Source organism: Nesoenas mayeri, assembly GCF_963082525.1.
Source record: "Nesoenas mayeri genome assembly, chromosome: 4".
NCBI lineage: Eukaryota > Metazoa > Chordata > Aves > Columbiformes > Columbidae > Nesoenas > Nesoenas mayeri.
In genome coordinates, this window is record NC_137540.1 from 71,321,534 (window position 1) to 71,388,053 (window position 66,520).

The 66,520-nt window shown below is 44.0% G+C and overlaps 1 protein-coding gene across 5 annotated transcripts; it reads right to left on the bottom strand.

Annotated features, from left to right (window-relative positions):
* Positions 1–35,136: 35,136 nt before the first annotated feature.
* ST3GAL5 (ST3 beta-galactoside alpha-2,3-sialyltransferase 5) lies at positions 35,137–59,289 on the bottom strand (the record flags this gene model as incomplete). 5 transcript variants are annotated; one of them, XM_080343981.1, is made up of 8 exons in its annotated part: positions 35,137–37,728; positions 38,976–39,134; positions 40,899–41,085; positions 42,453–42,796; positions 44,643–44,751; positions 46,482–46,593; positions 47,341–47,389; positions 59,170–59,259. In XM_080343981.1, 8 exons carry the CDS (start codon positions 59,257–59,259, stop codon positions 37,465–37,467), a joined length of 1,314 nt encoding a protein of 437 aa, XP_080200107.1. In that variant the 3' UTR covers positions 35,137–37,464. The 5 variants fall into 5 exon arrangements, with proteins under 5 accessions (XP_080200107.1, XP_080200106.1, XP_080200108.1 ...); XM_080343980.1 differs by having other exon boundaries at positions 44,637–44,751; XM_080343982.1 differs by lacking the exon at positions 47,341–47,389 and having other exon boundaries at positions 44,637–44,751; positions 59,223–59,289.
* Positions 59,290–66,520: the final 7,231 nt, after the last annotated feature.

The following is a 66,520-nucleotide window of genomic DNA, read 5'->3' on the forward strand; positions in this document are numbered from 1 at the left end:
GCAGCACAAAGACATCTATCTCCATTTATATGTTTCCTACCCAAGTCCATTTTCATATCATCATCCAAAGCTCTCTCTTCGCTCCCATTTGAATTTATTTGGAGCAATTCTCTCCCTTCTTTCAAACAGCCTGACAGGACCTTTTCTATAGGTCGCTCATGAACACCGTTTGCTTGGTGGAGCCTGCAAGCAGGGACAGATCTCACTTCTGCTGCTGCACAGGGAACTCATCGCTTTCACAAAGGTCCGAGCCCCAGCCTCTAACTGCATTCTCAGTGCCTGTGCAAATCTGCCAACCATTAGCAAATGCCTTCTCAGAGGGCTCTTCAGTCTGCAAATCCATTTGCACTTAAATTTCCGGCCACACAGCACTTGGCCTAAATGAGTAACGAAGTGTGTGACCTTCCAGCAATCAAGCATTGCTAATATCTTAACTATTTCAAATGTTTAATAACTTAACTTAATGCAGTGAGAATGATTTAATTGAATGCACAATATCTGTAGCAGCTAATTAACCACAGTAGCCCAAAGAGGTCTTGGACTTCATACAACCTTTCAATATAATTACAAATTTTTAACAGCGAAATGAATTTAAATCCAGCCTGACAGAGCAATCCATCTTCATCTCCAGATAAAAGGTAGCACACACGGTATTAACATTTAAACAAAAGCCATGGGCAGTGGAGAGAGACGAGGAGCATTAGCAGATGTGCAGAATGAATTGCTAACAGCTCTGCGAGAGGGGAGGATGACTGCATTGGATTGTGCAGGTTGGACTTACAACACAGCCACTGACATTGTTTGCTCTGCCTGGAATCCATGAGTTCAGACTTTATGGCAAAGGTCCTTTAGGTCTACCTGTATCTCCTCTGGAGGACCAGGGGTGTTGTTACTGACTCAGCACGGCACACACCGGCAAGCATTGGTGGTCACATCCCTGCTTTTATTAGAGCTGTTTTCCACCAAAGTGGATCTGAACACAACAACCCTCTGACTCCTCTATGCCTGTGTGGGCAAGAAAATGTCCCAATGGTCTTCTTGCACCCACCTTGCAGTGCCTCATCCTCTACCACCCTCTCACCCAACCCTGGAGCTTCTCCTGGAGATTTCCTCCTCTCTCATCCTCCCAGAGATGGGTTATGTGCCATGGCTTTGCAGGGACATGCAGATTTGGGTACAGAGTTTGCAAGGTCAAAGTTTGACCACACTTGGTAGAGCCGTGATGGGGATTAAACTGGACTTTAGGAAACAAGGTGGGATTCATGGCCCCTTAGTGCAGCATTTCAAGTAATTCAGGCGAGCTGGAGGAACCTGTTCCTGTCTGCTGGCTGTAAAACATGTCAGAGGTGATTCAGGAAAGGAATATGTTTGGGTCCATCCCACATCTCTGCGCACAGAACTGTTGTTGGCATTAATGGATGCAACAAATGTGGCATGGGGTCACTTCCTTGCAAAGCCCTGACGTTCAGTAGTATCTGACCTGAAAACTCAAAAGCCATGAGATACCTCCCCAGACACCTCCTGGGTAACAATAACAAGAGAGGAAGAACATATTTGGAGTTTTAATTGGCTTTCTTGGTTTGAGCCTCTCCTAAAAGCCATGAAGGCGAGAAGCGGACTTTAAGTGAAAGGTGAGATTCCTCCTTCAACAGGCAACCACCTCAGATGAGGCATTTTAAGCCTCTCTAGAACCTGTAGTACTGTAAAGCCAGAGCAGTTAATCTCCATGGAAGTGCTCCCAATTTACACTGGTGTAAATAAGAGCAGGACTAGACTGACAGTAAAACAGAAAATTAAAATTTAAAAAAAAAAAGAAAATAAAACACAGATGTCAGACAATCGTGATAGTGAGTAGCATTAGTGGATATTAGTAGCTCAAAATAAATAGATAGGACATAAAGGAACTATTTGTTCTTGCTGTTAAGAACGTTTCAGATTCCTACTTAGCGTGAATCTGTCAAAGACATTTTTTCCCCCAAGAGTTTGTGAAACATTACCATAAATCTGTCCCATGTAGAATTTTAATTGCCAAGTTCAAAACTAGGCTGACTCTGCCAAATGTGATAGCATCAGCTGGTGGCGTCATTTGTCATTGTTACAGGCAAATAAACCAGCGAGTTAATCAAAGGGGATGAAAAATGAGGTGGTTTCATTTTTTGGAGTCCCGAATCCAATTCTTTCTCCTTTCTTCTCACCAGTCTGCACCAAAATGCCAGCAGCACCAGCTGGCCAAAAGGCACTCATTCAAAAATCTATTGTAGACAACACATAGGCACATTCTCAGCTGATAATATCAAGGACAACTGGGAGGAGATAATAGGGAGTAGGAGACAAAGAGAAAGAAAAAAACTATCTGGACGGTGCAGCTGAAAGAGATGAGCAGATAGGCAGTCACTGCTGCTCAAACAGCATTTAGGTCCAAGGTCCCTCCAGATCAAACTGACACAAGGTCTCTCTGGAAGGACAGAGTGGTGGAACATATTCTTTCAAGGGCCTTGGAGTGTCACAGAAAACAAGCAGAGATCAAAATCTCAATGGGTCTGGGAGTCTGGGAATCCCGTTTGTCAGCAATTTGCTGCCTGGAAGGTCAAATCTGGGCTTCTGCCAATCCTACATGGATCCCAGCCTTGAGGTGTTGATTGACCACACGATCACTGCCCTTGTCTTGCAGACAGAAACAGTTGCCTCTTAATCTTTGCTCTTAATATGCCAGTGCTGGCCTTTAGCAGACTCAAAGTAGACAATAAGATAACATTTTTTGGTCAAAAGGCACCCTGTTTATCTCTTTTTTAGATCCCTTTGGTGAAAAGACAGGAATTACTAACCAGATGCAGACCTAATGTGTTTCATGTAGTACCAACTGATAGAGCAGGCTCCCGAACACTCAAGGGATTCAGTCAAAGGTTTCTCTTATCTCAGACTCCTGGCTTCCCTGAACCACTGTGAAGAAGTGATGCAGCCAGCACCACACTGGAAGTCTGTGCAGATGTACAGGCACTCACAAGTGACCACAGCGGTGGGTTTAGCATTTGAAATGATAGTTGAGTGTACACAGTCCTAACCTGTTACAAATGCAAAGTAAATGTATGACTGGAACCTTTGCACTTTGCAATTGTCAACACGTGCTTCATGGTTGATGCCAGGACAGAGCACAGGTCTTCGAAGTCCATGGCCAATACCAGGAAGAGCATCTCTCTTCATTCTGAATACTTTGAAGGCATCTTCTCATACTTTCTTTTCCCAGTTTGTTCATCTCCCACTACCTCTCCTAACAAACTTTACTATGAATCTAAACTAAATAGTCCTGATCATACATTTGTGAAAAAAATGGAAGACTAAGAGTAAAACAGGGTATTCTGCACAGCTTCACCCTCATCCTCCACCCAACTGTTCTTACCCCTGCCAAAAAAGCCCCAAAATCTTGCACACCTAACAGTTTTCACTCCTGCCTTTTCTATTGCTTAGTTTTCCCTCTCTTTAATGAGAAAATCACACTTTATTTCATCATCCCTCAACCTAAAGTTTGCTCAGGCAGGATCAAAAAAGATAAAGGGTGAGGACCAGATGCTTCTCTACAATCCGCTGTGACTCCTTTTAACTCCATCTTCTCGGCAATTTCACATCCAGAGGTGGGCAGGTCTGGCCCTGCCCAGGTGCTGCTTTCCTGACTGGGGGATCTGATGGGGCAAGGTGAGCTACTCAGCTTCACACTTCGAGATGCCGGAAGAAAAAAGCCGTTTTCTTCCTCCATTTATATGGAATAGCTTCCTCAATAGATGTGGGAGAGAGGGAGGGAACAGTAACATTCCCTCTTCTCAGAACTCCCACAGTTTTTAGGACATTTAAAAATTCCCCAGAGAAATAAGTGCAGACTTAGCCCAGAATCCAACAGCATCTGTGAAAAGAACCAAAAGGGTAATTTGAAGAAAAACAAAGTTGCCTCTCCCAGGGCTTGATCTTATGTTCTCTGAATTTGACCTCCCATCCACTAATGTGTATGAAAAAACCCTCCACAATGAAACATTTCTTCATAGGCAATTATCTTAATTTTTATTACACAGGAATTCCTTTTCCTGTCAGATGAGGTTTGGGTGAGCTGAGCGTGGCTCATGGCATCTCTAGTTCCTCCCAACAGATATCTCGGTGGATGATCTCACAGAATGTGCATTTCCCCTCCACACAAGTTTCAAAATGGGACCACATCCCTGCAGATTTCCTACAGCCTAAAGGAGGGTGCGTCTGATTTGTCCCTCCCGCTCAAAAAGAGCAGTGGACAGACATGCCACAAGTTTTCAGGAGGCAAAGGCTGAGACAGAAGAGAGAAATGCCATTCTAATAAACAAGTGGCAAGCAAGTATATGCTAGAAAGAAGGAACAAACTACAAGAAAGAAGCAACATGAAGGCAATTTGGCATAATAACTGGCACAGTAGCAAGCTTCTTCAAGTAGGACATCTGACCAAGGTGTCTTCTGTTTGCCTGAAACACAGCAAGTAGCACACTGGTATAGTCCGTACAACAATTGGCCTCAGAGGTCAAATTATCCTATGAAACTTGAGATCATCTACTTTCCAACAAGTGGGAGATCCTACAGATTAATATCTTGAGCTTGTGTCTACTGAGGATAGTCTTTGTAGCCCTACTTCTGGCACCACAGAGCATTGGTCATGGTCTCAGAGCCCAGTGCCCTGTGGCAATGGCTCACTACTTCAACATGTTCCAGTTCTGAAAGCAGAAACCAAACCGAGAACATGTGTCATCTTGCCAAAACTCACAACTCCACTCCAAATCTCATGACCTTTGAACTCTCAGATCCTAGAAGAAAAGCTTTTACCTCTACCTGGAAATAATTGCTTGGTGGAGAGCATCCCATCCCATACAAAACGAAAAATAGTGCATGTTTTCACTCAACCCTACCAATGAGCTCCCATCCCCACTGAAGAGAGCCATTGTGGAGCAACTGCATTATACAAGATGCTAAGACCTCGTCCAGACCATAAAATATGCAACAAAACAGATTGCCAAATACCAGTCCTTTCCATGGTCCAAGACAAAGAGCTGCCCTGCAAAGCATTAATCCCTGCAGCTGCCTTGAACTATTCATGTCTCTTGGGTTTACGTAAGGACCCGCTCCATTTTGGCTACCACTCTCACGGAAACAGAGATTTGCAGGGTCTTTAACACCATTAAAGGTCATTCTGTGAACAGAAAACCCAAAGATTTGAATGGGAGACTGATTTCTTAGCAGCGAAGGCCAGACTATTTATGTTAAGTGGAGAATAAATTTACCAAAAAATGCAGTTATGATTACACACATCAACACTTCTTTCTTTTATCTAATAGCTTCATGGTTTGTACATGCACTTACACTACAAGGGACCCCACTTCAACTTCCTCCTTCTCCTGGGGCAATCTGAACATCACACATCTTCCTGCCCCAAACCACCAAACCACAGGACAGAGCTCCATAATTAAGCATTACCAAAGCCCAGTGAGTTGTCTTCTTGAGGTCAGCTCCGCAGGAGGTGTTTTCCTATGGGCCAGCTGGGGACCATGCACCACCTCCTACTGCTGGGGATGGCAGCACTCAGCTTCAGATGTCCCCCAAGAGAAGGTGACCTGTAGGAGACACAAAACCACCTGCAGAAATGTGGGAAGCATTATGTTTTGCTGAGCTTTGGACAAAATATACTTGCAGTCTAGATACGGGCTTCAGTGTGTCATCTGAGTCACCCTGTTATAGACCTTTGGTGGGGTTGGTCATCTTCTCTTACTGACAGTATTAAAATGTTCATATGTGAACACGAATATTTAGAAACCTGATCTACAAGCTGGAGAGAGAAAGCCATGGTCTCTCCTTCTGTGGCAGAAAGGATTTTTACGGTTTTGTCATACGAAGCTCTAAGGAGTCGATTTGAAGAACATCCTCTGCTGAATATCATGTAGTTTTGTGGTGGGGCTGATTGCCTTACAAGCTGAGTTTTGAAGGTGGACCTTCCACCAGTGGTGGAGGAAACTGCATCTAAGTTTCCTTCACTGTGAATAAATGCTCAAATAGATGTGCCTTTGCATATAAAGCAGCTACCACTTCCACACAGCTATTTGGTTCTTTGCTTTTCACACAAAGGCCTGAAAATAAAATGTTTTGCTTTAAACCAAAAGAACATTTGGCTTGACACAAGAATGTTTTTTAATGTGTTGGGTTATTGAAAGAAAGCTAAAAATTTTGAGCTTGGCTGGAGCAAACCCTAAACTTTATACAAATGTTTGGTTCTGTAACTAAGACACACAAACAAACAAACAAAAATCTGTTTCTCACAGCTTAGCTTCTCATCCCAATAAAAGGTCTTTCTCCAAACCACTAGTTTTCAGTGAGTACGAGATGCCACCTTTGGTGGTTTAGTTATTTGGAGGCTAGGAGACCTCTGCTTAAAAGCAACTAGAAGGAATTCTGCCTAGTGACAAGAAGCCCATGTTTCTGGCACAAAAAGCTGTTTTGCTCCTTCAGGTGGCAGTTTATGGCAAGATCAGTAGTAGTGAAAGTCATCACACCAGCAGCCAGACCTTATCACGTGCATTTTAACTCAAAATCAGACAAAATGAGAGGCTGTGGTACTACCCTTCCGCTGTCCATGTGGTAGATGAGAACTTCTGGCCCCAGGCAATGTCTTATGGGCATAACTCTGAACAGGAAACAAAGATAAAGTTGTTTCGTTAGCAAAGGGACTTATTTTCCCCACCACTCTGGTTCCTGGCTGTCCTGAAGCCCCTCATGGCTCTGCTGCCATTACTTGCAAGTGCTCTGATGAAGTACTACCAAATGCTGGCTCCCAAGCCCATTCCACACCATTTTATGTGACAGCAAACCCTCAGTTTAGAGGCTCACAGAAGTTTAATGTGCAGTGACTGAAATAACTTGTCTGTTTGGTGACCCAAAATGGCTTGGGCAATTACATATCCATTAGGATTCTTAGAGCTGTGGGGTGTATGGAAAGTAGTCTATATTGAGCCATCAGCTGTGAAAGCATTTTCGCTCCTAAACATGTGAACAAACTGGGGAAAAAAAAAGTCAGGTCAGTGTTTTTCCAATGATTATGGCATTTGCAAGCTGAATTTTTTGGTAAACCTGACAGCAAGCTGGACACAACAGCAAAAATTGAGGTATATTGGTGCAGGCTCATCCCTCATGCGTACCAGCTCCAGTGGGGTTAGAGAAGATATTGCTCCAAGCACCCAAAATAAGGGTTATGAAATACAGGCTGCTTTATACTGTCATGTTTCGGTGTACACAACTGTAGTGTATTAGGTAACCTGGTCTTAGAGGGGAGCCACAGATGGGGTTATACATCAGCAATTGACAAAAATGCCTTTTGGAGCCCTTCTCCAGCACAAAGGACAACCCAAAAGAGGACATGAAAAAGCAAAACACCCCCCGCTTCCCCAACAGATATATTTTAAGGTACACTGAAATAATGGATTTTGAACTGTACGGATTAAAAAATTGAGGTGGCAGACCTAATGAAACCTGGTTTACTCAATGGCTTTTTCCTTACAAGTCCACCCTGTCCCAGGCCAGGAAAGGTGTAGCCAGTGGTGCCCTATGCAGCCATAATCCAGGTCCCTCCCATCAGTTTGCACAAATCCATTAAAACCCAAATGATCTATGAGACCACCTTGCCTTGGTCAAATTTGGTTGCCCAAGTGATTCAGGTGAAGGTAATGACTGGATGGCAGAGAGGCTGCTGAGGAAAGGGAAAGGACCAAAGGGGGAACAAAAACATACCCAAGATACTTGGAAAGATCCCTGGGCTTTGAGCTGGCTACCAATTAAAAACCACAGGCAATGTGACTTAAGTCAGACTTGTGCAACAGGCTGCTTAGGAGTGTCCACGACTATTGAAATCCACAAGCATGGACACATTTCACTAATATTTCACTGACTTGCACCAACCCTCCAAGCTTGAACAGTGCTCGGCTACAAGCCCAAACCCAAACTCTGTCAGTGAAGGCACTAGAAATCAGGACCAGGTTTTGAAATTGTGGGTAGCATAGACTTCAGTTAGGCAGCTTCAAGCAGAGGTGCAAACCTCCCATGGGGGGTGGAGGTGCCTCAATCGCTCTCTTCCCCAGGCTAATTCTCTGGATGCTGCAGAAATGCATCAAGCAAAGGCACTTTTTAAGCCTCTGTGCCAGAAGGTGAATCTACTACTTCCACAACCCAGCTCCTCTGGCTTTAAGGGTTTGCCAGGCAATTGAACACCTTTGAGCAAGAAACCACTCCATGCCACTGTGGGGAAAGCAGGACTTGAGCTATCCCTTGAAATATAAATGCTGATGCCCCAGGGTGGAACAAGCAAGGGTATAATCCCTATGAATTTCCACCCCATCAGGAAACCACCTCCAAGGCAAAGTTCAACCACCGAAGTCCAGAGTGGAAACGTTTCAGCCACTTGCTTTTCACACAGTATCACAGTATGTTTGGGATTGGAAGGGACCTCAAAAGATCATCTAGTCCAATCCCCCTGCTGGAGCAGGAATGCCCAGGTGAGGTCGCACAGGAACATGTCCAGGCGGGTTTGAATGTCTCCAGAGAAGGAGACTCCACAACCCCCCTGGGCAGCCTGTTCCAGGCTCTGTCACCCTCACTGAGAAGAAGTTTTTTCTCAAATTTAAGTGGAACCTCTTGTGTTCCAGCTTGATCCCATTACCTCTTGTCCTATCATTGTTTGCCACTGAGAAGAGCCTGGCTCCATCCTCGTGGCACTCACCCTTTATATATTTATAAACATTAATAAGGTCACCCCTCAGTCTCCTCTTCTCCAAACTAAAGAGCCCCAGCTCCCTCAGCCTTTCCTCATAAGGAAGGTGCTCCACTCCCTTAATCATCTTTGTTGCCCTACGCTGGACCCTCTCCAGCAGTTCCCTGTCCTTTCTTGGGCTCCTGGGTTGTTTTTGCCTTTTGTTGGCTTTACCTTGTTGCTGCTTTCTTGTTCTCCCCTCTCCTTGTTCTCCCCTTTCCCAATCAAATCTTTCTTCCGCAACTCCCACGCTGATCTCTCAGTTCAGTCCTTTTCACGGCATTTCTTCACCTGGGAGAGAAACAAAAGGCTTTATGCCCAGTCTCTGTGCTCATTCCTGCACGGCACATGGCAGCTGCTCCCACAAAACACACTGCTCTCCTCTCCAAAATCCCCATTCAGTCTCCTTCATAGAGGAAGACAGATCCATCCCAGCTCACAGCGTTCAGCGGGGTTGATATGAGCATTGTGGGGAAAACCCTGACCCAACACCACCCCGTTATTAAAATGTGCAGCAAACTCAGCCATAAAAGCCCTGTGGATTGATCGTTGGTGTTGCTGCTGAGCATTTTGCAAATATCCGATGATATGGCCCCTCTCCTACAGACACCACGATATAATTAGGCAAAAACGCGATGGAAGGAAAGATAAAAAGAAAATATGGGTAGATTTGGCACACAGCCTGCTGCTCTCTTCCTTTGTTTATAGTATGTACGAGGGAGAAAAAGCAGAGAAGAACGAAGGATTTTGTGCATTTGCAGTGCACTCAGGTCTCGCAGCATTATTAAAGGCTAGTTTGGCGATCTGCAGTTTTACATTGTTTTTCCCAAGATTTGTGAAAAAGTATATGGGATAGGCAAAAAACACAGTACGAGGGGACTCTAAATCTCCTTCCAGAGATAATTAACTGTTATGATTATTCACTAATAATGAATCTGTGTTCACAAACTAGCCCGACTGCAGAGTATGCTAAACACGTTATCATCGGCTCCGAGCTCGGTGAAACCTGATAGTGCTTCAAAACACGTCGGGTTCCTCGCTGCGAGGAGCACTGCTTGCTTTTTTATCTCCTGCCTCCACATTTCAGTATTATTTTAAAGCTATAATTGAATTTCAATCGTGTGTGTGTGTGTGTGTGTGTGTGAAAAAAGGAAACACTTCTCCCAAGATTTACTGCACGTCTGTTACTGTGTGGGCTGTTTTGACTCCGCAGCATAGCAGAGACCATGCAAACCGCGCACTATTGGAATCAGTTCAAACTTTTACAGTCCTTCAAATTGGGGCTGGAGCCGGAGAGGAAATACTAAAATCCTGTATATACAACTTCTGTCTGTGAGGGGGAGAGAAATTCCATGAAAATTAAGAACTCAATGATGTATAAATTTATATTCTGTTTAAAGGGTGGGTTGGGTTTTTTCTTTTTTTCTTTTCTTTTTTCAGTATTTCTTTTTTTCTGTTGAAAAAACAATTGAACTCTTATATAAGGAAACCTAGGATCTTTAAATAATACTACGCTCTGTGAGCTGGTAGTAGAATAGGGGCTCAATCTTTTTAAGCCAAGCCATCTAATTAGCATGTAAGCCAAGTTTTATGAAGGTGAGTCACTTCAGACCTGTTGCTCCTGGGAAAGCCAAGCCAATTTCTTTTAATGGCATGTGCTGTGAGTAATTAAACCGGATTCTGCAATCACCATATTGTCCTTCCCACCCGCAAACAGCCGCCAGTAGGCTACAGTCAACTGGCACATCCAGAGCAGCTCCTGCCTGGCAGGGATCAGCAAACCCCATGGCCAAGACGGAAAGAGGAGAGGATTCAGGATGCTTGTAGCACCCTCTGATGGCTGCACAGCTTTGCCCCAAAAAAGCCTTTCAGTACAAAAGAAAAACTAAATTAAACAACACCATATTGGGGTTCCTATTCCTCCAGCACGATGCCCAGTGCCTGGTACACAGCTGACCACTACTATGGTCCTAGCACTGCACCAGTTTTGGAAACATGGACACTGTGACCCATCCTCAGTGGCTTTTCAAAGGGATCTCACAGCCTCGGCGCATGGTTCTCACCCAGAAGGAAGCTGCTCTAACCAGGACTATTCCCATATTGTTTCCATTATATTTTTATGATTGTCATGTGGACAGGGGAAAAGGGAAGGCGAGGGGAGACAAATAAAAGAGAAGCAGGATGTCAAGTTCTGCCTTTGAGGAGGGAGCTGACAAAAATGCAATGGTCAACTCCCTCTAGCACATATTTGCAGACACTGAAAATCTGAGTGAGCATTGGCAGCCCCCCGATGGGAAGGACAAAGTGCTTCCCTCAAATGCAGTTTTGCAGCCCTTCTTGCAAGCAAGAAGGTTACACCCTTAGTCCCCCTTTGGGGTTTTCTGGTAGTCTGGGGGTTTTTTTTGGCCTAGGCAATTTGCTGTCTATCACACAGGTCAGACAAAGGTAAGCATTACAGTTTGACAAATTGCTTTTTGCCTGGAAACCTTTGTGCAGCTCCAGCAGGACACAGCGCTCAGCCCTTCCCCAGCCCATCCACCCATCCCTGGTGGTGACACCACACGACCCTGTGGGTCACAGCACCGCAATGGGCACAGCACAGCACCCCTGGCTGTTTGCAGCTCACGTCTGCGGGATCATGGACACCAATGTGTGTCTCCAGGCCCTTGCTGGCTGCTGGAGTGGGCCAAACCATCTTGTCCCCTATTCCTGTGACAAACATCTGAGCCTGCTGATCTCCATCTGGAAAATGGGATCATTTTCTTTCGTCTGGGTTCCTCAACTGGCTTCCACTGGTGATAACAGGTTAAAGTGCTGCAGCTTGGCTCTGGGTTGATGCTACTATGCTGGAGAAGGAGAGTTTGTCTTTCCATCATTATACCACATGAGTGTCCACGCCAGTGGGGTTTGGCTCTGCTGCACTGGTCTTTATCGGTCCCTGTCATCCCTTCACATGCTAAAACAGTTCTGGAGTTTGTCCTGCTGCCAAAGAGGAGAAAAACACAAATCTTGCAGAACTGTTCAGCGGGAAAGAAGTTTGATAACCTGGTCAGGGCATGAAAGGCAGAACTGGAGACTTCTCTTTTGGGCAAGAAATGGGCAGCGATACTGGGACTGGCTATCAAAGGAAGAGACGAGAGACAGAAGAAAAGGGGAAATCGTCTTCTCCAAGTACTTGTACTTTGTAAAAACCCTGCACTGTATGCCAGCTCTTTCTATAGCTGGCCCTCACTATGATATTGGTTAGAGTTGTATGTGAGCACCTACGTTATATCTCCAGTACTATATTCATACTGGGATACAGACGAGGCTCAAAGCAGCACATCACATGCAAAGTGGTTGCATCCAATACTCTTGTCTCTTACAATATGACATGTACATAACTAGTGTGGATTATCTTGTCCACATATGGTCATATGTCCATCAATATTGGTTTTAACTTTCCCCAGAAAATGACATTTCTGTCACAGAAAGTTTTCGGCCACAAGCAAATCATCAGACACAAAACATACGTTGCAGGGCGTTATGGCAGCTGTAGTTCTTTCTTGGGGTTTCTAGCGTCAGGAGGCACAGCCAAACCATCCCCACAAACACAACATGAGAACAGCTTGCGGTGAAAAAGGAGACATCAGGACAGGCAACCAGGTGGCAGAAACAAACCTGGATGGGAAAAGCAAATTACCACTTCCAGTTTTGGCTGCAACATTGTCAGTTCCTTTTTGACAAACCCGAAAAGACTTCTGTTTTCATCAAAAGTTTCTGCAAAAGAAAAATCACTTTCACTCAAGGACTCGTTTTTTCCTTCCTTTCTGCTGAGTGGTGACATATCTCGCAGAACCCCCAAGCGTAGGTGAAGTAGGAGAACCACACAAATACAAGTTGAAATGCAGCTATACTTCCTTCCTGTGAAATACTGTCAACTCTTGCAAATTCTGCAATGTGAGCAGCCAGGGCAGAGGTGGCAAGGAACAATAAACAACGGAGCAAGCATTTGCTGGCACTGCTGGAGAAGCTCCTGGAAAGCCCAAGAGCGAGGTCTCCCATGGTGCTGTGTGCTGGGTCCATGTGGTCCCCAGGGGGGTTACGAGCCAAAGAGACCATGGAAAAGCAAAGAGAGCTGGAATAGCTGCCACAGGGTGACTTAACACATCCATGGCAAAGCCATGCTCTCCATCCCTTGTCTGGAGACCTGTGTCTGAACACCAGAATGAGTTGAAAATGGGCAGCAACCTTTCACTCCCACAGTTTGTGCCTTTTTCTCCATCCACATGCTCCACGATGGCTGGAGGGAGCGGGTCAGGCTTTGGTATATCTTTTTAAAAGCTGCCCAGAGGCAAAGAGTGTACTATCTCTCCAGCTGAGCAACTTATGGTAGGAAGAGGCATCTCTAGACAGAAGTGTCACGTTCTGGTCTCATGCTTGCACCACTTCTTAAACTTCTTAGGGAAAAAGTAAAATGATTTGCTTCAGGGTCTCCCAGTTGTTAGTAATTTCTCAGCATCCTTCAGGATGTAGCAAAAAGGCAGAATGACAACACCACATAATGCTACATGGATTTGATCTCTTGGACACCATGACACTCGTGTGTTGTCACTTAGGATGTACCAACAGGAACATGGGCTGCCCAGGTTGCCCTAGAGCTCTTCGCTGGGACTGCTCAGCCCAACACCCTGAGGCTGCCACGGCCACCAGCCACTGCCAGCCCAGCTGAAATGTGTCTCCACATCTCTGCTCCCTAGGTAATCATCTCCTAAAAAAGCTCATTTAGGCCGCAGAATGAAAGCTGAGAAGAGACACGGTTGCTGTCTATAAATACATCAGGGGCGAGCACCAGGGAGGCAGTTGAGCTATTGAAGCTAAAAGACAATGTTGGCACAGGAACAAAGGGGTATGAAGAGGCCAGGAATAAATTAGGCGAGAAATTAGAGAGAGAAGACAACCCTCTGAGAAGCTCTCGCCTGGAACAGTCTTCCAATAAGGACTAGAAGACACAAAGCACTGTTCAGTCAGATGGATCTGACTAAACTAATGAAGGTGTGGGCTAGACATGGGGTGGCTGTATGCCACTGCTACCTGAAACACAAAGTGTCACAACGGGCATCCAGATGAGCCTTTCTAGTCCCACATCCCACGTTCTTATGAATGTGTAGGTACCACTATGTCAGACATATAGGCAAACAGAGATATAGCTATAAATGCCAGATTTGATCTCAGCTGCTCCAGTGTCACATCAAAGTATCCACGTTTGTAAATGCAGCTAAGAGAAAAGAAAGCCCACTATAACCTTTTTCATGAGTTTGGCCATTTTTGTTACCTCTTCTGTGCTGACGCCCACCAGCACACTGTTGCAACATGTGCTGATAAGTAACCATGGCCCCTGCTCCCCAGACCTAGCCCAGATCTTCTCCAAAGTGCAGGTAAAATTGGAATTCACTGCCTTGATGAGGAAGGGGTAGAACTAGACTGCTCATCCTATGGAAAAAGGTAAGGAAACAGCCCGATCCATCCAGAAGACCAGATGGAGAAAAACAGTAAGACTCACTTTTCAAGAGCCGTTAAGATAACACATCTTACCATCAGTGGTTGCCACCACCATGTCACATTTTACTCTAGGTGAGCCTGCTTTAGCAAGCGGATTGGACTAGGTGATCTCCAGAGATCTCTTCCAACCCCAACCATTCTGTGACCCCCAGCCCTCCATGGACAAAGGTGGCAGTGAAACAAAGCCCTAAGGTGGAGCAAACAGAGAGCTGCTTCCCTTTGCATTGGGAGTGGAAGGAAAGTCACCGCACAGCCCTGACACAAAGCAGCACCAGGCATGGCCATGGTGTTGGAAACCCATGAAGCCTTGCAGGCTGCTGCCCGATCTCACCCCCAGCATGGATAGTGCCTCCCTGAAACATCACTCCCCCACGCCTGGGTCTGATTTTCCCCCTCAGGAGATGCACACTGGTATCCTCGGGGCTTTAAACAGATTTAAAAGGTCCATCCTGCACAGATGGATTCTCCCTCAATATCATGCAGGGCTCCCCAAGGAGTCTTTTCAACCCACGTGCTGTAAAGCCAAGGAAGTGGGCAGAGATATAGCTGCAGTTCTCTGCATTGTCCATGCACACAAATTGAGGATTTATGGCAGCTGAAAGGGGACATCTCACTTCCTACCAGCCCTCAATACCAACATAAGATTAAGTAATAACATCTGCTGGAGGAAAATTGTAGGTGCTCAAAAAGAAATATTCATTATATATGTATTTTTTCTACTCCTCATGCTATAAGGAAGCTCTGGTTTATCAGCTGGAGATTTGCCAAAAGCCAGCCCCCATTACAAAATCACACTTTTGAAAAGACTGCAGAAGTAGGTTTGTGCTTGAATATGTATAATGCATAAGCTTATATGATATATAAGTCCCCTGACATCCCTGAGGTAACCTGAGTATAGCTTAGATATCTCAGGTACTGTAACTCAGATTCATTCTGTAAACACTTTGGGGCTACATTATCTTTCACATCTATTTTACTTAAGCTACATTATCACAATCACCTCAAACAAGAGCCAATAAACTCTTCCTACCACACCCCCTATCATATATTCCCTTTATAGCTCATATTTAACAAAGTTCACCAAGAATGTTTTAATCTGATGCTTTTTAAAAAATACATCTATAAAGCAAATTCAGGGCAGATGGGTAGGTGAAAGGTCTATTTATTAAACTAAAAATTCATATATAGTTCTCAATTCTTCTGTACATTTAGGTTCAATCCAGGGAATGCTGTTACCAAGGTTAGGGCTTGTTGCACATGCTTTTTTTTATAAAAATCAATGGCTGCTCTCACAGGCATAGAATCATCCTACATAAAAACCCACAAGCTCTTATTCTAGCCCGCTGTCTTCAAGAGTTCTTAGGATATTTCTGACCATCAAAGACTCTAAAAATATAAGCAATTATTTCTAAGAGATGCTGGATGGGGGACCAACAGGAGCAGGGCCATTTTGTGCAATTCTCCTGACTCCCAGAGAACCCCAAAAGGCTCCACCACATCTACAAGTGCATCTAGAAGAAAACAAATGAATTTAATTCACTTTAACAACAGAGAGAAACACACTCTTGCAGCTGTGCAATGATCAGCGGTGCAACAGCCCATGTATTGCAAGCTTAATACTTATTCCAAAAACACATTCACCTCAGATGCACTTGGTTTGCAGACTTCAGGAACGTGGTGAAGGAAGGAGACATTTGAAAGTCCTCTCTATTCTGCATTGCCCAAAGGTGTTCCCCCCGCAACCAGTGCCCTGCAGGAGAGCAGCATGAGCCCAGGAACCAACCCCACACTTGTGAGTTGAGACCATCTTCCCACTCCAGCACACAGTTCTTGCACATTTTGGCGTCAAAACGAAATGGTGTTAAGGAGGCCTTTAGGAAATGAAACAAAAATGGCTTTTTTTTCTCTGTCCATCACTTCTCCTCAAGACCTGAAGTCCCAGGACATCCTGCCTGACACAATCAGAGCTGGCCCCTTCAGGCTCTAAATGAACTGACAGCTTCAGGCTTTCCAGGCAGAAAGTTCACTGGAAATGCCATGGGAGGGGTTTTGTCCTTCCTAAGGAGGATGAGAAGTTGCAAGTGAAACCCGGATGCTGGTTGTAAAGGTAGAAACCAAACTTTGGCTTCTCAACTCTTTGAGGAGCAGGACAAACCCATGACAAATTTTCCTTCTTGTGTCCGTATTGATGGTGTTTTAACAAGGTATAGCTTAATTCAAAAGTGTTCTCAGGAGCTCACAATAGTGACAACAGTAAAAGGGCCATGACATTTCACTCCAGGTGAAGTAGATGGGGAATTCACAGATGGGAATTTATGAAACCTATGAATTCCCTGCAGCCTTCTCCTCTCTCTGAAACACTCATTTTTCAGTTCCCTGTTATAGCACAGGGACAGCTTTCCTTTGCTCAGTGGGGAGTCACAAGAACATGAGATGCTTAAATATTCTTGCATGGGAACGTCTCCTATGTACCCAAAGAACATCCTTCCCTCCATACCCTCCCACAGAGGACAAAGAGCCCCAGCTCTGCCAAAGCAACAGTCTCAAGAAGGAAGAAAGGAGATGATACCTTCATGCTTTGTGTACCCCATAAATAAAGGAACACAGGAGGGGCACACACTGCAGCTAAATGTGCTTCTGGTTTTGGAGATATTTCTCCTTTTTATGATTATGTGTCACTTTGCTGCCACTGTGCATGGACCTCAGTAGATGTATATGTTGTGTGTTCAAGCATAACTCTTGGAAGCTACATGGAGACTCAGAAGTCCCTACATTTCAACCTCAGTTTCCTTGCTTTGTTTATCTTTCATATGCAGCAAGAAACAGGGATCTACCTCGAAAACCAATAACAGTAATTTAGCCCATTTCACCCCCACTCAAAGCAGACAGGAAAATACAATCTGGAAATCATCATTACCTTGTAAGTGTGGCCACTTATTTTGAGGACTCAGTAAGTCAGAGTTTGCCTCATCTGTGAAGCTTGGCACAGCTTTCCTCCCAACTTTCCTATACGAAATTTCAGGCTTAACACCTTTTTTTTTGTGCAAAATTTGCCTTTGAGCAGTCAACTGTTTTCCTGCTAAAGTATGTCTCATGCTGAGATATGAAAAGCATAGATTTTGGCTAAAAAAATCTGTCACTGAGGTCAGAAAGCTTCTACAGACTTCATAAACTCCATAACCCTAAGTGATTTAAGGCTACAATCCTCAGGTTTCTTTTGGGTCAACCTTTGAGTGTACCAGGAATTTGGTTGACTGCCTTTCAGTTCCCAGTGGAGACGGTCACTTTGTGAGATATTTTACAATTTGAGATGGATTTTAAGACGGTGTCTCTGACAGAAACACCTATTGTGTTGAATGGACCACTCAGACAAAGTTTGTTGCAGCAACAGAGCTCTGATTGCCATCCACGAGATTAAGCAGTGCAAGAAGGGAGGAGGGATCCCTCCACAGGCCCCTCTCCTCGGTCTCTGCTCCTCAGCATCATAGGCTACTGGCTTTGCATGCCACGCTCATTATTGCTCCATCCCAGAGCACTGCAAGCTCATTTTTACAAACCTTTCACCATTTCCCTCTAAAACCCCCTCCTCTGCCCACAGAAAGGTGTCTCTCTCGCCTCCTACATTGGGATGCAGAGGGTTCACCCGCCCCAGCGCAGCCACCTGGGAGCCAGCGGGATGCCAGAGCCGCGGTTTCCAGCGCAACAAAAATAACATCAAGACTATCAACCTATTTCAGGACCGTTCCCTCATGCAGGGCCGCCCAGCCAAACTATTCCAGGCTGCTACTGTACTTGCTGACGGCCGCGGCCTGCGTGTGCCTGGCATACTGTACGTTCCCTTGTAAAGGCTTGCCCCATTCCCTGCTGTGCTCAAAGCCGTCATCTGGCCATTTGCCCCACACCTGCTGACGGGAAGGTCCCCGCAACACCCACTCTTGAAAACTCACTCCCAAGGCTCTCCTGGGAGCTCCCTGGCAAGCTATGATGGCTTTGAATTGAAGGAGATGCTCCCAGGGCAGAGATGAGGTGATGCGTTGTGGTGGGACAAGGCACTGAAGTGGGATTAGGCACTGGACAAATTGGAGAACTGGGCAATCACCAACTACATGAAGTTTAACAAGAGCAAATGCTTGATTTTGCACCTGGGACACGACAACCCCAGCTGTACATACAGACTAGGGGACGAGATGCTGGAAAGCAGCTCCACAGGGAAGGATCTGGAGGTTCTGGTCAATAGCAAGTTGAACATGAGTCAACAGTGTGACCTGACAGCCAAGAGGGCAACCGTGTCCTGGGTGCATCCAGCACAGCATGGTCAGCCCGGCAGGGAGGGGATCGTCCCGCTCTGCTCTGGTACATCCTCACCTGGAGCACTGTGTGCAGGTCTGGGGACACAGGATAAAAAAGATATTAAGCTACTGGAGAGTGTCCAGAAGAGGCTATGAAGTTGGTGAAGGGTTTGGAGGGGAAGTCTTATGAGGAGCAGCTAAAGTCACTTGGTTTGCTCAGCCTGGAGAAGAGGAGACTTGAGAGGAGACCTCATCATGGTCTACAGCTTCCTCACAAGGGGAGCAGGAGGGACAGGTGCTGAACTCTTCTCCTTAGTGACCAATGACAGAACCTGAGGGAACGTCAGGAAGATGTGCCAGGGAAGGTTTAGGTTGGACATGAGGAAAAGGTTCTTCACCCACAGGGTGCTGGACACTGGAACAGGCTCCCCAGGGAGGTGTCACATCCCCAAGCCTGATAGTGTTCAAGAAGAGACTGGACAACATCCTCAGACACATGGTGTGAACTGTGGGGATGTCACATGCAGGGACAGGACCTGGGTTCAAAGATCATTGTGGGTCCCTTCCAACTCAGGACATGCTATGGTTCTGTGGTCCTGCAGTGCAGGGTCATGGTGCTCTGGTCATGCAGCAGACATGTGTCTCATCAGGAAATTGTTTTAAAAAACACTCCTCTTTTCTAGATCCTCTGCAGTCAGCTAAGACCTGGGACTGGGGTGCAAGAGGAGGGAGGGGAATGCAATAGCTGCATCCAACATGGGATCCCCAACTTGGGTCTACATCCAACAGACTCTCTGTGGCTTTTTTGTCAGTGACGTGTCCCTGATGTCTCTGCAATGCTGCTTCCAGACAGGCACAGCCTTCAGTCAAAAGCACCGCTTGACACTGGGCACCTTCAAAACATCACCCAGCAATCTCGAGCCAGCTCATTGCCCCATCATCCCGTGCTCAGATGAAATGTTTTGCAAAATCTGGAAGCCATTCCCTTGATCCATCAGATAAGGCTGCTGCAGGAGCCAATTTCTCAGCAGCACTCCTGGCCCGCAGCTGACGCGATTCCTGCAGTAGCCCAGCCTGATAAAACCGCTGCTAGATTCCTCCCTTTTTGGCTGAAGATTTAATTTGAGATCTAGTATCCCACTGTGCACTCCCCTAGACTTCCAAAATGTTCTTCTCTAAACAGCTTTAGCGTCTCAGGCTTTGAACATCTGGAGTCCAGACTTCATTGTCACTGACCCGGGACTCGCCATAGTTCTCCTCCTCCAGCTCAAAATTAAACACACACAGTCATCCTGATCTGAGCAGAACCCTTCTGCCAGGTGGTGTCAGAATCCCACAGCGCCAGGCCCAACAGCTCACATTTATTTTTAATGCAAAACAGCCCCAGCTCAAGGCACCCACGCTGGATTTCTAGGAACCCCAAAAAACCTCCATTGTGTCCTTAGAAATCACTACGGCCTCTCCACCCACATCAGTCTGAGGACAAAATAAGGGAAAATCTATTATCTGGCTTCTTATTTCTCCCTGAGGTGGAAAAAACTCAAAATAATCTGTCCGAATGGACTGTAATGGTACCCCTGCAGAAGCATCGGCAGTCACTGGTAACGTTCCCACCAGTGGGAAACCTCTACATGCAAACACACTGGTGGGTGCTATTTCCATCCCCTGCCACATAAGCCCATGCACCATTTGGAGTCATGGACCCATCAGGATCAGGCCACAGAGGCCAGGCTGTCCCCAGCCCTATAGGAATTGCAATAACCATCCTCACCTCTGCTTCATGTATTTCTGAGAAAGTTACCTAGCCCAAACGCCTGCCTTGTGCAGGGTGTCTTCTGCCCGTGTGTCGCCCTGCCCGGAGCCATCACATAGACATCGAAGCTGTAGATCCTTGTCATGGCACAGGACCACAAGAAACAAGGAGACAACTTGATTGTTCAGGTCCCTCATCCAGAATGCATGTACTGGTGTCACTCTAGGAGATAAGTCCAGGGTGGGTTTCCATAGGAGAGCCATGGAATTACCTTCAACTGTTTAGGGGGAGCACTAGGGGAAGTGTTAAACTGATGGATCTTTTAGCAGGTCAGACTTTGCTTTTGCGTGATCCCTGTGAGCCCTTTAGGTTGGGTCTCAGTTTCAATATGGGAGCAGTTTCCTTTTTACTGATGTGCCTTCAGGCAGGCAGGGCAAGTAAGAGGGGGTCATAGAATCACCAAATAATTTGGCTTGGAAAGGACCTTCAAAGCTCATCCAGTGCCACCCCTGCCATGAGCAGGGACATCTTCACCAGATCAGGTTGCTCAGAGCCCCGTCCAGCCTGGCCTGGGATGTCTCCAGGGATGGTTCATCCACCACCTCTCTGGGCAACCTGGGCCAGGGTTTCACCACCCTCAGTGTCAAAAATTGCTTCCTCACAGCTGGCCTGAATCTCCCCTCTTTTAGTTTAAAACCATCACCCCTTGTACTATTGCAACAGGCCCTGCTAAAAAGTCTGTCTGCATCTTATCCACCTTCTGCTCTGAATCATCAAGTGTAAATTAGCAGCAATGTTGCCCACAAGTTAGAGTCTGGAGGAAACACAGACTGGACAGATGTTCTGCTTTTAGAAGACTGCAAGTGATATATTTGCAAGAGCGATGGGCTCAGTGAGAGGAGTGAGACTGCTGTCTGGCAGCCCTTGGAGGAAAGGGTCAGGATCAGCTACTGTCAGACTGATGCTATCAAGCTAAACAGAGAAGCATAGGGAGCTCCAAATCCCTCCTTCAAAAACTCCTTCCTTTAGCATCACCTAACCTGACCTTTGATGTATTACAAATTTAATCATTTTTGCTCGATACTTGAATACTAAGGTCCCATCCATCACCGGTCAGCGATGGGTGGCAGAACCTCATCCTGTGCATGTGTCTCTCCTCTTCAGCAAGCACACAGAGTATCTCAGTGCATCTGATGTTGACTTTGGAGAGCTCTTGGGTACCAGAATGACAGGGCTGAAGAATGAGATCTGCAGCCAGAAGGGGTGCTAGTTCAACGCTGACTCAAGAGAGGAAAATACCACTTGCTGAACTTCCAACACTTGATTCTCAACAATAAAAGTTCTCGGAGCTCTCTCATCTAAATGCAAACTTTGCCCATTGCTGCATGGATTTGAGACCTCACAAGAACAGACACAGCATAAGGAAGACACTGCATTATTCAGGGCAAACCAGGAGACAGTTTATAGAAAGAGCCTCCTGGATTTTTAATAGACTAATACTGAATGTTTTATTTGAGCTTTACTGCTTCAAATTTCAGCTATCGGTGGGTCTATGTGTAAAATACGCAGGTTTGTTTGTGTACCTTGGTGTCCAAGTGTGACAATTTGCGCCAGAGGGTCTGCAAGCAGCAGGGAAATGAAAGGGAGGAGGAGGAGAAGGAGGAGGCGGCTAGTCAAAGAAAAAGGGTATTATTACCTTTATGCAAATTTTAGGGTGGTAGTTTTCTCCTGGCATCACCTCCCAAGGTCTCCATCTACAATTTGCTCTCAGTGTACTTGTTCACTTAAAATCAGTCAGAATGTGAGATTTCAGCTGTGTTTCCCCCCACCAACCCACCCTGACACACTCAAAATAAATTATGTCAAAGAAAAAGCCTCCCTAAGAACTGTGCAAGAATTGGCATCCTGCAGGGGTCTCTTTAACTCACCCTCATCCTACCAAAGACCCACACCGAGCTCAGGTTTTACAGACCAGAGCTGAAGACACTGTCATCAGTTGGGGAAAGGGGAGATGGTGCCTTGACTCCACCAACTCCTGAGCAGCCTGGCTTTGTCCAGCAGAGCTGCTAAGTGTGTGGCTTATCTACAGCTTAACTGCTTTGATATCTCTGGCTAAAAGGCCCTGGAGAAGAACAAAATAACAGTTGGCATACCCTGTGCATCCGTCCGTCTGTCTGCCTGCCACTGCCCTCTGCCGGGGCTGCACAGGTCTGGAACACGGGTGGAGTGAGAGTTGGGCAATCTTGCTGATTGCTTCACCTGGCGGAAAAGGAGCTGGGATGTTGATGGACAGCCGGCTGAACATGAGCCAGCAGTGTGCCCAGGTGGCCGAAAAGGCCAACAGCATCCTGGCTTGTATCAGGAATAGTGTGGCCAGCAGGACTAGGGAAGTGATGTGTCACTGTACACAGCACTGGTGAGGCCCCACCTCAAATCCTGTGTTCAGTTTTGGGCCCCTCACTACAAGAAAGACATGAATGTCTCTGTGGATGGGACATCTCCCACCTCTAGTGCTTGTTTATGTACCAAACAACACCTCCCCTCTCCCCAGGGCAAAGCAACCACCCCAGGACTCAGGCAGGGGATGGCAGCCAGGGGCTGTACTCTCATCCGCTGTGTGCAGATCCTTTCTTGTCCCCTTTGGTGGCTTTATTTGTTTCAGAGACCATGAGGAGCACAGCTAGTGACAGGGGACCAAAATTACATGGTGACCATCAGAGGTAGTTGTCATTTACCTGCCTTGAGGAACCAGTGGCCCTGCACAGGTGCCTGATTCTGCTCCTTGTTCACAAGGGGTTTGGACCGTCACACATGCCTTTCTTTGTAAAACAGGTTAGGGAGAAGAAGATGACAAATTTCCTCCCAAATGACATGAGAAGTTAGGCCACATAATCCAGCATCCAGCCTGGAATGGCTTCTCCTTCATTCTGAGAGTGGGACAAGCAGAGCATTTTTCAGAAGCATCTTGTTTATGATCCTTCAGCGAGTCCAAACACACTGCGAATGGACAGCCCCAGCAAAGGAAACCCAGATCAGTCACGCTTCCTCCAGCAGACAGCGATGGGAAGGTACAAATAGCTATAAAAGAGGCAGATATTCATTAATTTCTTGAACACGAGGGCACCCTCCTAAGCTCTAAGCCCTAGAGAACAGCTGAGGCCTGAAAGCAATATTCAGATCTGCTCCAAAACTTGTTAACCTAATCTTTTATGGGTTTGGACTAGCATTGTGATCCATACTAATATCTGACCTGCCTTTGAATTTTCCTAAGTGCTTGGGATTCAGCAACACGCCACAGTAACACACTCCAGAAAACGATTGTGCTTTCCATGAGAAAACTGTGTTCAGATACCCCTGAATGAGGTGTGTGACATAACAAAATACAGTACAATCGCATAAAACAGCGGGAGATCCTTACTTTGGAGAGTGTAGCAATAGCTGGATCATCCCAGAAAGGAAATCCTCGATGCTGAGGCCAGGTCCTCAGCATGGATTTTTCCTGAGCTCTGCGCTTAACTAACCACAGAGCCTAGGAAGAAATGTAACTGATAAAGAAGTGAAACCCACCGCTTTTTAGCTCCTCAACCCTCCTTTTCATCTGGAAGAAGGCTATTTCAGCACTGAGCTCCAGGATGTAAAGGCTACAGAGTTGGTCAGCAATCAATGGAAAGTCTATCTGAGGGTGTGAAGAACAAGAAATGTATTCACCTGGGGAAATCTGGCATCAGTAGGAGCAGCAAATGAGACAGAGAGAAAGGTTTCCTCTCTCTTGGGGGGTGAAAGAACTATCACAGCGACTTTTATGGATTACAGTCTTGCAGCCAAACCTGGAACCTCCTGGCTGCTGCAAAGAACTTTATGAGATTTCCCCAGTACATGCACTGAAGTAGCTGGTATCACACACACCACACACCTTTTGATTTACATCCCTCAGACTGTCTGCTGGAAGAAAAGCAGAGCCAGCGGCAGGGGAGGTACTTTGAGGAGAATATGACTGCCTTTTGGAAAGGGCTTTGGAGGAGCAAAGTTGTACAATCACAGCGGCGAGAGCACAGGAGAGCATCCCATCACTTTTACAGAGCAAATGCAATGTGCAAGATAACAGAAAGCGAGCATGGTCCTTCCATCCCTGTCCAGCCCAACCTGGTGATGAGGCTGGGTTGTGTTTTCTGACTCTAACATGATTCCCTGCTTATTGTTAGCAAAGAAGCCATCAAATCAGATGATGCTCAGAGGGCTGGAACACCTCACTTATGGGAACAGGCTGAGAGAGCTGGGGTTGTTCAGCTGGAGAAGAGAAGCTCCAGGTAGGCCTTATTGTGGCCTTTCTGTACTTAAAAGGGGCCAATAAGAAAGATGGGGACAGACTTTTTAGAAGGGCCTGTCGTGACAGGACAAGGGGTGATGGTTTAAAACTAAAAGAGGGGAGATTCAGGCTGGACATGAGGAAGAAATTTTTTACACTGAGGGTGGTGAAACCCTGGCCCAGGTTGCCCAGAGAGGTGGTGGATGAACCATCCCTGGAGACATCCCAGGCCAGGCTGGACGGGGCTCTGAGCAACCTGATCTGGTGAAGATGTCCCTGCTCATGGCAGGGGTGGCACTGGATGAGCTTTGAAGGTCCTTTCCAAGCCAAATTATTTGGTGATTCTGTGATCCCCTCTTACTTGCTCTGCCTGCCTGAAGGCACATCAGTAAAAAGGAAACTGCTCCCATATTGAAACTGGGACCCAGCCTAAAGGGCTCACAGGGATCACGTAAAAGCAAAGTTTGACCTGCTAAAAGATCTATCAGTTTAACACTTCCCCTAGTGCTTCCCCTAAACAGTTGAAGGTAATTCCATGGCTTTCCTATGGAAACCCACCACTGGACTTATCTCCTAGAGTGACACCAGTACATGCATTCTGGATGAGGGACCTGAACAACCAAGTTGTCTCCTTGTTTCTGTATAAGAAAACACCTGCATGTCCTCTGTCTTTCCAGGGAGCCGGTAACACAAGGAGTGACTGCAGGCAATTTGGGCAATACCACAGGCTTTGGGTTTCAGCTGGTGTTTGCAGGTGGAACCATATGCCATGGACGGCACGTTGTATCTCCTCTGTTGTTCCTATTCCTTCTTTCATTCCTTTCTTTCATTCAATGACGAATTGAGCACCATTTAGTTCTTGCCTAACAGCCAGTGCAGATGGGAAGAAAAGTCAGAGCCAGAATAAAACTGCTCCAGGTGTATTTGCTTCATTCCTGCATTTTGCAGCAGCATTCCTAGCACCGCTGGTTAAGAAATGATATGTTCTTGGCTTACACTTTTCATGGCAGCTTTACACTGGGAAACATCTCTGGCAAAGGATTGAATGCTGCACAGGAATGTATTTTAGTTGGAGCTCTGTGTGTTGATGATTGCCAGCTGCTGGGTCAAACACCAGGATCTCTTCACAGGTACATCAGAAGGTTGTTGTACTACCAGGTGTGACTATTTTACATCGACTCTGTCTTTTGTGGACTGCAGAAAGAAATGACAGCAAAGCTCTGATTTGGAAACGCTGTTTGGAAGGAGAGCAGTGGGATTGTCCCTGTCTGGCCCACATCATGAGGAACCAGCTCAGGGTTAAAAAGAGTGAGACCTCCAAGCAGTGTCAGCTGGAACAAGAGCCAAAAAGATGTCATTGCGTTGCCATAACCCACTGCACCCATCACCAGCAGCAAGGAAACTGGTCCAGAGCAGGAGAGGAGACTTGGCTGTCACACGTGTTAGACCAGCGACAGGCTACGTCCTAATAACAGTCACAACAAGCTCATGAGATGAGTTACGGGCCAGCATGTACACCAAGAACGGATAATATGGGGTCACACTTGCAAGTGTATCCCAAAACAAGAACATGAGCAGTATGTACACAACCCTTTTGTAGTCAAGGATTGGGACGACAGAAAAATGTGTGAGTTTTGCAGAACGGCGCTTCAACCAGTTATTATTTCCTCTCTTCTCCTCTCCCATAATCAATGCAGAAGTAACACAGTGACCAGAAAACCTTAAGTACCAAAAAGAGCAGAAGTCCTTCAAACACAAGGAAGAGATTCTCCATGGACTTCAGATGCTGCAGTCAGTATCGATGGGTAAACTCACACATGAATCACAGCGGCTCCCAGCTATGCACCTGCAAAGAACCCGCCCCTCACCTCACTTCGATGGCATCGTGTACAACGAGGCATATGTTGTACACAAACCGAAACCTCACCTTACCCATGCTGCAGGTTTCACACAGCAGCTCCTTCCATTGCCACCGCAGCTGCAGGTGAGAGAAGCAGATGAAGCAAAATGCCAACTGAGCGAGCGATGAGCCGTGAAGCAAACCCTCCCTGGACGGGCCGCAGGCAGGATTGAGCAGGGAAGCGTTTTACAGTATCAGGGTCCATTGCCTCCCTTGGCTCCAGCTGGCTTCTCCAGGTTTCACACATTATTTCACAGGAGGGGAGTGAAGCTAAAGGGAAACGCGGGGACCAGGTTTCCTGCAGTTTTTGAGCTTCCCCTTTATTTCTGCACAACGTGGAAGTTCTTTTGTCCCCAGATCTCCTCTCCTAAGCTCACATTCCAAATCATCACCCAAGAAGAGAGCTAAGTTTAAGCCCCAGTGATCAAACATACCTGAAGATGCATCTCCAATGAAATAACACCCTCTGCAAGTTGATAAGGTGGTGGAGTTTTTTTCAAGACTGTAAGTTTTAAATCAGTCCAAGAGACATTTTAATTTTGGTAATGGTGGGGTTCAAGATGCAGCCCCTTCTGTATCAAGGACTTAGAATTCCCCTCCCTCTACCCCAGCAACACCTTTATCTACAGGAGAGAGTCCATTCCCATTTGTGTGGCTGGGCTTTGGTTTTTCACAACATGTCCTATAAGCAGAGCTAAAAATGCGTCAGGAGGAAGGGTGAGTAACCACAACCCCAGCATCAGTGTCTGATATCATACATTGAGACGGAAGGGCAGCAAGAGGGAGGCTGGAAAGAACACTCCCTTCCTCCCCCTGGGGCAGCTCAATCCATCCACTGCCCACGGTGGGATCAGCTGCAGCCGAGACAGCCCTGGCTGGAGCTCATCCAACACAGTCTTCAAACTTTCCAGTGCTGGAAGACCTCCCAGCACAATCCATGCCAATACTTCTCCAATCTCATGTTAGAAGAATCTTCTTGCTGAACCTAAGCCTCCCAGGATGCCATTTGCATCCATTATGTCTTGTCCTTTCTCTGGGATGATGCAAAGGTAAGAAGGGAATCGCTCTCTCTTGCATTGACCCTTTGCACCGTGTTCTCTGGATTAGTTGGTGTCTGTTTGCTCATGTGTCCTGGCCAGGCATGTTTTCAGATGTCTCAGGATTTTGGTTGCCCTCCAAGTCTCTAGTGGAACAGGGGGCTGAGACAGGCTGGACAGACCTCCATGCATTAGTCCAACTAAGGGGAGACCTCATCACTGTCTACAACTACCTGAAAGGAGGTTGTAGAACAGGGTTTTTTGGTCTTTTCTCCAAGTAGCAAGCGATAAGGCAAGAGAAAATGGTCTCAAGTTGCACCAGGGAAGGTTCAGATTGGATATTAGAAAATATTTCTTCACAGAAAGGGTTGTCAGGCATTGGAACAGGCTGACCAGGGAAGTGGTGGAGTCACCATTCCTGGAGGGGTTTAAAAGACACATAGATGAGGTTCTCAGGGACATGGTTTAGTGCCAGAGTTGGTTATGGTTGGACTCTATAATCCTGAGAGTCTTTTCCAACCAAAATAATTCTATGATTCTAACTCCCTGGGAGATGGAGCAACCTATAATGTATGTACCAACACGCCCTCTAGAGCCCTTCCCTGCCACATTTTCCCTGCAACCACCAGAGAAAGAAAAATAGAGAAGCAACAGACTTAAATATCTCTATGCAAAGGGTGAAGACCCACAACTATTTTTCTCCTGGTGTGGGCAGTAGATCCAGGACCGGTGCTGTATTCTGATGACCTGTCACCAGCACTACAGGCAAGTGTGATGCTCTGCTCAGAGGAGGCACACTTGTGTCTGTGGGGACACGGAGAGCAGGGACATCAGGTTTCCTCCTCCCAGCCCAGGTAGCACAACTCATCTCTTCCGATGGCTTAGCTGCAGCTGTGCCTTTGGTCCCCACCTCACTCACTCCAAGAACATGCGCCCCACTGACAGAAATATTTCTGCAGAGAAATGAGCTCATCTCTGGATGAGCTACTAAATATCACCCACAAACCCACTGCAAGACAGGGAAAAAAATCCCCTTATTGCAGGCCTTGGTTGCCACTTTACACGCCTCATATTTAATAACTCTACAACACACTTTTCACCTACCCTGCGCTCTCAGGTCCTCTTTGAACGCCTGATTTAGGCTGATTTGTCCCAGGCAAGGAACACATGGATGCAGAGTCAGACACCCAAGTCCATTAGCGGCTCCCAGGTATCCCCACCTTGGTCCAGCTCTCAGACCATCAATTGAGACTTTACTCTAAAGAAAGGGAATTTAGAAATATTATTAGATACACGTTTTGCTACATTCACACCTACACAGATGAAATAAACTGAATTTGTAACCCAAAAAAGTACTTGGAGAGCACCAGGCATGGGTGCAGATTGATATTTGCCACCAGGGTTTGCATCCATCACTGCACTGTGGCTGGGTTTAATGTTCATCCACGGGATAAAAGCCCTGACCTTAAGCTTCACTTGTGTGTTGAGCAGTTTATTCCCGTGGTCTTCACTTCAGGCTTACCTTTCAGCACCCAGCCCACACGTGTTGCATTAGTGGTTAAAGGGTTATTTGATGCTCTGATCCTCCCAAACGGTGCATGGCAGCTGGAGGGAGACCTTGGCTTGAGCGTGTCCTGGCTGAGCAGCACAATTCACACCAAAGCACTAGATGGGGCTACACACCCGCTTCTCGTTTCCAGTCCTCCTGCAAATATAAAATGTTTCTCTGATGCTCAGCTGCAAGAAAATCCCAGGCTGTGTTGATGGACCAGAGGGAGCTGCTTTGGTGCTGCTTTCGTGAACCGCTCCACCGCAGTGTAAAATTCAGCATCTCTTTCTTGTGAATGTCCAGCTTGGCTGTCAAGCATGAGGCCATATCCGTTAATACCCAGGTATTTAAAATCATTGATATTTCTAATGCAGCCTGAGTGTGAATTATTATAAGCAATGGCTGGGACTGTCCCTTTGCAGCAGGAGGTTCCAGCTCAAGACACCCCTAAGTGTCTCCCCAAGCTGCAGAGCTACAAACCTCATCCATCCATCCATCCATCCATTGCTGAGCAGCAGCCAGACCAGGGGACAAGTCAGCACAAACTGCTGGCTGGTGACATGAGGAGCAGCTGATGTCAGAAATCAAGCCTGGTAAAACTAGACAGGAGAAGCGGTGACAGGCTTCAGACCCTTGTGACCATGAGGAGGAAAACCCCTCAGGGTTTTGAGCTGAGCTATGATCTGTCCCTATTATCTCTATAAATAGGAAAGGACTTGTTTAAAAATAACACCAGACATCTCTATCCTGCCATAAAACTGAAAATGATCGCAGTAATCATGAGACTTGACTGCTGGAACAAACCAATGCTTCTTTCTTTTTGAAGATTTTTCCATTAAAAAAGGCATGACACAACCGACTATGGTAAGCTGCAAACTTCTTTCACAAAATCACAGAATCACAGAATGTCAGGGGTTGAAGGGACCTCAAAAGCTCATCCAGTCCAATCCCCCCACCAGAGCAGGAACACCCAGATGAGGTTACACAGGAAGGTGTCCAGGTGGGTTTGAATGTCTGCAGAGAAGGAGACTCCACACGCCCCCTGGGCAGCCTGTTCCAGGCTCTGCCACCCTCACTGAGAAGAAGTTTCTTCTCATATTTAAGTGGAGCCTCCTGTGTTCCAGCTTGAACCCATTAGCCCTTGTCCTATCATTGGTTGTCACTGAGAAGAGCCTGGCTCCATCCTCCTGACACTCACCCTTTATATATTTAAACATTAATGAGGTCACCCCTCAGTCTTCTCCAAGCTAACAAGACAAAGCAGCACAGAGAGGTCATAAAATTGCCATGAACCCAGATCTTGATCATTTCCTGCAGCAACAGCAACACCAAGCCCTGAAAAAAAAAGAAAAAGATCATACCAGCTGCTTCTCACGAGCATCCGCCTCCCTCAGCAGAAAGGAAGTTGACCAAAACATTTTGCTGAGCTGTTTTGTGATCATTTACGTTGCAGCAGCATGAAAGGCCCAGGCATGCGGTGCTACAGGTTCAATCCTGGCAGCTGCTGTCCTGCTGCACTTGGACGTTCCAATGAGATGTGTGTATATCTCTGCCTTCTCCAGACCACCACCAAGGCCCTGGTTTCTCTCCCCTCCAGGCCACTATGTCCCAACCCTCCTCACACAGAATCACAGAATGTCAGGGATTGGAAGGGACCTCAAAAGCTCATCCAGTGCAATCCCCCCATGGAGCAGGAACACCCAGATGAGGTTACACAGGAAGATGTCCAGGCAGGTTTGAATGTCTCCAGAGTAGGAGACTCCACAACCTCCCTGGGCAGCCTGTTCCAGTGTTATCCCCAAGTCCTCTTCTGAGGTTTCACTGCTGCAGCCTCTCAACTTTACAGAAAACACCTTTGTACCCCTTGGGCACAAGCCATTTCCACCTGAACTTCCCCAGCTGGGCAGCCTCCAGAAGAGGCCAGGGAGACATTGCAGCCCTGGCACACAGGAGCACAACAGGGAGGCAGAAAAAGGAGAAAAACAGCGTGGAAAAGCACAAGACATATTGATGGCCCAAAATAAAGGAGGCAGAATCAAAAGGGATGCAATGGGGGAAAAAATATGAGCAACAATCCAGCTCTTGCAGAGCAAAAACTCCTTTGCAGCTTCTCTACCAGCTCACGTCCTCTCATCCTGAGCTCAGCCTGAAGTGGTGGGGAAATAACTCCACCTCATGCAAAATATGCTTGCTTCTGTTTTTTCAAGATCACGTAGAAACAGGCTGGAGAAAGTCAGAGATTTGCAAGAAACCTTGTTCCTGCTCCCCTCTCAGGACCAGCTCACATACTCCAGGTCCAAGCTGGGGCTCAAGGCTTCCTTGGGCTACAGAATCATTATATTATCTGCAGCAGAAAAGCAAAGACTGCTGAGAAAGAAGTGCAGAACGCTCAGCACTGCGGCACCTGCTTGTATTTCTAGTTTCTCTTTGTCAGAAAGGTGGAGGGAAAGAGAGTTTGTTTTTCTGTGTCTTGCCCATCACCTTCCTGCTGACCCTTGGCAGCTCCACTGTGCCCAAGCCACCCCAGCAGCTCCACTGTGCCCAAGCCACCCCAGCAGCTCCTTGCTGCCAACGAGGAGGGAGCAGGAGAGGCTGCACCAAACAAGGAGGTTTTGTTCTCCTCAAAGGCAGATGTAGGAGCTTGGAAACAAGTTGGTTTTGGCCCGAGTACAAGAGAGGGAGGCTGTGAAAGCTAATGACCAGGCAGATGACCCCAGAGGGAGGTAAAGCTCCTACGTTCAGCCCTGCTCAACCCCTCAAGAGTGAGCAGCTCTAGTTCCAGTTCACAGGCTGGAAAATGCAAGTGTTAACAGGTATGAGAATTTCAAGCAAGATTCAATCACAGGTGGGATTTTTTTGTTAAACCACAAAGAGGTGACGCACAAATGCTTGGGTGAGAAGAAAAGGATAAACCAGGTGGAACAGGCAGGTCGCTGAGATTAACAGAATCTGCAGGCACTGGCTCTCCGCTCCACAGCCTGACTTTAATATAACCTACAGAAGGTGTCACAGCACATGCACTTAGTGCCTGTCCCCCACCTTGACCACTGGAACTGCCGCTGACAGTGTTGTGACCCTACAAGAGTCACTCACACCTGACACAGTTTCAATTCCAGCTTGTGAGGAACTCACACCAGCTCACCACATGCAAAGCAATGCGTCCTACTGAGTTATTTTTAATTAAAAGAGTCTCGTTGCTTTTAGCACATAAGTACAATAAGCTTTATACAGTCAGGAGCAAGAGTAGGAGGATTCCCTCATGGCAACATACAGATCCATCACAGAGCTATGAGCTACTGCAGCTCCTTCCCAGGTACAGTAGGGAGGATTATTTATGTATAGAATGTGGGAGGCTTTGGTCAAATGATGGCTAGGAAACACCAAAATGTAACCAAACACTCCAGACTCAAGTTTATGATTCACACCCCTGGTAGGCACATGGGTGGGTGATTTAGTCCCCACTCATAGGGCTGTTATAGGAAAAATAGAACAGCCAGAGAGGCAGAGAATGCAGGAGACTCTGCTTGTAGCAAGAAAAGCACTTTCTGTGCCTCTGGAAGGTGATCAGACACACAGGGAGTTTTAGGCGTGGTGTGACCAAGCCCCTCAGGGACTTGTGGAGTGGGTCACCAACCTTCCAACACCTCATGAGACATGGGGCAAGACTGATGCCCAACTGCTCAAACTTGTTGCGACCAGGATGTACCCACATTTGTCTACAAACATAACCGCTCGGGCTTCGGCAACGCTCAGGTCAAGGTCTGCGATGCTGCAAGACGTGAAACATGTCAAGAGCAAGGCGGCTGCAGAACAAAGGGCTTGCATTTCTCAGCAGGGTTCAGACATCCCTCTTCACACCCCTTCACCTTCTAATTCGTATTTGCATCTGGTCATCTGCCACTTCAGGCAATGGTTTCTTTGACAGCATCTGGCTTTTCATCAGTAGTATTTTTAAATATCAACATAATCTCCAGTTTTGCTGGAGCTGGTAATTACCTCGATTTTGCTGGGCTTTTTGTTTGTAACATACAGGCAAGGTTGTTCTTTGCTGGGAAAAAAAAAAGGCCTTAATTTTAAATGACAGCAATAAATATTATGTTTGTCACCATATATCTGATTTATTTAATAATGAAAGAGCAACGTGGAATACCATTGCTCTGGGCACATCTGGTATTAGGAAAGGTAAGAGGCAACAGATGTTTCAGAGGGCAAGATAAAGGTGCTACTAAAACCAAGTATTTGTATAAAACCTTGCTGCTGGAAGGCTGGCAGAGGAAGTCACAGCATCACATCTGTGCCAGTCTTAATAGAAGCCCATGAGTTCTTCCTTCAGCTGCCCTTGGCCACCAGAGATCACACTTGTGCTCCACAGCTGCCTCCTCTGGTCCCCTCCTAGCTCCTGCTGGAGCTCCAACCACAGCACCAGAGCTGAAGGTACAGGCACGCAACCAACCACCCGCTGAAGAGCTTGAACTGCTCTTCAGTTCTTTATCAGTACCTCAACCAACAACCCAACACACTGAACAGCCAGTTCCAATGTCAACCAGTCACCAGCCACGGACCACAAACCACCTGCTTCAGCACCTTCCTGCGCTGAACCCAACCGGCTCCATACGCCTCCTTCTGCAATTCTCGCATGTGTTCATGGCTTCATAAGAAACAAATTGTAACCTCACCCATGGTACTTTTCCAAGGGGATCATCGAGTCCAACCATAACCTAACTCTAGCACTAAACCATGTCCCTAAGAACCTCATCTATGCACCTTTTAAACCCCTTCAGGGATGGTGACTCCACCACTGCCCAGGGCAGCCTGTTCCAATGCCCAACAGCCCTTTCCATGAAAAGGCTTTTCCTAATTTCAGCCCTTTCCTAATTTCCAATCTAAACCTCCCCTGGCACAACTTGAGGCCATTTCCTCTCATCCTACCACTTGCTGTTTGAGAGAAGAGACCAACACCTTCCATACCACAACCTCCTTTCAGGTAGTTGTAGACAGAGATGTCAGTTTGTCTCCAGCTGAAGATAAACTACCTGGGTGCAGGATTCCCATAAATACTCAAAAACCAGCCCTATAAACTTGCACATGGCAGTTGTAAGTTCCAATATGCTTGAACAAATCAGACATAGCCAAAATGGTGTTCACCATGTTTGCTGTTCCCTACGTGGCCATACTAATTTGAACATATCAGAAGAAAAAAAAGCTTCATAAATTATCTAAGTCTTCAAAAGTGTTTCAGAACTGTTTAGTCCTAACAGAGAATTTCTACCTCTCTCACCTGAAACACTAAAGGTAAAAGATAATGCAAGTGCTTAACAACCACTCAAGGGAGGACAAAGTGGACAGGAACCACAAATAAATTCGAAAATCAGAATAGCGCAGACACACAGGTAAGTGTCACAGCTCCTACAATGAGAGAAATACTGATGTGCAACACAACGGCTTTATCACAGCTCCCAAATCCTTTGTTGACTTTTCAAACAAAGACCACTAAAGCCAGTTCTTCACAAAGCGTAAGATCTGGGCGCAGCAGCACAGACATGGGGCTTTTGTTCTTATGTCACCTCCGGCAGGACTGGAGCACAGAGCAGAAGCTGTGGTCTGTGCCCAGCACCGAAGGGGACACATCCTTGAATTCAAGGCCAGTGATATAACCCCGTCTGAAATATTCTCATCCACATTCACTACAAAACCCCAGACACTTACAATCTGGTCGGTGTTCAGACGGATTCTCTCTTCCAGGCACCATGGAGGTGTAAACCAACTGACAGGTATTAAAAAAGGCATAAATGAAAGGAGAAAGAGTTATCACCAGCCACAAACTCCCCTCTCCTTGAGGGCCTGGGATGGCATCAAGACTTTCAACTGGATCAGTAAAACATGTGAAATCCTTAATAGAGGCAGCAGAACAAATTGCAAACTCGGAGACAAACACATACGTAGAAAGTGGTTTCATCAGTTTATTGCTTTTTGCCACCGGAACTTTGCTGCCATTTCACAGATGGTCAAGTCTGTGCAGTGTGTGCGACCCTGGAGAACAAGGTTTTATCACAAGCTATGAAACTGGTGGGAAAACAATCTAATAATCAACATAATTTGAGCATTTGACAGTAAATACAACACCTCCAAAAAGTTATCAGCATTTACATTAATTGATAATATTTTTAAGTTACTGAGTAAAGGAAATCAGTAAGGGATCAAGTGCTTTGGAACACGTACTCCCAGTGTATCCAGGATGTTATCCCACCACACATGTTCCGAAATCTTCCAAAATTTCACTAATACCAAATGAAATTAAGGTACTTTGCTTCCAGTTTTAATACCAGGAGAAAATAATTAGCACGTTTTAATATATTAACTAAAAGACTATCCGTATAAAACTCTTCGCACATGAAATACTTTTAAATTAAACAATATAATTATTATACTTACAAGAAAAACGTAGACCAGAAATTTATTGCTAGTACAAAAATCAATGTGTTCCACAGAAAGTCAGATTAACATTATTGCTGTAAACACAAACAGTGCCAGAGACAAAAATGCGATTTTCAAATCCGCTCACCATCCACAACTGGTTTTCAAGGCCGTGTAGGTCCATGTGTCTTAGGAAGGATGAGGCCCCCCCACCTTTCTTCAGAGTTCAGCTTTATGATCTCATGTCATTTTATTGCCTTGTAGTATTACGGCCAGAATCAGTCTGCTGCTTCTGCGTTCTAGCATTAAGTCTTTCTTCATGGAAAAACCACCCAAAAATAAAAACCCGAACCACCCTAATCTTGCTTTCCCATATCAGTAGTTTTACAGTTTAAAACTATAACCATATTCATATCTTCACCCATTAAAAAAAGGTGGGAACGTTCACCACGTGGAGAGTTCCAGGACTATGAACATGTTTCTAGGCCAACCTTTGATCAATTTGCTCAACAAGCTTTCACTCCCAAATAAAGCATTTTTCACATACTGTAGACTGAGTAACAACACTACTCAGCGCAAACACAGTCATAGCTACTACTCTACTTGTAACAAAACGAACACCCAAACCTTATAGATCTGCACAGTCCAGTTTCTTTGCAATGCACTGATTTCCAGTCATAAGACCATATATTTTATTTATACAGCATGCTGCTTTCAGCGTTAACCTTGCGTGCTACTAGATCATACTACTTGCTCAAAGTGATTTTCTTCTTAACTTACACACACTCACCCCATTGCTGACTTAAACTCCACCTCTCCCTTCAATTAAAAAGCCAACACTAGAGCTCATAGGTGTTATCGTCATTGTAAACTATTAAGGTTACAATATCTGTAATTCATTACATAAGGATCATAAAGTAAACCAATGGAAATTTTAGCTTAGTCATAGATTGTTATTGCTAAATGGAAGATTTATACAAACCAGTGTTTTATAGAACCAGAAATTGTCACGTCACTCAAAAAAACGAAACTAAATGGGGAGGGGGCAGATTTGGAGTTAATGCCACTTCAATTGGGGTCACTGAACTCTGCTGCAAATCAACTAGTTAGAAACATTTATCTGGGTCTCAAGGAACAGAAGTGACAAAAGGTTTGATTCAGGTGACAGTCTCCTACTGGCTAAATCCAGTAGCGTGCCCTCAGTGCAAACAAGCCTCATGATAAAGCAGGATTCTAACCCAATATATCAACGCATCGATGATTTTAATATCAATCGTGAATATCAAAGTACTTACTACTTACTTGTTGTCACAACGGTTCCTTTTTCTTCACCTCCACTCCCACATTTTTCCTCCACCTCCCAAAAAATATTAGCACAAAACCAGAAGAATATAAATATTTGAGGGGGAAATGGAATGCTCAAGGTGCAAGAAATGAAAGACTTGAGAAGCATTCACCTTTCTTCTCATGGCACGCATGAAAAGTTATACACCAAGAAATGGATCGACAAAATCAGTAGTTCAGTGAAAAATAACTTGTATATCTTGTTAGACAACTCAGGCCAGCATTGTGCGTACAATATACATCTGAAAACAAAAACTCTGCTTTCTTCAGACAACAAAAAACAGTAAATACTTTAAATTGATCTCTTTCAACTCCAAGTTCTATTTACACAGTTATCCACAAAAATGTGCAAAGTAAAATCTGACACCAAAAATCAATTTAAAAGTCCAACGAATTGAACTTGACGATAAAAATGGCAGCAGAGATTCCACATCTGTTATAGACACACTTTAAAGAACTACTGAAGACAGTGAAAAAGTCGCTCCAGCTGAACCTCTGGAAATGGAACAAATCCAAACAAGGTAAATTCCGTCACTAGCTGTCTGTGCTGCAGAATTCACAATGTATCCCGCCCGTCAGGTCTTTGACAACTTTTTCTTTGATGAGTTTTTGCAGGAATTTTGTTTCGCTGGTCACGTTGTGCATGGTTTGTCTGTTCATGGCGGCCATGCAGAGGTTGTTGTAGTAGTGCAAAGGTGTGCTGGGCTGATCCAGGTCATAGCCAAACCCTGCTAAGCTCACTTCGTCACACAAATGTGTGGCCAGGACAACTGCTGTGACCCCAATTGTAGGTACATTCTGAAAAGGGGGGAAAAAATAAGCCTGCTGAATTCAAATATATTCTCCTTTGCTAGTTTTTAGAAACACTTTACAAAATGTAATGGCTTTATCTCCTCACTTAAAACTGAAATCAATTAAATAAGCCAGCAATTAAAACTTAATTCCAACTAAAACTAAAAATCAACTAAATGATCAAGTAAAACTAAAAACTTCAGGGCCAAATACTCATTCAACTTGAGCAGTTGCCTCTAACAAGACTTTTGGCTGTCAACACTACATTTATTTTTTTCTGTGAAGGCAAGATGCCCTATTACTATGTAGTTAAACCACAAGCGAACCCTCACTCCAAACAAATAAATCCTGACACGCAGTTAAACTTGACATTTCTTGATGTATTTTTACTTCAGTCTGGAGCAACAGGCTCTCTGACAGCATTCTTCAGAATATGACTTTTCACTGAAGAACATGTGAAGAAAGCCAGTATATCACAATACATAGCTGGATATGTTACATTATTTTTATAAATAAATGTGAGAAGCTCCTTCAAACATTTGTGCAATAACACTATCATTAAATACTTTTATGCAAAAGGTGAAAAGATGATGGTTATTCAGTGTTTTTCATAGTTCAAGAGAACTAGTGACATCCAATTTCTCAAACAAATAATTAAAATAACAAAAATGCAGCGTATCATCAGATTGAGCCACTCAGCACTCCATACTATTGCTGGTGAAGGATGTAGAGGGGGGGATATACCCATCCAGTTGCTTTGAGCACGCTTGCAATTTCACCAGCTGGCAGGTTGCTTTACACTGGCCTGGTTTCCATATTCTGCTTTCCCTGCAGCTGGAGACACATCTGTCTACAGCTGATTACTGGTTTGACTTAACAGAGCTGCTCTTCACACACTTAAATATTCAAAACACGCATTTGATGTATGTTAACACCAGTCACAATGATGTGTGAGCGAACACGCTGCACTGGAATGAATTTATGTCTCGCTGCATGCGAATGCTTTGGCAAACGGGCCATTTCGTATCAGCATGCACAGGCATAACACCTCATCTGAAAAGGTGAGCTGAAATCCTACTTTGATTTTGCACAAGAAAATACAGGAGTCTTCTGAGAAAGTGTTAATTTCACTATTACTTGAGACCAGCTCTGAAACTGCACACAGAAACTATACTGAAGGAAGAGCCACAATTTTTTTTGCTTCTTATTTTACTTTGTATTTTCTCATCTCCTCCTAAAAGGAAACTTCTTACCTTATCCCAACCCCAGAATTTTGATCGAGGTTCAGGGAACTGTAAAATGTCCAAAGCCGTCTCTTTGATGATGACTGGATTCAGAATCCGAAACTGCTTTGACGTAAAAGGAATTTTCTCAGCAACCTCCTTCCAAAAGAAGAGTCGCATCCACAGAGGCTAAAAGAAGGAAATAAATAGTTCAGTGAGGGCAAACTCTGAGGCTGCAAAGTGTATGGCAGACAGTACACAAGTTCTATAATACATCACTGATTCTGAGAAACTCGGGAAACAGATCATAGCTAAGGCAGTTTAGGAATTCCAGTGTACAGCTCAAGTGACTGACCTAGAAAAGGAAAACATCTTCAGAGTATTTGGAATTGCAGAGAGAAGAGAATTGCAGAAAAGGGAAAAGTTATTTATTCTGAGTATTTGACTGCACTTTGTGTTTAATTAGTCAACATAACCACCAGCACCTCCAGGTTCTTTGGACCTTCCCCAGCACCACTGAGCAGGCAGCAGTAGTTTAAAAAGTGCAAAAATGGAACTGCAGTTTTCCACAAATGTTAACCAGGCATTCTGAATCAAGCATTGGATTTAAAACAATTTTGCCTGGGCTTTGAAGTGAACAGCAGCTGCTCCACAGCATCCACCCAGTGATACATGTAACATTTCAGAAGAGGATTTGCACAGGACTCAGCAAACTAGATTCTCATTTCATGCCACTTGCAGTCACTTAGAAGCATACTAACAGGAAAACAACACTAAATCAGGCTCATTTTACAAATCTTCCCATAATAATGCATAACACTAAGCCACTAAGCAAATGATGAAACTTATACAGCTGCAACATAGACCTGCATTTTTAAAAAGGCTTATCGCTACCCTGACATACAACTCTACAGCATCTTAAACTGATCAAATCTAGGTTGTCACTGTAACACCTTCCCAACCTGTGATCTGAATGAGTTTACTAAAGTACTAATGCCTGCACAGAGAGCTGATCCAACCAACAGCCTCGTGTTTGAAAGGAGAAGGATGTTCTCAGTTCACAGAATCACAGAGTGAGACTGGAAGGGATCTCTGGAGGTCATCTGGTCCAACCCCCCTGCTCAAGCAGAGGCACCTAGGGCTGGTTGCCCAGGTCCATGTCCAGGTGGCTTCTGAATAACTCCAAGGACGGAGACTCTATAACCTCTCTGGGCAACCTGTGCCAGGACTCACAGTCAAAAAGTGTTTCCTCACATTCAGAGGGATCCTCCTGTGCATCAATTTGTGCCCATTGCTGCCGGTCCCATCACCCAGTACTACAGAAAACAGACTGGCTCTGTCCTCTTTGCACCTTCTCCTCAGGTATTTATGTACATTAATAAAACTTCCCCTTGAGCCTTCTCTTCTCTAGGCTAAACAGTCCCAACCCTCTCAGCCTTTCCTCATAGGAGAGATGCTCTCATCCTTCAAGCACCTTCATGGCCCTTAGGTGGACTCTCCACTACATCCAGTCCCAGATCAGTTTTCAGAACTGTCTCTCTGCACCAGCAAAAACACCAGAGCAAGGAAGGAGGTGGGAACGAGCAGATCTGCTCCTAAGCCACGCAAAGCAAGAAAAAAAACAATAGGGCTGGTATCAAGAAATCTCATCTCTATTTCAGGCTATGCAGACTTGAACGAGTCACTTAAACCTAATGTAAAATGAATTCCACTTTAGTCAGCACTTGATATGTCATGTGGCTCGGTGCAAACCACCAATATCTGCAGAAAATATCTATCAGCATGAGGCCTCAACATGAATGCTGGTACCAATTATAACTACGAGACATAGCTAAAAAAACCACAAGGTTGCATAATAGAAGCAGAAGCAACAGATCAGCCAGCTTCTTAAGCATTAGAAAAGGAAAAACAAACAAAAAAATCACAGGTAGGTAACGCTACCACAGTACATACCAAGGTTTCATTTTTTACCATTGCTTGAAGCCAATTGAAGTCAACACTTTTAAACAAAACAGCCACAAACAAGCTATCAGGAGGATACTCATGTTCAGAAAGGGGGGCTCCCTCCGGGTAAGTCATCCGTATAGTAGTTTTGTTACCAACGTGATCTGTGTATCCCTGAACTGGTGCATCATTTAACCTAAAAACAAACAAACAAAAACAAAAGGGAGAGAAATTGCATTTAATAAGCACAGGTTACAATCTCATTAAAACATCAGACACTAAGCAAAGTACTTGTATCTGGCTCACAGATTTTTAACAGAGCATGTTCTCAGTATCTCCATGTTCCTTGCCTCACAGGCTCATCCATCCCTTATCTTTGAGAGGAAGCCAATTCTATTTCTGGATTAACTGGCACGAGTTCAAAACTTCAAAAAGAAAAGCTTGAATAAAAAAGTTGAAACAGCACTGAGGAATTTCACATTCAGCCCTTTGTGCCAACCCAGAGAGGCTTAAAAGGGAGAGAAGACACACAGGAAGTTTCCTGCGTTATCTTTTTATATATAAATATATTTACACACACACACAAGTATTACACACAGAAAGGCATTCAAATTATCCCTTCGATGCAACGTAATATAATCCCATGGGTTTATATCCTCCCAGATCATTAAAAATTTCAGGTTCTAGCACACTGCTGACAAGAGCAGCATCATCCAGCTCCATCAAGTTCTGCAGAACAGCTTAAGTCCTGCAAACTTTTCTATATCAACAGAAAATTGACCTTTACATTGCCATCCTAACTCCAGAGAAATTCTCTGCCCCTCTACACGCTAACAGGTTTCTTTACCTTTGTATAAGACGTATCAACTCACTGTATCAAGTCATCCCTTTTTAAGAGGAGCAAGTCTTAGTTTACAAAGCAACTTGGGAAAAATGCTTGTATTAGTATTTGTGACTTTACATGATTTAAAATACAAAAGAAAGTTCACTCAGTAATGTTTAGAAGGCATGAATACAGAGTGTGTGTTCATTTAATTCAGACAGAAAACATGAGTAATCACCGAGAGCTCACACCAAGCTTGTAAAGATAAGGAAAGATAAGCAAGCTATACAGTGTGTAAACCAACTCTATGCTGAAACACCAATTAATTTCTATTGTGTTTGAAATAGCTGTTATAAAAAAAAGTCTTCAAATAAGCATCCCAACTAACCAAGGGGAAAAAGACATACTTGAGTCCTAAAGCCTACCTGTGAAAGCTTAAATATACGAATGGATAAAACCAGGATTGTCTACTTGGCTATGATTTCACTGGTTTCTCGCTCATTTCTGCCCATATGTTTTCAAATCTGAAGCCCACAAACAACTACACTGAATTCCTGTCTTGTGAACAAGACAATTTATTTTGCTTCTAAGACTTCAAATTCCAAAGTCACGGGCAAACTTCTCAGAAGCCCTTTCAGAAATAGTCTTATAAGCTGCATAAATGTTGGCGATACTTTCCCCTTAAAAAACAAAGGCAGCTCATAATTGTAGTAGTTGGAATTAATAATGGAAATACGTACCTTATGACAATATCAAACTGATTCAACAAGTGACCCAGCTCTGATCCATGAAGAATTCCACCACTGCCAACAACAACACAACGCTTACAGTGTTTTGACTTCAAATCTTCTGGTAAATCATGTTCAGGTAAGAGTTCAAGGAGATTTTTAAGCTTATTGAAGTACTTGTAAAATCCAAAAGGAGGCCCATATTTAAATAAAGCTTCATCTTCATTTATATTTTTTCTTACAAAGGGAGATATGTCCATGCTGTATTTCTCCGCAAATAACTTCCCCATCTCTTTCTTCACATAAGAAGGCCGGCACTGTTCCTGCAATGCAGCGCTGGCATACTGTTGTGCTCTCTAAAACAAAACATACGTGATTTGAGCCAGGAAAACCAGCTTCAGGAACATACAAAGCCCTCTTAATGCAACCCACCCGCTGACCACCAGCAGTTTAGCAAACACAGCAGTTTATAAAAAAAGCTGCGACATGGAAATACAAGATATTTAAAGCATTCACTCCAACACAGACACAAACTAATGCAGGGTGAAAACCTGAAAAGGAATATCTCCCCATCCAATCACTGAAATCTGGATAGGAGCTTTTCTAAATAAGCTACTAAAAGAGATAAGTGCCAATGAGCCATTTGAGAGCATTTGTACTGTTACTTAAAACAACAGATTAAAAAAATCTAGACATACTTCTATCCACCTAATTCAGCAGCAAACCAGCAACTGGAATTCTACTCCTCTGCTCAAATGCATGACCCAAGTTCTGCCTGCATGAGGATTTTACCAGAGACACGTCCACTGGGTAAAAATTCTGTGAAACAGCAGGCTGGACTTGCTTACTAACCAAAATGAAGCAACTTGTTCCAGAAGTATTGCTAAAGCAGTACTGCTAATGACTAAAACACGACTTCGAAAGGAATGCAAAGTGGTTGTGTTTCAGGTCTTCTTTCAAAGACAAGTCACCAAAATAAAAGTTTCGTATTGCATGAAAAGATTAAGAAGTCAGATAAAACTACAAATTGATGTGTTTCATAAAAAAAAACAAAACAAACACACCACTAAATTATGCATGTATGTTTTTTAGAAATCTGTAGTGGGAGGCAGGTACTGAAGTAACAAAGAAAAGAAATAGTAAAGGTATTATTTTTATCAGTTAAAATAAAATCGTTTTGCATGTTCTTTTCCCTGCTACAATTTTGCTGATCTTTCCTCCACTGTACTAAAAGAAACCATGAGGAAGCACAGGGTCACATAATCATGACCAAAATCTAGTGCTCAGTTCCCCTTCTGTACTGTTAACGGAAGTGTGTATCTGGGTGCCTAAGGAGGGAAGTTGTGTTGCCTTTATTTTATATATATATATATTTTTAAACAAGATTGTTCTACATAACTGCCTCTGCCACCACTGTAACAGTCTCTGCAAATGTGGTCATAACCACCACACTTCTTTCTGGGCAAAACACAACTGAGCAACTTCACGCTGTACTTTGTGAGTGAGAGTCAGTGCTTAATTAATTAATTAATGGCAATCACTTGACAATTGCCCCAAACAACATGCAATCAGCTACTACCTAACTAGATAGAGAACAATGCTATTTCCTCATCCTGCATCTAACACAAACAAGATGAATCATGAGACAGAAATAAACAGAGCCCATGCAGTCTTTAGGTTTGCTCAGCTTAAGGCGGTCGTGTTCAGAAGCAAGGATATGTTATGGAGAAAAGAAAGAAGTCAAATAAGAAGGGGAGGCAAAGAGACTCAGAAGGGGAAAAACATGCACTGAAGAAAGTGGGGGAGGATGGACACGCAGTGATGCTAAGGTAAGACTATCTTAAATCAGGGCTTCTGCTCTAAATTGTGTCTTGGCATTGAGACATTCACAGAGAGAAATATAACAACTCTAAGCCAAGGTGAGTATGGAGCAAACAGGTGAAGCAGCAAAGGCAGAGAAATGTCAATGAGAATGCAGAGACAGCTTTATTTGCATCTTACAGCAGTTTCTCTCTGTGCTTCTGTTGTCACTCCACAAGAACAAAAACCAGAAGTTCTATGGCATGAAATTAAGCAAAATGTATTTTCTTCTCACAGGATATTTTCAGCATCTAGTTCTTTGCTATAGACCCCTGTAACTCTTATATTGTCAACTGGAAACTTTTAAGCCAATTAAAAAAGCCAAAAAATACCAACCCTTACACGATCGAGGTCCACATATGGCATTTTTGTTCTGTCACATTCTTCAGGGCCAAAATGTAACTTGAGGATATAAAGGAAGCACCCTCCAACCACACACAGTGCAAGAAGTCTAAAAACAAACAGAAGGGTGCAGGGGTAGGAGAGCAAAAAATAAATCAATCATTATTTTTTTCCAGCAATCCATCAATTGTTAAATGAGTATTTTTTAAACAAACTGTAGGCAGTTGAAGAACATCAGGTGAATACCTATTGCTTTGTTCACTGTCTTTCATAATTCTTCAGAGCTATCTGTAGGGAAGTAAAAGCACGTATAGATGCTTTGATGAGGAAAACGTCGCATATTGACAGCGATTTACGCAGTTTTATGCCTGCATCATACAGGTTAAATGCACCTCTGATGGGTCAAATGCTCTCCCCACACAAAGAAATCAGAAGTGACTTTTGTTTTCCTACTTTAAAGGGCAATGTTATTTTGAAATATGTCTTTTTCAGGCAAGGTAAAAAAAAAAAAAAAGAGAACTTCAAATTGCAAGATTTTGGGCCAATGACCATCACTCATATGCAGAACTTTCACCTCACTGGGAGTCTAGAATGAAGAATTTAGGTTATTTGGTTTATCTTGAGAAGGCTAATTTAATTATTACATTCCCCAAACAAACAAAAGAAAAAAAGAAACACCTTTAAAACTGAGTAATACAGATTATCCATATTTTTGATCTACTCATTTGTCATTCCTAAGGAATCTCACAGTTGATCTTCAAGTATTCATGTGGCTCATTTCATGTGTAAACCGTTTTGCAAAAATTACACCATTATTTGGTTAGAATTGTGTTTGTTGCTCAAGTATGTTGTTCAAGCTTTATTATTGATTTTCATTTCCTATGGCTTCCTAACAATCAGACATTTGTTTAAATATTTAAAAAAACACCCAGACAACCTACTAGGCATTCAGTGTTTCTTGAAATTCTTTCAGATGAAGTTAACACAGGTTTCCAAGATTACTTTTTTTTTAAGTTTGTACCATATGTGCTAATAGATGCAATCATGGCACTTAATTTGCAGTATGTGCTGCAAATAAGGCAGCCACTGGAAAAGCAGCACTGTTCTCACATCTGATTTAACTAAATTATATTCTGCACTGATAGGAGGTCTAAAAACATTCAGTAGCATGTTGGGCTTCAGCCCCTGGAAATCAGCTGTGTGGCAGAAACAGGATTCACAGGGTTTTTCATAGAGGTTTATCAAGTATCTCTAGATTCAGCTGGGCTGCACCACTCAGGTGCTCAAAACACCAGTGGATATAACAGTCTGCCCTTTTGTTGTTTTAAGACCTAAGATTCATATGGCAAAGAAACATCATAGTAGTGATATGTTTTGGTTTAAAATACGGCTCTGGATGTACATGAGCAAACACACATTAATTCCAATTTGATGTTAACCTGCAAGCAATGGAGTAAAGAAGATTTTGTGATGGGACATTCCAGGAGTCTTCATAAACAAAATAACTATGAGGGGACACCTCCCCAAAATACCCACTAAACATCCACTGCTCTTCAATTTCTTAAATTATCAGACAAAAAGCCTCAACATTGTTACTTATCTGGATTAAAAAAAAAAGACTGGAAATACTTGTGAGTGTTTTACTGGGATCTCTCACTGGCTTGGAGAAACAGACACCACTATTAGAGAGCCTCCTCAACACATTTTAGGTACCCCAGGGCACTGTCTAACCCTCCCTTCAGTTCCTGTGGCAATCTCAGCCCTTGATTTTTGCATCCCTTTTGTAACTGCCCAGGCTCAGGGACAGTAACTGCCATAATGACACTTACTTGCGAGTACCTTTTAATAACCAGCTTCGTCTTCTCATCTTCACGTGCAACCACCTTACACCATTGCACAGGAGGTGAGCAATCACTTTTCGGCTTCACAGAGTTATTGTCACTGCGCATTGCTGTAAAAAAGAAAAGAAAAAAAATCATCATAACCTTTTCTGAATGGAAAAAAGTTCACAGAACATCCAGTGACTGTTAATTTACTCCTTCCCAGAGAAGACGGTGATTCTTGGTGTTTGTGTCAGAAATACTGAACGACTCCTGACCTCCTTGTGATCAAGAACATACTCATTTCAGATGCACTGCCAGGACGTGATTCTAAAAGTACATACATATTGCCAGGTATAGGTCTTTGTATTCTTCATCAGCAGTAAGTCTAATAATTGCAACGACATCAGTTACTGTCAAATGCTAATGTTTGACCTTCAAACACCATTTTGTTTAAGCAATTATCAGACTCTAAATAAAATCTACACAGTATGCTCAGTGTATTCAGGATCCCTGAATCCAAGTGTCCAAATATGACACTACTTCAATCCCACCCTCAGAACTGGAGTCCACATCTTGAGTCAACTCCCTGGTTTCCCTGAGGTTAAGCAAACCTGTCTCATCATCAGTCTAAATCTAGTGCAGACCTTTTCAGAAGCCTCAACAACATTGTCAGCAACTTCAACAGCAAGTACCAAGGAGGAAGGGCAGGAAATTTGGCCTGGTACACAGCAGGAGGCTGTAAGCACAAGGGCAGTTTCTGTGCATAGCAGCAGGTCCCTTCAACCAACACTGTCAACCCAGAAGGAGCTCAGAGTGCTCCCTCACAGATGGGCAAGTCACTTTATCAGCTAACGAGAAGCTATCTCTCCACTTACCGTTTGTAAGCTCCCACAAGTTTCTATCAGCATGTTTAAATTCTGATTTCTGAAAGAAAAATGAAGGTGGGCACATCAACCTCTCCCAGGATGCTGCAGTTAACCAATTATGTGACCAAACATGGAAAGGCCATGCAAAGCCTACCGGGTTTGCCCTGAAAGGAGAAGGGATGTGGCCAAGGGTATTTCCTGCCCTAGCGACCTCCAGGGGCAGCACTCCCTTTACTCCCTTTGTGCAGCCTACCGTGCAAAGATACAGCCCGGTCCTCCGCCCTACTCGTTCCCTTTGATCTCAGTCTCTGCTCTCCACTGCAAACACATTCACACTCTTCTGTTCTACTGCCAAGAGCTCCATCTCAAGAACTTTTTAAAAAAAAAAAGCAGAACTAAGGGAAGGCTTTTATCTAGGGACAATCTTCCACATTCTGTTTTCTACTCAACTTCTTTTTATTTTATATGGCAATATGACCCATTTGAACTAGCCTCTATTGCCACTTCAAAACACTGCTTGTTTGGACAAACAATCCATGTTCTTCAATACGAGGATGAAGGAACTGGTAAGATGGAAGCCAACTGAAATTTCAGGGCTATCTAAGAAGATGACTCAAAGTCAACATCAGCCATCTCAAGTCCTGAGGTGCAGACAACAGTTAAGTGATGCTTTCTAGAGTCACCTGCAAGTGGCCATAAACCACAAAACAGAGCAAGGCAAAAAATAATTATTAAAAAAAAGCCTAATGGTTTTTGCTAGCAGAAAACTTCACCACTTAACTCAAACATGCATAACTTGGTTATGATATTAATAACCTCAAATTACCCACCTAGTTGTGTTTATTAATTGCACACTCTGAGCTGTCACACCTATTTCTAAGCCTTTGTCACAAAGAAGCAATACTCTAAAAACCTTTTAGTGAATTTGGAAGCACTGTACAAACCAGAGTCGGTACCATTACATTTGTGTTGGAATGGGGTAAACCAAGACCCAAGGGGTGACACCCCAAGGTCCCCAAGAATGCTAGCAGTTAAGCTGGAAACCACATCCAGCTCCAGTCTTCCACACAAGCTGTCAGGACACAAGACCGCAGGTCACAGGGAACCTATCAAGTCTTACAAGCTCATTATTTCCTCAGAGCAGCATCTCACCTTTACTGGCTGCATCTATACCGCTGAATAAAAACAGCACTGAGGAGCAAAACTGGGTGTTGACATCACCACCCCAGTCATCTGCACTTCAAGTCCATTTTGCTCTCAGCCAAGATTTGCAGCAAATCAGTCAAGTCCACATGGGTAAACACCTAACGTGCATCAGCAAAATGTGTTACAAGGACCATACCCTAGTGCCAGTTGTGGATAACCAAGGTGAACTGCTCCACCTTGACATGTCCAGTGCCAATCCAGCAGGGCTTAGACAATCACCTTACATTCCAGGTAGGACACTCCTGCCATACTACGCAGACAAGACAACCAAGCACCTCTCATCATTACACATGATGACAAGTGGCACATGCAACAAGCAGCAATTAGAGGATGCTGCAGAGGAGAGTGAGAACAAGGTCTGCAGACCAGGTGGAAACTCCAGGATTACTCCACGTACCACAGAGAGTATCAATGGCAAGATCACCGCAGAGGAGACCAGTTCAGGCCAGCACAAACAAGGGACACAGCATGGTTTGGCAAAAGGGAAGGGGTTTGCTCATGGACATGGATGGCTTATAGCACAGATGTGACCGCTGAACACTGCATTTGCCTAAGCTATGACATACGTCAAAGCAATAATTACATCTGTCAGTTCCACAAATCTCTCCATACACAGCTGGGGAGAAGTATAAAATTGAACTTTTTCAAAACAGAAAAAGACAAACAAAAAGCAGGAAACAAGCTTCAACCATTCTCACTACAGAACAATGCAGGTACTAATTCTCTCTTGGGTAAACAACAAAAACAGGCAACTTGATCACGCTCTACAGGAACTTAGAATAGATTCTGCACAAAAGCACTGGTCAGACCACGTACCAGAGGACTGTGCCACAACAAAATCATGGCAACAATGTCCCAAGTGACAACATGAAGACTGGCCATTGTACTGGTAAAATTTATGAGTGAATACACTCCAGATTAAGCACATATTTTCCAGCAGTTTGAATCAAATCCATAATGTTTTACAGCCAGAATTACAAGGATAAGGTTAAAGCCTCACTGCCTCTGCTTTGTTCAAAGCAGATTTTTAGTTCTTTGCAAATTAGTCTTTCCTGTACTAGGACCCGGGTAATTTGACAGAAATGCTTGTGAAAGACCGCTCAATGTATAGAAAATTGTATATTGCCGAATGGCACTAACGTACTTCTGGAATCATCCTGCAGCATGGAACAACACAGCAAATCTCCTCCGCTGCATAAAATGTCAAAGAAGAGTTCTGCTCTGTGAACAGCACTCTTTTAATCAGTTCCAAAGGTGAGAATTTCCTACTACAGAACTGTATGCAGAGATTCTACAACAGATGCACTTTTCCTGAAGCCTTTTGAAACAAAGAAAAGGGGAAGCTGCAAGAGAACTGAAAGACAGAGAAGGAACAGAGGTGGAGACTGATGAACACAGGAGATTAATGAGGAATTTGAGACTGCAAAAAAACAGTGCTACCTGAAAGCCTTCCCTGACTGTGAGCAAAATAAATCCCAGGCAGCCCCAAACGGTTGTCTAACTCACCCTGGATGTGCAAACAGGAAAAAGGAAACACCGCAGATTTAATTAATCACCTCAGCACATCCTTTCTGAGTCCAGCTCTTATGATTTAGTACGCTCAATGGTTTTGTTAATTTTGTTTTCTTTATAACAGAAATAATGTCAGTTTTCATTTCACTTGCAACCTTCAGGTTGACTTTTGACAGTTGTTTACTTCAGATGATTCCTTGCTAGACCAAGTCTATATATATAGATAGGCAGACAGACAGACCAAGTCAAAATACATCCATCCAGCACAGCATTTGTTTTTAATGACTCAGGGTTTGATCCTGCACTCTTACCTGTGTCAATAAGCACCTTCCACTGGCTGGAATGGTTTAAGAGTGCTCAAAAGGGCAAGGTTGGTGCTAACAAGCACCTAAGAGCCCATCTGTCCCACTGTCTTCCTGAGCTTCAGAACAAACCTGAGAGTTTACAGAGAGAACCATAGCAGTTAAGAAACCAAGGACCAAAGACAGGCTGTGCCTACAGCATCCAGATTCTGTTGTTTGCATGCAAACACCACTGCCAAACACCACTACACCCTTTCAGAAAGGGGCAGTACTACAGTTGTTTTGGGAGCCATGAGTGCAAACATCACTATTTGTCTACGAAAGATGCTTCAGTAGTAATGCTGTATTACAATCACATTTTGCACTGACATTTCCATAGCTACTTATCATGGTGTAATTAGTGCAGACTCAAGGGACTTAAATTTGCTTTTCATCTACTGAACTTAAGTGATTTGTGTAAAGCTGCTGCTGGAGCAGTCCATCAGTAGGAATATGCTCCAAAGCTTTTTGTGCTGCTCTTCTACTCACCATAATTTACTTACGTCGCATTGTTATTCTTAAGTAGACAAAATTTCTACACTTGGAATATTTCAGAAGCAATTAATTTAAGTCTTCAGGATGTCTTTTTATGTGAGGATGCAGAAAAAACTAAAAAGCAGCATGTGTCATGTTGTACATGACCAGTGCCACGTCCTCAAAAATCATGTTTGGTTATGTACAGCGCCTGAATTTACTCAAAGACAAGAACAAAGCCCCCATTGTTTTGAGTGCCAACAGTGTCACCAGGCATGGAGACACGACCAGACCAGCCTGCATACAAGTGCAGACTGACGCACACACCTACAGCCCTCACCAGCCTCTTTAACCCCCCAGAACCATAATATCCCATGCAGGGGATGCTTCCACTTACCTCCGTCACTCTACCAATTCAAGCACAATCCAGCCTCCCCACACACCAAGGGTCCGGTTAACAGCCTCCACAACTGAGCTCAGCATTTTATGTGGGCAGGTACTGGTCCAAATTAACTGCACAGGCAACGACCAGAGCCACAGAGGAAATACTGGCAGGAACAGTTACTGTCAGTCGGTAACTCTTCATGCAGAAACTTCTGTCTCAGATCTACAGGAGCAGCTGCACGTGGGGCTGTTATCTGCCACCTGCAACTCGAAAGGCTCTTACCCAAGTCCATGGGGAAGCCACCCTAGGCAGAGCACTGCTTAGAGCCCAGCAGGAGAAGAGGAAGAAATTTTTGACACTGAGGGTGGTGAAACACTGTCCCAGGTTGCCCAGAGAGGTGGTGGATGAACCATCCCTGGAGACATCCCAGGCCAGGCTGGACGGGGCTCTGAGCAACCTGATCTGGGTGAAGGTGTCCCTGCTCATGGCAGAGGTTGGACCGGATGAGCTTTGAAGGTCTCTTCAACCCAAACTATTCTATCACCTTCTGTTCTACAGTTGTAGAGCATCTCACACATGACTTCAGTGTACACCTGAAGCTCCAGGGAACTGAAAATACAAATTAACTGCCCCTCTCACAGTACCATCAGAAGCAGCAGGAACAGCCAGATTTACAAGTCATCCGCCAGGCAGCTCATCTCACAGTCTTGCTGCACAATGCAGCCTTTGTGGTTCACGTAACAAGATCGAGAAGCTTGCAGTATAAAACCCACAGCAACTGAAACATGAAAGTCACACCTGTATAACGGAATTACTAATCAAATGCAATAGGGCTCAAGCAGGCAGTGAAACAGAAGGCAATACTAATGCAAAAATATCCAGAAACGCTTGCTCACTTCATGTCCTCTCCTTTAAATCAAATTACTTAGGAAACGTATTTTTAGAAATGGTAAATGATATAACAAAAACCACTTGGTTTTGAGCAACATTTGTGCTTCAAAAAAAGAGACAAAGTTAAAAGGCACAGAAGATTTTTTTCGCATGGAACAAACTCAAGCAAGATACTCTTCATTGAGATGTTGTGCACATTTCCAATATCGGTGATGAATTCTGCATGAACTTCCTGTTCCAAGGCTTTTTAAAACAACAGAAAAACTCACAGACATACCGCAAAACTTTATGCAAGGAATTACAAGAGTGCATTTAAGAAATCTTAAACCAATTACAGATTGGTTTCCTGGGACAAATTTGGGAAAAACAGATGACAAAACTTAAGTGATAACTACAACACTAATGTCTGTGATTACTTGTGAGAGTCGTACCCATGAAAAAATTACACATTTTAATCTATGCTCACTATTGACCAACTAGATATTAATTTTCATTAAGGTTTTCAAGACTGATAGAATATTTGAATAGAACATTATTCAACTTATGTAACAACATGAAAAACAGTTTGGTAAAATTTATAGTTAGGGCTAATTTTGTTTGCTTCTACAGTCTGAAACCCATAGAGAGCAAACATAAGAGCTGAGGTGTAAAAAAAAAAAAGTTAGTGTAAAAAAAAAAGTTAAAAAAAGAATGGTTAATTGTGTGGCAGTTTTTCTGATTTTTTTGTTGTTGGTGGTGGTGGGTTTTTTTGAAACAGAAGTTTCTAAGCTAAGCTTAAGCCAAACACTTCCCCTCCTCCTCCCTTCCTCATCTCAAGTGCCCTTATTTTTGACAGAGGTTCCACGGAACCCGTCCCAGCTCCTCTGGGGAAGCCACAGGCAGCGCAGGAGTTTGGGGTCACGTGCACAGTAGTTTGTGTCTGCACATCCTGTGTGTTTCTCATTGGGTTTCCTCTGCCCCTCTGTGCTTACCAGCTTACCTGCTCTGGCACGGGTGGTCCCCAAGTCACCCAGGGTGTACCCCCTCCAGGACTGTCCCTCCCAAGTCTCCTTATCAACCTTTCCAATGCTTTCAAACTTCATCATCACTCCATTGGAAACAACAAATCACAACTAAATAAGTTTTGCAAATAATCTACCTTGTTTAAAAAAATCACTATTTTTTTAAAAAAATCAACAGTGGATCAAGATCCACCCCAATAATATTCATTATAATACAATAATATAATATTCATTATAATAGAAAGAATAAAAAAGCTGAAGTTAAGGATAGTAAGCTGTGCAATCCACTATACACGGAGGATTCTGCAGTTGCAAGCATCCTTATAACTGCAGTACAGCAGAGGTATTTTTATCAACCCAAAACATGGAATATTTCTTAAAGAAAAACGATTTGAAAACCTACTCTCTCATAACTTAACAAATTTATTATTAAAAAAAACATAAGAGCTCCTCTAGCAAGAGGCACTCAAGAAACTGCACCACAGCGAAGGACTGCCTCAATTTCCAGTGACTTCTGCAGACAGGAATCCAAATTTTTAAGCCAAATTTTAAACATAGTTTTTACAGACTAGGAAAGTCACTAGAAAAATTGCCCAGATGTTAAAATTTGGATTTCAAGCCTATACAATGAAAGTAAAAAGCCTTTCATCTGAATGGGCCTATTTGCCCATAGTGACAAAATACTTAGGAAAAAGCAGGGAAAGAAGAACAGACAAGTTATCCCAAAGGAACAGTTTTCAATATTGAGATCTCTTTCTATAACACAATTAGCATTGAAATACCTTCTTTTAGGCTCATGTTCAATGGCACATGACAAAAATCCCCCAAAACCACAGGCATGCGGAAAAATTCCAGAGCTACTGAAGATCTGAGGCAGACTTATCAGGGACACGCTGAGGCACGAGAGACTCTTGAGTTATAATGTGCAGCAATATATTAACTTTTGGGTATTTATCTTCAAATAATCTTTTGTTCATCATCCTACCACTTCCTAGCAGAAATAGTCACAAGACATGGAAAGACAGCAGCCTAGGAGCTGTTGCAGATTAGACTAACAGCTTCTCAATGGAGGAAAAACTGGAATTGAAGTTAAAAATTAGAGACTTCTGTCAGTTATTTCTTCTGTTGCAACTATCTAAACCCCACAGTAAAGTTGGTATTTAAATATATGTAGGTATTTGATAAACTTTTTAATATTAACTGCTTAGCACCTATTACTGTTAGATCAAAAAAGCAGACGTGCCTGTTCTAATTAACAGTAGAGCCCGTTGTTCCCGTTTGTTTAATAGTCAATAGAAAGATGATCACAGAAAGAAGTCTGGCCTATAATAGGATTATAAGCAGCTACAACAGGACATTGATTGCATTAGCACCTAATGTGTCTTACAAAATGAACTTTGACTAGTAAGGCTTTTCTAATCAGACAATAAAAAGTAAAAACCAAAAGTTTTCTGTACAAGCTACAATTTGGTCAAGATCCACCTCCTCAGAAAATGAGAACATAACAGTGAATCCCACACATGTGGACGCAATTGGCAAAAAGTGAAACAAGGAAGAAATGATTTTCAGAACAGTTGACAGACACTCCCAAAGGTACCAACAGGACAGCAGGTGGAAATTATTTTGCCTGGAGCCAAGAATACCAGCAAGAAGCAGTTGTACCTTAGAGGCATCAGCATTTTCCACTTTTTTGCCTTACGATGCTCTACTTGTACTTTTTTCTAATTTTTTAATGGCTCATTCCTACATACTCTTTGCAAGATCAACCACCAACCCATGAAATCATTAATTAACTTACATTATTGTGTCTATTTGCCCTGTCTTTTCCTGTAGGAAGGATACGCATGGCTAAGTTACAACTTGCTCTTAACCCCCAGTCAGCCAGACAGAACATAAAAAAAATGGTTCCAGCTCAAATCTGGTCCAACTATCAACTTAATTAGAGATATTCAGAGTGTAGCATCATCACTTCCTTTCAGCAGCATTCACAGGAAGCTTTTTGGATATTAATAGTGCCTGCTAAAATAACATTATAGGCAAAGAACTCTTAGAAGGGTTCTGAATGTACAGGGACCCCTCTCTTGATTTCACTTCTACCTTGCCACCCCTTTCTCTAGTCAAGCTTTCCAAAGCTTTTCTAAGCTTTCCTGTGAAACCTCTTTTAGTAAGGAACAGCTCTAAAGTGAAGAAGAGCAAAAACCCATCATGCATAAACACAAGAAATATCAAAAAGCACCAACACTGAGGTCAACTGTATGTGGTTTAACAAGGCCGAATGCCAGGTCCTGTACTTGAGTCACAACAACCTCAGGCAGCACTACAGCTCGGGGAAGAGTGGCTGGAAAGCTGCCTGGCAGAGAGGGATCTGGGGTGCTGATCAACAGGTGGCTGAACATGAGCCACCATGTGCCCAGATGGTCAAAAAGGCCAACAGCATCCTGGCTTGTATCAGGAATAGTGTGGCCAGCAGGACTAGGGAAGCGTTTGTACCACTGTACTCAGCATTGGTGAGCCCCACCTTGAATCCTGGGGTCAGTTTTGCACCCTTCATGATAAGAAAGACGCTGAGGTACTATAGAGAGCACAGAGACAGGCAATGAAGCTGGTGAGTGGTCTGGAGCACAGGTCTGATGGGAAGCGGATGAGGGAACTGGACATAGGACAGCCTTATCGCTGTCTACAACTACCTGGAAAGGAGGTTGTAGCATGGAGGGTGTTGGTCTCTTCTCCCAAGTAACAAGTGATAGGACAAGAGGAAATGGCCTCAAGTTGTGCCAGGGGAGGTTTAGATTAGATATTAGGAAAAAATTATTCATGGAAAGAGTTGTCAGGCATTGGAACAGGGGGCCCAGGTTAAGTGGTTGAGTCACCATCCCTGGAGGTGTTTAAAAGGCATTTAGACGAGGCTCTTAGGGACATGGTTTAGTGCTAGAGTCAGGTTAGGTTATGGTTGGATTCTATGATCCTGAGGGTCTCTTCCAACTGAAATGATTCTATAATTCTATGAAAACAGTACATGAAGTTGGGATTTTTCTGACTCCCAAATGAGTCACAGAAAATCAGTACTTCAGCCAGGCAGGAAGGACCATGTGAGTTAACACATTGCTCTTTTGAACAGCATGGTATTAAAAAGATAGGTTTATTTCTTGCAGAGGAAGCTTTTGAGGTTCCCCTTGTCCCCCTCCACCTTTTTTTTTTTAATAAAAAATGCCAATTCCAGTCTTCCCTTTTATGTTATTTGTGTCAGAAACAGTGGCCTGTCTGCTTGAGGTGTTCAGAACCTGAGGTCAGGCACTCCTCACAGAATCTGCACGAGCAAGCATGCAGGAAGAACGAATTGCAGCATAACAGCAGGCAGCTGCTCCTCAGAGACCCCTCCGGCACACATCTCGTGCACTCCTTTCCACAGCGCATCCTCCTCCTCAAACTCACAGACCCCCACACATTTGGAAGTGGTGCTCCACTAGCTTGAGGAAGAGCCACCGCTAGGACAGGAGGAAGAGAGCACAGCGTATCAGCACATCGCCCACCACGAGCTGGGTGAGTTCACCTAGCACAAAGTGGAAAATATTTCTGAGCCCCTCCAAGGAATCCAAAATGAATTAGGTCTTTCCCCTTACACGAGAAGTTTGAGGAATAAATCTTCCTTAAAAGAAATGGTCAAAAAAGATGAGGCATAGCATTAATCTTTACTGGTCTAAGGAAACATGCCAAAAGACTTACACAGCCAAGAGGTTTCATATTACATCTGAATTATGCAGCAGAATAGCACCAAACAACTGGTAATTATGGAACAATGTTAAGAGTACAGCAGCATTTTTATCACAGGATCATCTAACACTACAAGAGACCACAGTAAAAATCACACTTGAGCCTACGGAATCAAAAGAGGGGATGCCAAAAGCCTCCTATGAAGAAAAGGTTTAAAAATAAATTGCAATATAGCGGAGGATGTTGTTGAAACTAATTTTAGTGCTTAACTTCTGAAATCAAGACTTCAGGACCAAACAGGTTGCAGAGAGACCTAGTGGGTCAGGTGAAGAAAGAGCTGCTCCCAAGGAGAACAGAGCTCAGCTTGTCTTCACAAAACAGGCTGAGAGTTTCTCCTTAGATACACCAAATATGTAAATATGAAAGCCGAAAGCAAACAATTCAAACAAAAGGACACACAGATGGAAAAAGCAGTCATCAATAAATATGGGCTACATGCAAAAGATTCCTGAGCAGCAAAGGAATTACTCCTTACCATAGGAGTAATGGAAAAATAACAGCCAACACAAGTTTCATGGAAAGCCGTTAGTAATTTATGAATGATGTTACAAGAGTTGCCTGCAACAGGGGAGACTCCCCTATGATCCAGATGTCCTATGTCCAAATTACCGTTGTGTTGTTTTGAAGCATTGGATGCACCCACTGCAGAAGCTTTGAGCTGCTGTGTTTGAGTTTCATTCAGACTTCCTTGCAATCTGAAAATCACTCCATGGCAAGTTTGAAGCATTGGCTGAGTCTTGTTGGGTAACATAGCCTTTATAAAAACTCAAGACCTACTTAAGTTTCCCAGGATCTCATATGTAAACAAAATAACCCACTCTCCAAACACCTCAACTCTGCAGCAATCTTGGCATGTTCTGCATCTATCACGTAAACAGACATATGTAAAGCAAACAAAATTAAACATTCTTAGCTCATTTTCCTCAGTGAAAGGAAGCTTCTGCTATTGCACTTTGTTTTCCTACATCCTGCCTCTAACTGCCCATCAATCATTTAGCCAATTTAATCAAACAAAAGGAGAATACGAAATTCACAGAAGTTCCAGGAAACCAGAGACAGGACAAGCCCATTTCTCATCAGCCCCGAGGAAGCAGCCAACACACCAAAAAGCTCCTGTGCACGAACTCTCAGCTGTATTTTGACCTTTCAATGAAACTCCCTGTGTTGGTTGCCTCTTATCGGGTTAGCAGAGGGCTTGGGAGACAGCTCAATGTCTCCTGCTGCATGATCTAGGCAGGAGATAGTAACCTTGCTGCAGTAAAACAGATAGAATAATACAGTCCGCTGGACAGCCGCACACCACTTCTGAACCGCATCTGTACTGTCCTATCACAAGCTGCATTTAGAAACACTTATCCACTTTAGACACGTAAAGACCATTTATCTAAACAAGTTTTCCTTAAGAAAGTAAGAAATATACATGTTTATTTACCCTTTTTCTCAGAATGAAGCAAAACCAGCCATTTACCATTTACCTCAGGAAAGCTGTTTACCTACAGTAGTTTTATAAGCACTTCCCATTCATTTCCACAACTAAAGATAGCTGCAAAATAAACATCTTTCCTCCATCAGCTTTATATTTTGATTTTATCTACTGGAAAGAAAAAAAAAAAACAAAACCAAACAAACAAACAACCAAAACGCAGCACGAAACTCTTTTTCCTAAGTAGCACTGAAGAAAACAAAAATCTTTTGGCAGCAACAGCACAAGTCCTATCTATCTTGCATCTATCGCTCCCAAGCATGAAAAAAAAAGGCTTTAAAAGGCTATCACAACCTGCAGACAAGCAGAAGCCTAGAAATTTTATTTCAGAATAACAACTCCAGACAGCCCCAACTACATTCCTCTCCCTCCAGGGGGAGGCCCGGCACAGACCTGACTCCCATCGCCCATCTGCTCCCGAAGTCCCTCCCGCAGAGCCCCCCGGCCCGCCGGCTCCTCCGCTTCCCCGGGGCACCGGTGGCCACGTCCGAACCGCTCAGCCCCGCGGTGGGGAAGACATCGCCGTCCGAGTGACCCCGGAGGCCTCCGGCTGCCCCCGGCCCTCTGAGGGAGCGGCACGGAGACACCCCCAGGACCCACCGCCCCCTCAAAAAATACCCCTGAACGGCGGCGCCTTCACGCCTCAGCTGCATCTTTGCAGCAGCGCTTCTGAGGGCGAAGCCCCCTCAGCACCAGCCCCCCCCTCAGCACCCGCGCCTCCAAACCGCCCTCCCCACCGCTGGAATAACCACCCGCTCCCCCTCCTCGAATTACCCCACCCCGCGGGTGGGTCTCTGGTGGGTCTCCCCCAGCCTGCCGCCGCCAACCTGCTCCGGGCTCGGGCCGAGCGCTTCGCCTCCGCATGGGGCCGGGGGCGGCGCGGCCCCGCCGCAGGTAACGGCTCCGCGGGGCTGGCGGAGGGAGCGAGGGGGGCGGGGGCGGAGCTACACGTGACGGGGCGCAGCCAATGGGGACCGAGCGCGGCTCCGCAGCGGGGCGGGGGGGAGCGGGGCCTGCGCCAGGGTGGGCGCGGCGGCTTGAGGGAGGCGGGACGAGTCTTCCGTTCCGCAGCGTTTTGTGGTGTTTCCCGAAATAAATACAGAATCACAGAATGTCAGGGATTAGAAGGGACCTCAAAACACCATCCAGTCCAATCCCCCCATGGAGCAGGAACACCCAGATGAGGTTACACAGGAAGGTGTCCAGGCGGGCTTGAATGTCTGCAGAGAAGGAGACTCCACAACCCCCCTGGGCAGCCTGTTCCAGGCTCTGTCACCCTCACTGAGAAGAAGTTTCTTCTCATATTTAAGTGGAACCTCCTGTGTTCCAGTTTGAACCCATTACCCCTTGTCCTATCATTGGTTGTCACCCAGAAGAGCCTGGCTCCATCCTCATGACACTCACCTTTTACATATTTATAACCATTAACAAGGTCACCCCTCAGTCTCCTCTTCTCCAAGCTCCAGAGCCCCAGCTGCCTCAGCCTTTCCTCACACGGCAGATGCTCCACTCCCTTCAGCATCTTTGTTGCCCTGCGCTGGACTCTCTCCAGCAGTTCCCTGTCCTGCTGGAACTGAGGGGCCACAACTGGACACAATATTCCAGATGCGGTCTCACCAGGGCAGAGTAGAGGGGAAGGAGAACCTCTCTGACCTACAATTCCCAGACCTTTCTCTCCTCAGTAATTAGTGGATTTGGGTGGATTTCCCCACACACACCGGCCATGCTGGGGGAACCCGGCGTCCCCGTCCCCTCAGCTCAGCTTCGCCACCTCATTTCCTCGCCTCCCCACCCTGTGGAAAAAACAAGATCGCTCACAAAATCACAGCGTTTGAGCTGCTTTTATTGCGCCTTATGCTCCCAGGAGCTTGGTTGCTTGAGGGTTTTCAGGCCTCTCTGCAGCTGTCTCAGGAAACTTGGGGTGTTTTTCTGACAGAATGTGCCCAACACTATCACAATAAGCATAAGAAAAATGTATGACTTAGTGGTAGACCGGTGTAAATGACCAGTTGACTTGCAAGGGAGGAGAAATCACATTGCGGATCCACCTTACCATGGGTGTAGAAGTCGCAAGTTGAACCACCAAAACAAAAAGAGCTGAAAAACCACTGAAGCAGAGCTAGAAAGCCTGGGCGCTGGCTGTGGGAGAGAGCTGATTAAGCAAGAAAACAGATTAAGTCATTACAAATTGTGCTAGCTAGGATTTTTTTTTTAAATTTTAATATCTGGCTCATTGCTATGGCATCTAAAAATTGCTCTCTAACCTAAAAGGTTGCTCCAAAACAGGAACAGCAATTCCAGACAACTATGCAAAGAGATTGAAAAGCATCATGATTTTCTGACAGATAAATAGATATATTCCCATACTGCAAGGCTTATGTTCTGAAGCAGGGTGGTTCAGATGCTTTCAGTTTTTATACAAGATAAATGCAGATATGCTTTTTATCCATAGATTGGTCTTTTCTTCACATCTCTTGCCAAATTACACCTCTTAGTATCTACATGGATGATATATCGCTTTTGTGTTCTCTTGGCTGCTTGATGGTTTGAGTTATAGTCAGGGCAGATCCTTGATCACTTTTTAGTCCAATTCAAGAGAAAAAATATATATATCAAAACCAAAATATTTTCTTCTCCAGTTTTTAAGCCATTAGCATAACTGAGGACATAAGATTAATTTAGGATTAGCTCTTAAATTTGGTCCTCCATGATTGCAAGCAAACATTCATCAGTTTGAACTTTCAGATGAAGCCAGAAGATGCAAATAGAGACACCACTTTACAGCCAGATGTGCACCAGGGTGTCACAGAGCCCATCACATCGGCCTTTGGCCAGGAAACAACCAAGCTTTGCAGGCAGCTGTGAATCATAGAATCATTTTGGTTGGAAAAGACCTTTAAGAACATGGAGTCCAACTGTTAACCTAACACCTTCAAGTCCACCTCTAAAGCACATCTCTAAGAGCCATATCTACGGGTGTTTTAAACCCCTCCAGGAATGGTGACTCCACCACTTAACCTGGGCAGCCTGTTCCAATGCTTCACAACCCTTTCTGTGTAGAAATGTTTCCTAATATCCAAAGTCAACCTCCCCTGACACAACTTGAGGCCATTTCCTCTTGTCCTATCACTTGAAACTTGGGAGAAGAGACCAGCACCCTCCATGCTACAACCTCCTTTCAGGCAGTTGCAGACAGCAATAAGGTCTCCCCTCAGCCTCCTTTTCCCCAGGCTGAACAGCCCCAGTTCCCTCAGCCGCTCCTCATCACACTTGTGCTTCACACCCCTCGCCAGCTTCATTGCCCTTCTCTGAACTCTCTCCAGCACCTCAATGTCTTCCTTGTCATGAGGGGCCCAAACCTGAACACAGGTCACCACCTGCAACAAAGATGTGTTATATCCATTTATTTTAAAAAATGCAGGAGAGATATCAGTCAATCAGAAAGAAAACCTTCCTAGATCTGAGAAGAAAGGTCATTCTAAGAGAAAAAAATGGCATCTATGGGAAACAACAACAACAAAAATAAATTGCAGAAAGCATTTCAGAATATGTTCACTTCCAGTGGGCTGAAAAAGTGCTAGGAATAGATTCAAATCGGTTTTCAACTACTATATTTGCTGCTGAAAGTGTGCCACTATGGCTGCTTTGACAATGGCAGCGTAAAGCATTGCGGCTGTAACTGTGTTTGGATTTGGGAGCTGGCAGAGGTGTGGAATGTCTGTGCTGGCTCCTGCCGCGGGATGGGGGCTCTGAAACACTGGCAGCTCTTCCCTGGAGCCGGGTGGTGGATGGAGGGTTTGGGGTTCAGATGGGGGGGGGTACATGGGGCTGTGCACATCGCTCACACCGCTGGGCAGTGCTGGAAGGATGGATGGGCAGAGAGGCAGCGTCTCATCATACAGTATATGAGGATAATTCTGATAATTCTCATGATCTCTGAGATTTGTGGTTATCGACTTAGTGATTCTCGGGGACATCTAGATGCTTATACATATAGTTAGGCATGGAAAGGATTTTTAAGTGCATCTGGGCACTTCTTTGCTGAATCAGCAGGAGTTAGGCACCAGAAAGCCTTGTGACATATTTATAGTTAATATCTTTATTTGAGCAAGCATATGCACCAGCTGCTAACAGAAAATTATTTATTTGGGTCTGGTTTTAGATTTGTGTACACGTCTTATTTTCTAAGTTGACTTTTTAGAATTGCCTTCTTACTCCACCTGTATTATTATGATTTTAATTGTGAACTTGTGTCTAGCCATTTCCATAAACTTTTCTGTAGTGAAACTGGGACCCTGGCTGCCTCTCAGTTTTTATTGGTGAATCAGAGCGATCTGTTGCTGAATCTGAGACGCCAGAGATCTCAGCTCTGAGCATAATTAGGTCCACACAAGAAAAATGTTTTCAGGTTCAATCATCCTACTTTGATGGGGGGGTTAAGGTAAGTCATCACTTTAAAAGGATGCTCCATTTAAGTATTATAAATGGCTCTCATTACTAGTCTTTGTAATTATTTCTGTGGCACAGCTCTAATGGTTTTACTAAGCTGTGTTATGCATTAATGTTTATTCTGATTGATGAATGAATTACAGAATAGTGACACTGTTGTTGTACTGGAAAAGAAATGCTTGGACATTCCTGCTGTAAGAGAAGGTTTTTCTCAACAGAGTGCTGTTGTAACTAGGTGTTTCTTGCTAAAAATACAGACTGTTTTCCACAGTAATTTGAAACAGTTAAGTTTCTCCTTGTGGTTATACATACATTGTGTATCTAGAACAGTGTATATAATGACATTACTCATCTGTATACATGGGACCTGCCCAAGTTGCATGGAAGACAAAGTCAAAACCACATGGATATGTATGATCTTCATGTCCAGTCCCACTCTTCTGCCTGTCAGTTGACTTCTTCTGGTGCTGGCCATGAGAGGTGCTTAGTGCCAGAACAAAGAAATCAAAATACATTCTAGAAACAGTTAAGGACAAAGTAACGGAGATAGGACTCCACTGTAGAGATCCATGCACCCCAGCTATGCTAATAGAGGACCAATTACTGGTGTAATTATGCAGTATGGATATACCCCCTTGCCATGAACAGCCCATGAAACCATGACCTGCCCATCTTCTTTCCAAATGATACAGGAGCCACAACATTATTAATCCCAGTGGGAAGATAGCCGCAGCTTCTAAAAGCTAATAGGAAAAGTGAACAGACAAATTTGTTATGCATTATATTGTTGAGATGTAAAATACGAAGTCAGGATGAGGCATGCCAGTGGATGAGTCATGCTATATTTTAAAGAAAGCTTAGAGGATCTTCCAGTTACCAGTTAACTCTGTCAATAAATAAGAGTCTCAGTGGACTGAAGTCCCAGAAATAAATAGAAAAATCTTTGTCACCAGTCTAGATAACAAGGAGGGAAGATCTGAGAGTCTGCAGGGCAGGAAACACACTCATAAGTGTCTTCAGTAATTCAAATGTAGGTTGGGTAAATGTCATAGGAGGGAGTGATGCTGTATCTAACTGTTTAGAAACTGTCTGTGACCGCTAGTTGGGAAAACAGAAGAGGAAAAGAAATCCCTGGTTTGGTCCTAAACAGTGTCAACATATTATTGACAAAAAACCCATGCTGGAGCAGTAACTGTAACATCCTTGGATTCAACACCCTTGGATTCAACACCTTTGTAGCAGTAAGAAAATCAGTAGTATTCTGCTTTCTTCAAAAAAACCAAAACCAAACCCCAAACAAACAAGCGAACAAAAACCACCACCAACAACAAACAAAATATATAGAACAAGACAAACCTTTCATTTAAAGGTGCCTAAAAGAAATATATAAAAGCCATGTCACCATGGATGGCATGGAGAATGTTTAATGCTGCTGTTCTGGCTGCAGAACAAATGCACCAGAAAAAAGAGGATTTCTGAAAGGAGGTCTGTGTGAGTAAAAACTGTGCTAAGTTACATTACTAGATGAAGAAGACTTCCCTCAAGAAGCAGAAGGTGTATCCAAATTAGGAAAAGACAAGACTGTAACCTATGATGGGCTAAATACAGATGTGTGCTAAGCAGTCAGAAAAAGGAGCTTCAGGGTCAACTTGCGAAAAGCAGAACCATAAAAATGATAGCAAGTCTTTCTCAGAACAAATCAGGAAACCTGCCGGAGTTTGGCTGCTGTGCCAGTCAAATTGATAGTTTAAGATGCGGAAGGAATATCTGGAGAAGATACAGTCATAAAATAAAAGCTAAATGGATTTTTGCATTTGCGAATGGTGTGGATGAGCTTGGGTAAACTGCAACACTGGGAAGATCTTGGATTAAAATGTAGGTATAAAAGAGGAAGGAACATGTTAACAAGACAAGAAGTAGTGAACTGCTGAGACCAGATGGCATTCAGCCAAGAGTTTTCAAGCAGCTCAGAGATTAAGTAGTTCAGGTACTAACTCCTGTCTCTTAACTTTTCGCTTAAAACCACCTTGGCATCAGGGGGGACTGGAACGTTGCTCGTGTGACACCAGATTTTTGAAAGGATTTCAGAGAAGATTTTGGAAGCTGTAGACCTGGAAGCTTGACATTCTTACTAGACAAATAAATAGAAATTATGCTAAATAACAGAAAAGACTTAGTGGGCACAGGAAGATAACACACTAGTGGAATCATTATGGCTTTTGGTAAAGGGAATTAATGTCTCACAAATCTATCAGCTTTCTTTAAAGAAGTCAACAAGCTCACAGACCAAGGAAGATTCAATTAACCATCTATGGTGATTTCCAAAAGTACTCAGAAGTGAAAAAAATAGGCTGCTGATGGATATGAAACCTGGACAAATAACTGACAGAAATAGAGGTGAACAGTGATTTACGAAATTTGCTGATGATACTAAGCTATAAAGGGTAGGGGTAACTGAGAAAAACTGTGAATGACTTTATGTTACTAATGGACTCAGTGACAAAATGGCAGGTGAAATTAAAATCAGGTAAATACGAAAGGATAACATATGAGGGAAAAAATCCTAAGTTTACATATATACTGAGGGATTTGTTTCAACTTTTACCACTGAGGAAAAAGGCCTTGGGGTTATGAGAGGTGGTTCTGTGAAAACATCAGCTCAGGGCTCAGCAGTGATCATAATGGAAATGAAGAACTGTTATGATTATTGTTAAAATTTATTGGGAGATAAACAGAGATCAGAAGAGAAAGAATAATTATGCCATTGTATAAACCCCCGTTGCACCTGCGTGTTGAATTCACCGTGCAGTTCTAGCATCCCAATCTCAGAAATAATATGGTAGAACTACAAAATATTTTTTAAAGTCTCACTATTAGAAATAATAGGAGGGCTTCCAGATGTGGCAAGGCTTACTCGATTGGGTCTCTTCAGTCTGCAATGCAAGGAAAATAATATCACATTCTGTACAAAATATTCAGTGATCCAAATAAGGAGGAGGAATCAAAACTGTTCACTAACTTACAAGACACAAGAACTGAGGTGCATCAAATGAAAGTAGAACTTGGAAGGCTCAGAAGAAATGAAGGGAGATAATGCTTCCTACAGTTTATAGGTAGGCTATAAGAAGTCTTTTCTTCAGGTTATTGTGGGTACCAAAACTTTGCATGGGCTTAAAAAGTAACTGAAGAATCATCAAAGACTCTTGATGTAGATCAGCAAGTTCCTGACTTGCAAGTTGCTGAAGCTGGGAAGGTATTTGCAGGAAATCCAGGACATGTTCGCCCTGTTCTTACACCCTTCCTGCTCATGTGTTATCAGCTGCTGTCAGAAACTGGAGCTTTTGTCTGACCCAGTATTGTTTTTTATTAATTTATCATTATTTTAACATAGCCAACCTGATAATATTACTTCCCAACCCAGGTGTCATAGTCTCCCCAAACCATTTCAGGTCATTAAATAATTGTGTAGAGTTTCTGCATCCCTTTTTTTCTTTGCCTCAATTCCTTCACTGTTTTGTGTACTTTAATATTATATTTAAGCCCACGTGCATTTTTGGCACTGCCAACCATTTGGACAAAAAAATTCTCATTAGAAGTCTTTAATGTCTCCTTCCCAGTAGCATTTAAAACAAATTAATGCCTGTAGGTGTAGTGGGCAGTGCAGGTTGTCAGGGCA